At 38.1% G+C, this 72089-nt stretch overlaps 1 protein-coding gene across 4 annotated transcripts; it reads right to left on the minus strand.

Annotated features, from left to right (window-relative positions):
• Window positions 1-374: 374 nt before the first annotated feature.
• On the minus strand, window positions 375-31683 carry eif4ba (eukaryotic translation initiation factor 4Ba). Of its 4 annotated transcripts, none has more exons than XM_067370861.1 (15): window positions 31576-31683; window positions 27519-27659; window positions 24779-24984; window positions 22985-23101; window positions 22662-22716; window positions 22432-22575; window positions 22013-22138; window positions 14810-14986; window positions 14475-14715; window positions 11819-11907; window positions 11403-11646; window positions 9070-9107; window positions 8593-8722; window positions 6407-6479; window positions 375-1395 (listed from the first exon to the last, which is right to left on the minus strand). In XM_067370861.1, exons 1-15 carry the CDS (start codon window positions 31586-31588, stop codon window positions 1318-1320), a joined length of 1872 nt encoding a protein of 623 aa, XP_067226962.1. In that variant the 5' UTR covers window positions 31589-31683; the 3' UTR covers window positions 375-1317. The 4 variants fall into 4 exon arrangements, with proteins under 4 accessions (XP_067226962.1, XP_067226964.1, XP_067226963.1 ...); XM_067370863.1 differs by lacking the exon at window positions 31576-31683 and adding an exon at window positions 26528-26559 and having other exon boundaries at window positions 376-1395; window positions 27519-27656; XM_067370862.1 differs by lacking the exon at window positions 6407-6479 and having other exon boundaries at window positions 376-1395.
• Between the last annotated feature and the right edge of the window lie 40406 nt (window positions 31684-72089).

The following is a 72089-nucleotide window of genomic DNA, read 5'->3' on the forward strand; positions in this document are numbered from 1 at the left end:
TTCTGAAGGATCATGTGACACTGAAGACTGGAGTAATGATGTTGAAAATTCAGCTTTACATCACAGAAATATATTCAATTTTAAAACATATTAAAATTAAAAAAAAAGTTATTTTAAGTTGTAATAATATTTCACAATGTTAATCTCAAGTATAATATGTATACTTATAGAACATTTTTAAAAGCACAAATTTATTAACTATTAAATGTAATATTTATTAAAACTATCCTTTATTGTTATCTATTATCAGCCATAATAAAATTATAAGCTGTTTTTGTATTATACATATTATATATTAGCAGGTTTGGCAAAAAGTTAATTTTGGACCTTAGTGACATTCACTGTACCTATAAAAATGACGTCAGCTCTGAACGCACATGGCACATGTGATTTCTGTGGCATTTCTTCATATGGTGAAATTGCAATCTTCTGGGATGCAACATAATTCACAATGTCCTCCAAGCTGACACAATGTAGTCTTTTATTGTTTTTAAGATGGTACACCGTTTAAATCAATAAGCAATTCATGTCACTACCTTTAGATATATGCTCAACCCAAAGCTGCAGCAGTCTCTGTTGTTGAAACATTGAGATTAGGAGGAATACTTTAATTCCTATTGCACATCAGTCCAAAGGAGTGGCTTAAAAAAGTCCTCAAAGGATAAGTGAGAAAAATGGGAGACTCCTGCCTAAAGCAGTGCAGAGAAATATCAAACCGAAACTAACAGGTTCTGATCCGTTGCTGGCCATTATTCAGCGGCTATTATCCCTGAATACAAATCACCAGAACTGTCGGCCAACACGAGTTTAAAACATAAAACCAAGGCTGTGGGATTTATAACCAATGGGTGAGCAATGCAGGTCACCGACCCCTTTACTTGAGCAGAGATCTCGGTAAAGCAGCTGCTGTAAACTTTCTTTCGGAAAGCTCAGGAAGCCCTAAAAGTCAGGGAAAACATTCATCTTGTGGCACTTTTCCCTGATTCTACACTTTCCCGCCACTTAACGTGCAATCAAGCTAACGAGAAATGCACTCGACTTATGATGTATGCAAGAGCAGGATCCATTTTATTTTGTATTTTAACCCCCCCCCAAAATGTATTAGTTATAAGCATTCATCCTTCCTCTTTTACTTTAAAATAAGTCCTGTAATTTCCCACTAAGTTTCCGGTTCAGTCCTGAAGATGAGGGGTTGCTCTAAAATGGGTTTTGCTCTCAAAGGGCTCATATGGGTCCTTCAGTGCTGCATGAAACAAAAAGCTGTAGGTTTAATTTGTAATTCAATTTGGACTGTCGTCCGTGTAGTCCTTCCACCTCTTAATCTCCGCCGCCCTCCTCGTCTCCCTGCTCCCCGTCCATCAGCAAGGCTGCGTATTTACTGGCTGAGCTGAATTTCTGTTAAAACAAAAAGGGTATAGTAAGACGTAACCAAAACATGGCTGTTATTTGAGGTTCATATGTTCTTCATGGTCTCTAAATCAGGTGATTTTCAGAGAAATTGTTGTTTTGACTTCTCTGACACAGGTTAGTGGTGTAAGATACTGAGCTTTTGGAAATAAAAACATACCAAAATATGCCAATATATCAATTTTTTTACAAAGTGAATTTTCTTAAAGTGCATTACAGTGTCTTTTAAGGTGTGTACACACTTGGCAGGTATGGATTCGATTAAAATGAACTCTGGTGCGATTGCTCTGTTAATGTGGTTCATTTGAATAAGTGTGAACGCTGCTATCTGAACCATGGTGCGCACCAAACAAGTGACCCCTGAAAAGATGGGTCTCGGCGCGCTTTTAAATGAACTCTGGAGCAGTTCCACTTAAACACGAACTCAACATGGACCAAAGACAGCTAAATGAACCAAAAAAAGGATGTGATGCGACCCTAAAAAGTATGTTATGGTGTGTAATAGAGGAATTCCTGGCACTGTTTTGACTCCTTTACACATTTTATAAGCGCTTCTTGAGTCCTCAACTGGTAAAAATATGTCATAAAGCCATATTTTTTTTTTTTTGTTGGATCTTTAGGTTCAGTCTTATGACAGTGTGAACACTAAGCGAACCAGAGCGAATCATTTTCTTTTTTGTTCCGGACCAAAAGAATCAAGAGAACTGAACTACAAGTGTGAACACACCGGAGTCTATTTTTAAAATCCATTTTTAAATCAAAATTCTTTTTTGTTTTGTTTTGTTCTATGAGAATCCTTTTTTTTTTCCTTTACTTGATATTTGTGTTTTGTTTTCTTCATTAAAAAAAAAAAAAATCTGAGGCAACATATGGGGGGAAAAACAACTGGTTTCTAGCTAACAATTAGCAACCTCCCCACCAGATGCCACTATCCACCATATTTTGTGACGCAGAAGTAAGCTATTTTCTGTGAATGTGCAAGACTTCTGATTTATTAGCCACTAAAATGTGAATAACTAGAAGAATAACAAAGTGCAGTAAACAGTAAAACTATTTTGCAGTACAAACCAGTATGTTTATGATTACGATAAAAAATAAAATAAAAATATGATAAATACCAGTTTGCATAATCAAGCAACATATGTTTTCATACGTTAAAATAAGAGGTGGATAAGCAAGCATGAAATCTAATGTTCACAATGTTGATTTATTGTCATTTTCACAATTACAATGAGGTTATTTTGTCACGTGTTGCCTCAAAAAAATTTTATGGATAAAAAGAGGTGGGAAAAAAACAAACAAAAAAAACACACACACAAGGATTAATTCACTTTCAAATGAAAATTAGCCCAAGCTTTAGTCACCCTCAAGCCATCCTAGGTGTAAATGACTTTATTCTTTCTGATGAACATAATTGGAGAAATATTAATAAATATCCTGATGCATCCAAGCTTTATAATGGCAGTGAACAGGATCAAGGAGTATGAGCTGAAGAAAGTGTCTCCTTGCACATTCGTCCATCATAAATATGTGCTCCACACAGCTCTGGGGGGTTAATAAAGGCCTTCTGAAGAAAAGCAATGCATTTGTGTAAAAAAATATCCATATTTAACAAGTTATGAAGTAAAATATCTAGCTTCCACATGAGCTGCCTTCTGTATTCAACGTACGCAGAAAGTGTAAAACTCTTGCAGTTCACAAAGATTACGCTACGTCCTACACCTTCCCTATTTAACTTACGGAAAAAGTGTAACGCCACGTCACGCCAGTTTATACTTTCTTCGTAACTTCAATATGGAAGGCGGAAGCTACATATTTTACTTCATATCTTGTTTAAATATGGATTTTTTTACACAAATGCATCGCTTCGCTTCAGAAGGCCTTTATTAACCCCCCGGAGCCGTGTGGAGCACATATTTAGGATGGATGGAGACACTTTCTTCAGCTCATACTATCCCTATCACTGGCATTTTAAAGCTCGGATGTGTCCGGATATTTATTAATATTTCTGCGATTGTGTTCATCAGAAAGAAGAAAGTCATATACACCTAGAATGGCTTGAGGGTGAGTCAATCATGAGGTAATTTCCATTTTAAAGTGAACTAATCCTTAAAGTAGAAACTGAGATTTATTAAAATTTAACAAAAATATTAGGTCTGCTCTGTGGAAAGCTGAACATCTCTAAGCTATATGGGCCAGTCAAATCTCTTCCAGGTTATACAGGATAAACCCAGGACTACTGAAATAATGGCTCTTTAACACCTGGTTTATTTTTAAGGTCTGCTCCATCTGGTCCATTAAGTTGGCTCATTTCGCTTGCCGTGAAAGCCCCTTCTAAATGGAGTTCAAACTCCATGTGTTTATTTGAAAAGGTCTGTCATGGTGAAAATCCAGATGGACCCCAGTGTGAAAACAGACCTGTGTGGATCTCAATTACACAAGTATTTTTCTTTATTCAGAAGCTGCTGCAAGTGATGCAACAGACCACAGGAAATTACAAACAATAACTGAGACCATTGTAGACTTCATTCAGTTATAATACGCCACACGCATACAAAAGATTCATATTAAGCATCAGGGCTGCACGATATTGGAAAAAACTGACATTGTGTTATTAACCTTTTCTGCTATATATATTGCAATATACAGAATAGAAATACAGGAATGTTCACCAGATGACTTGAACAGCTATATTTGTGAAAAATTTGTCGTTCCAGAATGAATGGGATGATTTTGTTGGGGAGCAAATTATTATAATTATTTGTTTGGGAGTAATTAAAAAGCTAAAATATTAGTTTTAATCCTGAAGACATTTTGGTAACACTTTACAATAAGGATTCATTAGTTAACATGAACTAAGAATGAAAAATACTTCTACAGCATTTATAAATCTTAGTTACTGCACAGCTCTGTGGAATACTTGATTCTGATTGGTCAATTGCACCACCCAGCATTATGTTATTCCCCGATAACAACCGCTGAAAACAGATAACACAGGCTCATCCGGGTTACTGAAGTCAGCAGCACTGTACACTTGCTAGGAACAGTTTTGCATTTGGTAAGCTAATAAAATATTAAAACTCAGTTAAATCAATATTTTGTGTACAGTTATTTAATTATGTCATCCGGTATCGTGGACTCACTCTCTCGTTTCATATGAATGCAGCTGCTGCCATTTTGCGACTATTTTGTTCACTCTAATGGATTATAAGATAACAAACAGGTATGGTTTTAAATCAGTTTCATCTCAGATCAGTATCTCTTATCCCCATAATTATTTATGTGGCGAAATGCTTTGCAATCTGTGATATGACTGTACCGTATCTCTTAAATGTCCATCTAGTTTAAATTTAAACTTGCTAACTAACAGCTGCTCTCTCCGCAGAAGCTTTGCATTTAAAGAGCTAATAAAATATTTAGACTCAGATCAATATTTCGTGTCTAATTATTTACTTATGTGGCAAGTAGTTGTGTAATAAGTGGGATAATGTACATCCAGCCAATAAACCCCTTCAGGCTGATGCAAGATGTACATTATCCCTTACTTAATTTGACGTCACTACAGGGAAAATGTATTAATGAAGTCATGTAAACGTGGTTTACTTGCGTTGTCAGTTTACTGGTTTGCATGTAAACAGGGAAACCTGGTCATTTTAATAAGCTGATATTTGTTAGTTATCAGCTTACTGGTGTGCATGTAAACTTGCTCATTTACAGGTCACCTGGCCTATGTAAATGTCAATCATTCTTTAAAGAAGGCGGTATGTTTGCACACAAATACGAGAATGAATTCTTTATTATTAAACTCATAAAAGACAAAAGTATTACAGGAATGCTGGATTGTAAACAACAAAGAAATGCCACAATTTATCAAGACCTTGAAGCAGATGGGAGGAAGAAACTCCCGGAAACACCTCATACGTGGCCACTCACAAGTGTAAGGGGCTTTCCTTGGCATTAATGCTTGGATGACACGCTTACGTCTCCTTCGATTAAAAATAATGGCTAGTGTGGTGGCTGTGATATACTTAAACCTACTAACATACGTTGCCATGATTTTTTTAAATGACTTATCGTGAGAGGAAAAAATTATGTTTTAGTCGCATAACATCGCATAACAGAAATTTAATTTTTGGGTGAACTAACCCTTTAACAGAAACACCGTCATTTTGCAATAGTTTTTTATCGACATTTAGAAAATATTGCAAAAGTTTTGTGCAAATATATAATGGAAATACGGCCAGTGTGAACAAAGTTTACTACTTGAGCAGGAATTTTTGACCAATATAGTATACAGTAATAATAATAATGTGATTTATATTGTGATTATTATTAACTAAAATAAGAAATATGTTGTAATATTGTAACTGTTGTACTGTAAAATCAAGAAATCAGGTATTTAATACAAATACTAGTATTTACGTCTTAATTTCTTCATTTTTAAATGTTAAACCATCAAGCTTTTATTTAGACGGGTTGCCGACAAATGGATGTATGTGCTGCCAGATTCATTAAATCCCAGTCTGCGCGATTTCACAATGTATTTCTATATATCGTGCAGCCTTATTAAGCATGGAAAAACATTTGCATCTATACATCTGTATGAGACGGAGGAGGCTGGAGGTCAGGCTGGTTCATGTGCCAGAGCACAAATAGCTTGGAATAGGGTGTCAAAAGTAATGTTTTCACATACAAGCGTGTTTTGAAGAGGTTTGCGTCAGTATTCTCATTTCTAAGACTGTAATTCAATGCGTGCATCAGAATTATGTGTCTAGACTCAAATAAATATTTACATTTGTCACATATCTTCCAAAAGAAGCTCACAATTACAGTCTGACACCAACATTGTAATTTCCATTACAGAGAATGGAGCTTCTAAAAAAGGCACTAAAGAAGATATTCATTAAAGGGTTGTTGAACAATGAAAGCCAGAAGTAAAAGCACAGGGAGCGGGGATCATGGGATCACACCCAGAGAGAGTGTTAGCTCTGTCACTCACAGGGCTGGGAGGCTCCTCAAATTTCTTTGGCTCTGGTGCTGGTCTGAGATCTCGCTCTCTTCTTGCATCCTTTCTACAAGCAACGTACAACACACTGAGACAGAGTCTCACAAGAACTTCTACACTCATTCAGAAAAATACTCCAGAGCAGGGACGTTCATCCCAGAGGAAAAAAATATCCAATATTACGATCAATATTGTAAAATCCAAGTTGTAAAAATTCAGTTTGTTGTTGAATTGAGATTGAGGCCCCTGCTCTGGAGCCATACACTATTTCTCTTGTTCCTGAGGCCAAATGCATCTTGCCCAGAGATAAATACTTGCACACACTGTAAACCCTAACGCTCAAAATAATTAATTGTTTTAAATCTTAAATTAAACAAATTAGTTCAGTCAAATGAACTCTTATGAGTATTTAATTTTCTTTCAAGTTCACAGAACTGATATATTATAAGTAAACTGAACTGTTTCATTGTTTTGAGTTTTATGAACTTGTTTTATGAACATTTAGACAAACTGGGCTGGGATTTCCCAGCATGCTTTGCCTATGGCACTCGAAAGGGAGTGTAAATGCTAAAATTAAAGGGTTAGTTCACCCAAAAATGAAATTTCTGTCATTAATTACTCATGTTGTTCCACACCCGTAAGACCTTCATTCATCTTCAGAACACAAATTAAGATATTTTTGATAAATCCGATGGTTCAGTGAGGCCTGCATTGACAGCAATGACATTTCCTCTCTCAAGATCCATTAATGTACTAAAAACATATTTAAAACAGATCATGTGACTACAGTGGTTCAACCTTAATGTTATGAAGTGACGAGAATACTTTTTGTGCACCAAAAAAATAAAATAATATCTAGTGATGGGCGATTTCAAAACACTGCTTCATGAAGCTTTACAGATCTTTTGTTTCGAATCAGTGATTCAGAGCGTGTATCAAACTGCCAAAGTCACGTGAACTATTGAAGTTTCAAAACACTTCTGACGTAACGAAGCCTCGTTTACTGAAATCATGGGATTTTGGCAGTTTGATACACGCTCTGAACCACTGATTCGAAACAAAAGATTCGTAAAGCTTCATGAAGCAGTGTTTTGAAATCGTCCATCACTAGATATTGTGGAACAAAGTCGTTTGAACTGCTTTAAATATGTTTTTAGTAGCTTTATATATAAGGGAGTGTTATTGCTGTCAATACAGGCCTTACCGAGCCATCAGATTTTATCAAAAATATCTTGATTTGTGTTCTGAAGATGAACAAAGGTCTTACAGGTGTGGAACAACATGAGTAATTAATGACAGAAATTTCATTTTTAGGTGAACTAACCCTTTAAGTGTTATATATATAAATATATATATATATATTTGTGCAAGATTAATGTGTTATATTTAGTAGTGATTAATGTTTTGTTATGCTAATTTTGAAGAGTTTCTGTTAATGTGACAAATGGTGCATGTGGCTTGGTTTGAGAGCAGGTATGTTAAATGCTTTATATTGCTGTACTCATTCAGCAAGTGCTACACCATGCTATTGTTAACTTGTTAGCAAGCCAGCATTTTCTGAATTAGCTTGTTATAGCTAACTCATTTTACACTAATAAAAATATTTACATTGGGGTTACATGATCATTTTAGGTTCAATTTTAGGTGTACTCAAACATTTCAAGTTAAGAACAATTAAAATGTATGAGTACAAAATAAAAATCTGCCAGTTCTGCTTACTTAAACCTTGAATTTCTTGACTTAAAATTTTTAGATTTTTGCCAAATTATTCAGGTTTACAGTGCAAGTAAAAAATTCAAACATGTTTAAACTGTTGTTTGGTCAAACAGCCCACTGACTTCACTGTTTGCATCACTGTGCTTATCTTGACTGTCAGTCTTTGTTTTAGCGGTGGGCATTTTTCAGTGACTTTCTTCAGGTTTCGATAAAAAAAAAAAAAAATTTGCAAAAAACTGCACTTTTTTTGTTAGTGACACTGGAAAGATGCGAATGGACACAGTGCTCTAAGGGCCAAACTAGCACAGAGACAGATTTGTCCAACCACCACACTTATACAATCAAAACTATAATATAATAGAAAAGAGAAAAATCTCACCATAGCAAATTACTAAATATATCCTTCTAAAATGAATAAAAAGCTCTACACTTTTGGGCAGAAGGGGTGCCAGAGAGCAGCTAACCTGTCTGTCTCCTTCCTTCGGTCTCGGCTGGCTGCGTCTCCACGCCCCCTGCCTGCTCCAGAGCCCGAGGCCCCACCGCGACCCCGAGAGGGGCCCCGATCCCGGCGCACCCCATCTGTTTTGTTTTCATCTGTAAGGAGAGCCCAGTGTTCAGCAGAGGACAACTCTACTAAAAAAGGGAGTAGCCTCCATTAGGCTGAAGGCTTCTGTAAAAGCTTTGAGCACTTTACTGCTGTCAAACCGAACATTTCTAATAGGCCGTTTTTAGGAAGGGAGCCTACTGGACATTTTCTTTTGCTCTGTTCAAGCTCTCCCAAAAACTGCAAAGCACCAAAGCTCCCTGATGTCAATCCATTGTGATGTTAAGAGGGGTTTCCAGAAGTGATTTGAGTGTGAAAATTCAAATATGGATTGAGCTGATCTTCCACCAGCATTATATTTCATGTCTCAATGGATCTGCACACCTATAAATCTTACCTTTAGTTCTCTGAGGAGCATCAGCTGAGCTGGTCACACTGAAAAATAAAGTGCATCAAAAAACTGAAGTCAGAACAATTCTAAAAAGCTCTACATATATATATATATATATATATATATATATATATATATATATATATATATATATATATATATATATATTAGGGATGATCATAATTAACTGGCTAACTGACAATAAGAATTTTGACCAGGTAAATGTTTAAATAAGTAATTTAAGTAATTTTAAAGGTGTTTTTTGAGAGGAAAAAAGTCAACGTATAAGTGGCATTTTATTATTACATTCAGAAATTATGTAAAATATCGGTAAATCAAGTGAAATGTTTACAAACATTATGAACACATGTTTGCTATTTTAGTTTTCCTCACTCCACAACAAATCCTTTAAATTTAACAATATTCAAAACAAAATATGAATGAAAAGTATTAAATTATAAAATAAAACTAATTACAGAGGCATTCATTATAAACGTCGAGCTAAATTAATTTATTTAAAGCGAAACTGAAACCACCGTTGGGCTCATGTACCTCTCTCATTTGACACAAATCTAAATGTTTCATGTTTCCTTTCTGTGAACTTGTTTGTGGAGCAGGTCACAAAAATGAACCGAAACTGAGCATATACTAGCCTACTTGTTGCAGTTTTTTTCTTTCGTTTTGTTAATCTGTTAATTAAGTCAAATATATTTCGTGTAGGCCTATTTAATTTTATTCCATTTATATGTATGCTATTCTGTTTTTCTCCATTCACAGAAGCACTGCAGGTGCGTGATGTGACAATGTGTGAATCCTCATGTCACAGACACATCCATTTTAATTCATTCTAAAAAAATGTATTTAATTCTAATTTTAATTCTAATCTTGTTGTTTAAATATTAATGATTGGTTAACAAGCGTCGGTTGTTGGTAAGGGAAACCCCCACTGAAATGAACATCCCTAACACATATTCATACACCATCATTTAAAAGTTTGGGGTCAGTAATACTTTTATTTAGCAAGGAAGCATTTTATGGATCAAAAGCGACAGTAAAAACATTCATAATGTTACTAAATATTTCTATTTCAAATAAATGCTGTTCTATTGAACTTTGAATTAATCAAATAATCCTGAAAAAATGTAAGTTTCCACAGAAATTTAAGCAACACCACTGTTTTGGTGTTTATTGGTAATATTACGAAATTTGCTAATCTTTTAAAAAATTACATTGTAAAATATATTCAAATAGAATTGTTATTTTAAATTGTAATAATAGTTCACAATATTACTGTTTTTACTTATTTTTGAACAAATAAATGCAGCTTTGGTAAACTAATGCTTCTTTCAAAAAAAACTTACTGACCCCAAACATTTAAATGACTAATATACACTACCAGTCAAAAGTTTGGAAACATTAATATTTTTAAAGTCACTTATGCTCATTAAGGCTGCATTTATTACATAATAAATACAGAAAAAACAATAATATTGTTAAATATTATTACAATTTAAAAATATGGTTTTCTATTTTAATATACTTTAAAATATAATTTATTCCTGTGATCAAAGCTGAATTTTCAGCATCATTACTCCAAACTTCAGTGTCACATGATCCTTCAGAAATCATTCTAATATGATGATTTGATACTAATGTTGGAAACAGTTGTGCTGCTTAATATTTTTTTTGGAAACTGTGATACTTTTTTCAGGATTCATTGATGAATAAAAGGTTAATATATAAATATATAAATCTTTACTATCTACTACACTTTTTATCAATTTAACACATCCGTGCTGAATAAAAGTATTAATTTCTTCAAAAAAAAAAAAAGGAAAAAAAATTATATTTTAAATAAATGCTGATATTTTTTTAACTTTTTATTCATCAGAGAATCCTGAAAAAGGATCACAGGTTATAAAATAATATTAAGCAGCACAACTGTTTCCAACATTGATAATAAATCCTCATATTAGAATGATTTCTGAAGGATCATGTGACACTGAAGACTGGAGAAATGATGCTGAAAATTCAGCTTTGATCACAGAAATAAATTATATTTTAACGTATATTAAAATAGAAAACTATAATTTTAAATTGTAATAATATTTCACAATATTTTTGTTTTTTCTGTATTTATTATGTAATAAATGCAGCCTTAATGAGCCTAAGAGACTTCATTTAAAAACATTAAAAATAGTAATGTTTCCAAACTTTTGACTGGTAGTGTATATTTAATTATATGCTATACAAAATAATATATTATATATGATACTAACATAATTCTAAGTTTTTGAGTAATATATATCTAGATATAACATAGCAATCCAGACAGAAACCTTTTGGGTGGAGCGCTGCTGCTGGGAGAGACGACAGGTTTACTGTCACTCTCACTGGATCCTGCACTCATGGTGCTCCTCTTCGCCCAGGCGTTCTCTTTAGGTGGCGGCGCTGGAACAACTTTCAGTGGCAGCCCCTCCTGCTTGGGAGTAGTAGTCTGGCTTCCATGCGCGGATGACTCCTCGTCACGGCCGCTGAAAACCTCGTTTTCTACAGAGCGCTCACTCTCTCGACGCCTCGGTGCTGTCGGAGGGGGAGAAGGATTGGATTCTGAGGGTTTCTTTTTAATAAATCATTGCGCATAGTGACAGTTAGAATGATGGTAGATTATATTTACATGTGTCTTATGTTCAGTACCCATAAAGCTAGTTAATGTTTTGCTTTCATCAGACCTATGCATAAGGTGATCACTTACCCCAGCTCGATGTGTTTCCTGTTTGTGATGACTCACTTCCTGTTCGTGAGCGCTCGGTTGTTTGGTCCTCACTACGCCAGCTGGGATGCCTGAGAGCATTAGAAAATGAGAGTGAAAATACTGTAGAGGAAAAGGAAAGACATGTGAAAAATGAAATTTCAAAAGTGCTTTGCCAGCAAGGGTGTTCAAACTCTGGTGCATTTTGATTGAAATATGAATTCAACATGGACCACAGACATCTAAACGAACTAAAAACAGGATGTGAGGTCACAAGATGCGAGCCTAGAAAGGACAAAATTCATAAGCACACCTGGTTCTTCCCATCATAAGAGCTATGTTGCCCATTACAGATCGGTACAGGTGTCTGAACCACCGTCTCCTTGCAGCCGTTCTTAGTTTGTGTGTAACGGAGGAATTCCTGTCATTTTTTAACCATTTTATAAGCTCTTCTTCACTTCTCAGCTGGTAAAAATAGCATCATATGTAAATATATAATGAGCACATTTAGCCATACACACTGTTTTGGATGTCATAAAATGTCATTAAAGCTGTTTTTTGTTGTCGTTGTTTTGTATCTTTAGGTTCTGTGTTAAACATGACAGTGCTAAGTACTATTACTATTTACTATTGGATGCCATAGAGCCGGTCCCTCCAACCAACATGAGAAAAGAAATTAATTAATTAATTAATTAATTAATAAAATTATAATATTTATTTTTATATTCATATACAGTACAGTCCAAAAGTTTGGAACCACTGAGATTTTTAATGTTTTTAAAAGAAGTTTCGTCTGCTCACCAAGGCTACATTTATTTAATTAAAAATACAGTAAAAACAGTAATATTGTGAAATATTATTACAATTTAAAATAACTGTGTACTATTTAAATATATTTGACAAAGTAATTAATTCCTGTGATACAAAGCTGAATTTTCAGCATCGTTACTCCAGTCTTCAGTGTCACATGATCCTTCAGAAATCATTCTAATATGCTGATCTGCTGCTCAAGAAACATTTACTGTGCACAGATGTACAAAATATTTGTGTACAATATTTTTTTTCAGGATTATTTGATGAATAGAAAGTTCAAAAGAACAGTGTTTATCTGAAATCTAATCTTTTGTAACATTATAAATGTCTTTACTGCCACTTTTGATTGATTTAATGCATCCTTGCTGAATAAAAGTATTAATTTCTTTAATTTCTTTTCAAAAAAATAAATAAAAATTCTTACTGACCCCAAACTTTTGAACGGTAGTGTATAATGCTACAGAAGCTTTGTATTTCAGATAAATGCTGTTCTTTTGAACTTTCTATTCATCAAGGAATCCTGAAAAAAAAAAAGTACACAACTGTTTTCAACATTGATAATAATCATAAATGTTTCTTGAGCAGCAGATCAGCATATTAGAATGATTTCTGAAGGATCATGTGACACTGAAGACTGGAGTAACGATGCTGAAAATTCAGCTTTGATCACAGGAATAAATTACTTTGTCAAATATATTCAAATAGTACACAGTTATTTTAAATTGTAATAATATTTCACAATATTACTGTTTTTACTGTATTTTTAATTAAATAAATGTAGCCTTGGTGAGCAGACGAAACTTCTTTTAAAAACTTTTAAATCTTAGTGGTTCCAAACTTTTGGACTGTACTGTATATGTATATGAAAATGTGTTAAAACCACAGTGGAGCTATATACTATTTTTGGCAGCTGTTACAGAAACATTTTTGCAAAAAAATCTTCTGATTTAACTTTGAGATTTGAAGTATTAGATAGCTTAGATATTTGCACCACTATCTACAATGACACTAATAATTCTTAATTTCTGATAGAAATGCAAAATCAATCGGTAGCTATTAATAGAATAACAAGACACAAACCTTTACATTCAATCGAGTTTGGTTCCATTTATTTTTGATCACAGTGCATACACATACAAACTTTAAGTCCAAAAGTGCGCACATTTGGAGAAATGCACATTTACCTCATACTCATTACACAGAATAAGCGGGGCCGTACGCAGCGTTTCATAATGACCTAGGTCAGAAAATGTTGTTTGCTAAGGGGGTATGGGGGCATACTCCCCCGAGAAAATTTAGATTTCCCTGGTGTACATATGATCAGTTTTAAGGTCAACAAATTGGATAACAATAGCTTAAACCATGTCAACAAATAAATGCATGCACAGTTTTGAGGCAGCTTTAATCGCATGCTTGGTAATTTCATGACTTCACTTACAACAGAACTATGACCATCATTGCTCGTAGTTTCTTTTGCGCTGTATTTAAGCTATAATAAAGTAATTATGCAGCGCGCGCCGGCGCATTTGCGCATGCAATTCTTAAGTGCATTAAGTGTATTTTATATGCACTGTTGGTGGTTTGTGGAGTAGCATCACCCGGGAGGGATATTTTTTTATCCTCACCGGGGATAAAAATAATTCAGCAGAGGCAGGGATACATAGACCAGAAGGGGGAAATCCCTCCTGTCCCCCCTACAAATCGCACCCTGTATATATATATATATATATATATAAAAGTTTATATAAATATTTGGGTTCAGAGGTGCAATATAATTCAACATTAAGAAAATGAACAAATATGTGCAGTTTTTTTAATAACGCAGTGGTGGAGTGTGGGAACGTACCTCTCTCTGGGCTTGCGTTCAGGTCCTCTGTTCTTGTCCTCCTCCAGCTGTCTCTGCAGTCTCTCTTGCTCTTTCTTAAGCCTCTCCTCCACCTCCCTCTCTTTAGCGGCCGTGTCCACTGGTTTGGCTCCTCCGAAGATGGACGCAGCTCGTCCAGAAGAGGATGAAGAGCTGCTGCTCTGGTCTTCCTCTTTGGGAACACTGCGGGGCTTCAGGTTTAGCTTGGGTCTCTGAGGGGGACCTGAACACAGATGCAGTACAGTCTGTTTGGATGATCTAATTAAAGACTTTCTTAGGTTCAGTTCCTGGAGTCAAATGCGAATGCATCAGCCCACCTCTGTCGTCGCGCTTCTCATCCCGTCTCTCGTATCTCTCTTCACGGTCACCATAGCGGTCTCCATAGCGCTCCCCACTGCCCCGAAAGTCGTCCCTCCGGTCGTCCCTCCGGTCGTCATAGTCACGCCGAAAACCGCTTCCAAATGGTCGACGTCCACCACTGCGTGAATCAAAACCTGAAATAATGTCAAACACAGAATTAGGAAGGTAAACACACTAGTGGCATTTGTTGTTTTCAATGATTAATGCAAAACCATTTTCTAGGGAGAAAGACTTTGTTGATTGTTCTGTTCTTTTAAGCTCATTTAAAAGTTTTTATTGTAACAAATCTGTAACCTCAAACCAGTGGCCTGTTGCACAAAGCCGGTTTCAGTTTCTACCCAGGTAAATTCAAGATTAGTTTGAACAAACTCCGTTTTTTCGGGCTCATGAAGGTGGATTGGTTTTTGGCGGGGTTCATTGCTATGGTAACTTACGCTACACATCTAACCTGCTCTGGAGCAGGGTTTATTCTTGGTTAGAGATCACAAACCCAAACTCGAACAATCAGCTGTGAGTAAAGTGTATCTGATGCAATAAAGCCACTCCCCTGTGTCTTTCGCTCCAAATTAAATCAGTTTATAGTGAAAACATTTTAGAGTCAAAATTGCTCAACATTTGCTGTTAATTATTCATTATACTTATATTAAATAAATTAAAATTATGAATAATTCATGACATATTTATATAATTAGGTCTATTATATTATTTGACAATATTAAACTTTGCTTTTAAATTAAATATAAAACATGCATAATATATAAAGCTTTTAAACAGATTAAGCTGTTCTTTTGATCTCTTTGTGAAACTATATTAATTATTTGCTCTATTTGTTTGATTGACATGCATTGATATAGTCAGATATTTTCTTTCAGCTGCCTTCTCAAACTTTCACTGCAGCAGTGTTTATTCCTGCTTTGTAAATGCATTTAATTTCATATTTCTTCATAATGATCTCTTTTCCTTCGGAAGAGACATGAATTGCGCAGCTCTCTCGTGAGAAGTGAATCAAACTGATGTTCTCCTTGTTCCGTGTGATTGGCTGTCTGCCGCACGTGTCACACTTTCAGGTGCACACGCTTTGCAAACTCTGGATTAAACCTGAGTCGACGGAGAAAGTTTATACCGAGCATTGTGCAACAGTTGATCCTGATCTAAACCAGGTTGGATTTATGTGGATTTGTCAACTCCTACTGGTGTGAGTAGGGGTGCAAAATTCCAGGAATTTTCAAAGCTGGAAACTATGGAATATATGGGAATTAACGGGAATTAATGGGAATAAACAGGGAAATCGCAAAATTGCAGGTTAGCCTATAACAGGGTACTTAAATGTAGTTGAAAAAACATCTTGCAGCATAATTTTGAAACAACCAGATTTAATGCAATTTTAGTTGAATTTTTAGCCTGACATTCACACAGCACACTACTTACAGCAGGGCTATTGAGCTGCATGCACTGTGCATTCCCCCAGTCCATAACATGCACGTTTTCTTTATCAAAAATACAGAAAAAAAACGGTAATATTGTGAAATATAACTACAATTCAAAATAATGGTTTTTCTATTTTAATATACATTAAAATATAATTTATTTCTGTGATCAAAGCTGAATTTTCAGCATCATTACTTCAGTCTTCAGTGTCACATGATCCTTCATAAATCATTCTAATATGATGATTTGATACTCAATTATCAATGTTGGAAACAGTTGTGCTGCTTAATATTTTTTTATAACCTGTGATCCTTTTATTCAGGATTCTTTGATGAATAAAAATGTAAAGAACAGCATTCATTTTAAATAGAAATATTTTGAAACAATATACACTACCGTTCAAAAGTTTGGAGTCGGTAATTTTTTCCTTTTTTAATACTTTAATTAAATTAATACTTATTTTTTGTAAATTAATACTTTTATTCAGCAAGGATGTGTTAAACTGATAAAAAGTGATAGTAAAGATTTATACTGTTACAAAATATTTCTATTTAAAATGAATGCTGTTCTTTACATTTTTATTCATCAATGAATCTTGAAAAAAGTATCACAGGTTATAAAAAATATTACTGTTTCCAACATTGATAATTGAGTATCAAATCATCATATTAGAATGATTTCTGAAGGATCATGTGACACTGAAGACTGGAGTAATGTTGCTGAAAATTCAGCTTTGATCACAGGAATAAATTACATTTTAAAATATTTTCAAATAGAAAACTGGTATTTTGAATTTAATACTATTTCACAATATTACTGTTTTCACTGTATTTTTGAGTAAATAAATGCAGTCTTGGTGTGCACAAGAATCATTCAAAATGTCATACAGACCCCAAACTTTTGAACGCTAGTGTATATATTGTATGAAAAAGAAAAAGTTAATTATCCGTTCTCAAGATTGCTGGCTGAAATTGGAATTGACACAAGGAGGAAATTAACATTTAAAAAATGCCCAAAGCTTAACCTCAAGCTCAACTGATTTGTCAGTGCAGAATAGAGATCTGCATTCCTGATCCAATTTCTTGCGTGCAGCATTAAATTTCCCAATGAAAGACAGTAGCGGCCGGTAACTCTGGTGTTCTCTGGACGAGAGTGGGCAGTCTGACAATAGCCTGGCCTCTCCTGACATTCTTGATAACAGCGTATCCACATCCACACTTGAAGTGATTTTTTTTATTTTTCTGGTTGACTAGTCTTTCATTTTAAGTTGTTAGTCAACTAATTGCACGTTTATTAATAAACCATATAGGCTAAATCATAATAAAGAACTTTTAATGCATATTTTTGGATATATCATATACACACAGTTATGCAAAACCAAAAGCTGTTCTTTCATGAGCTCTTGTACATTTCTCTTTTTTTAAGTTATATTTATGGGCTTTTTGTGCCTTTATTTGGAGAAGACAGTAGAGAGCAGACAGGAAAGCATTGGGCAGAGAGAGGGAGGCAGGATCGGCAAAGGACCTTGAGACGGGAATCGAACTCGGGTCGCCGTGAACGCATTTGCGCTATATGTTGGCGTACTAACCACTAGGCTATCGGCGCCGACCTCCTGTGCATTTCTGTACAAGATTGAAATTAACTGGCAGAGAGATGTTGAAAAATTCACAGTAAACAGCAAGATTGAAATGAAACTATTTTTTTTACTGTAAGCATTTATGGTTGTGAATACAGTATTACCCAGTACGAAAGAAAAGAAATACATCTACCATGTGTAGTTGGACAGAAACAATGGTTGTGCCTGAAATCAAGATATTTCCAGTTAGATTTTTGTGTGTTACATAGAGAATTGTGTGTTATGTTTTGCAAAAAGTGTTTTATGAAATTGAAAAATGAATCGAAGGCCAAGAACTAGTATATGGTTTTGCAGATTTAGGTTTTGGAGTAGACTCCGCTAATGTACATCTATAGGCCAATGACACAATTATTTATACAGCAGCATCATCTATAAACCAAGCTCTGTTGAATTTACAAAATGCGTTTAATGTAGTGCTGGGCAACGATTAAATATTTTAATCGCGATTAATCGCATGATTTTTCAAAGTACTGCTGTATGAACAAAAGTTCAATAACATTTGGTTTGTCAAAACTTTAAATAAATTAAGTGCTTTTTTACAGCAGTAGTAGCAGTAGTAGCAGTTAACATTTCTTGCAAAAGGCAGATGTCTCGCAGCAGCGATCATATATCTGTGCTAAGTATGCTGACTTTATTTGAAACGTCCCACTGCTGTGCAACATGAATAAAATGTTCAGCGCACGTTTCAGCAAAATGTCTTCTCTTGTGTCTTCATTACAGTCAGAGCATGTGAATGCAGTTCCCATTGTTCATCAATGTAATGCACTGTAACTCCGAGGTAATTATGGTTACCCAGCGATGTCCAGTAGTCTCCGGTGAGAGCAACAGTTGGTGCGCGTTGTATTGCCGTCGCCTTTATAGTACGCTTCTTTTCATACAATTCATGTATTTTTCTTGCGATGCTGTGTCTAGGCGGAGGCTCATACGTGCAGTCATTCGTTGCGATTCAAATAACATTCTTCAGACCGACATCTTCCACAATATTAATCGGCCTGTAGTTTGTAGCTACCCACTTCGCAATGGCATTTGTTAGTTTGTCTTTCTTTTGTTTATCTATAGTTCTCCAACATGCTGCATCCAATGTAGTCTACCGAAGCCTTCCTCTGTTTGGGTGGGTGATTTGCTGACATCAACGGTGTGCATTGCATTTAAGTGAAAACTTCAGATTCGAAGTACTCCGGATGATAAGACAATTCAGCTTTGCAGTGGTTACAAATAGCTTTAGTTCTATCAACTCACAAACTCATGCCGTGTGGAAGAGGTTTAAAATAAAAATGTCCATTTAAGATTTCGGTACCTTTTTCCATTTTTATGTCCGCACCAGATATTTTCTGTTTCGCACTGTAGCTCTCTTAGGCACACAACAAATGCTTTCATTGGTTGAGACGCGTGATGACGCTCATCCCAAGCAGCCAGTAGCCTACTGATAAACATCCCACCCCTCCTGTGACCCATGGTTTGTGTTGTATTCGGTTGTATTATTACAGTCTATCTATGTGTATTCAAACGCAGTGAGCAACGGACTTTCAAAATAAAAAGTACGTTAACGCACGATAAACTAATTGTCGGCGTTAATTAATTAATGCGTTAACGCGATAAAAACGCGTTAACTTGCCCAGCCCTAGTTTAATGTTATACAATATTCGTTGTCACAATTAAAATTAGTTTTAAATTCAAAGAAGACAACATATATGATTTTTAGTCGCACTCATCTTAAGGACACAGATGTGACAATTTCAACTCTAAATGGTACAAAAATTGAAAGAGGAGGTTCTTATAAATATTTAGGTATATGGTTAGATGAAAAATTAGCATTTAATGTCCATATTGATAATTTGCTGAAGAAGCTTAAACCAAAATAGAGTGCCCCAGGGATGACGCGTTTTTGTAGGCCAACCCGGAAGTTAGCAGCGCACGGGTTCCCTCGACTGAAAGCCTATTCATTTTTCCCATAGACTTTTGGAAAATCGCAGAAAATAAGCTCCGTGTTTAACAAAGGGTTATGACACTTACACGTTTTGTCTATCAAGATAATCTTTACAAGTGAACACAACATTTATAGATTTTGAAGCCCAAATAAAGTTGTCAGATATAAAAGGCTAACAGTAGGCTATAAACGGACTACAGCACACCATGGTCGCGGATCAACGTCGTCACCAGCAAGCGTCCTCAAACTTTATTTAGAAAACAATTCTATTTAAAAACATGCTCACTGATTATGATCTGCTCTGTGTATGAATACTTATCCACTTTTTCATGAGAAATGCTGTCCAAATGTCCTGTTTGTCATGATGACGTCTAAAGTCCCCGCCAAAGGAAGTAGTCCCTTTTAGCAATTTGTTAGCAACCGCCGAATTTAAGACACATTAAAAGTTTAAAAAATCACAAGCGGGTTATAACTGGTGTGTTTTATGTCATAGATCAAAACGTGAAAATATTTAGAGGCTTTATTAACCACAGACCTTATTTCAGGCGATTTAGCAAAAACCCATTCAAAAAACCCATAGACTTTACAGCGTTGGAACCGGAAGCCCTAAAATGCTAACTCGCTTCCGGGTTTTGCCTACAAAAACGCGTCATCCCTGGGGCACTCTATTGGGGTTCCTCTATCATTTAAAATATTGCTTTCCCTGTGAGGCCCGAAAGAAGCTGGTTGAGAGTACTTTTTTATCAATAATTCAGTATGGTGATCTTGTTTACATGCATGCAGCTTCATATTTATTAACGAAATTGGCAATATATTTATTGACGAGGCGCTTCTTGGCAAATTACCATATTATATTACAAACTTTTTAGCTTTTTATACTAATGGTTATGGTACTAGATCGCAGCTGCATCTTCGATTAAAAGTCCCAAAGGTATCCTCCAAATTTTGAAAGCATGCTTCTTTTTATGCCCCTAGGGCTCTTGCATGAATGTTAAAAAAAAAATAATTTGTTTTGCAGTGTAGCTAGTAAGCCAACTCTTTTTGTTTATTCATATTTTTGACTTCTCATTTTGAGTGACAGATGTCGTATTTAATTTAGCCTATTTTTTTCAGTGACTTTTTTTTTTATTGTGTTGACTAGGCATGTGACGGTATAAAATTTTCATGTTGCAATTAATCGCTGAAGCTTTGATCACGTTCTACGGTATTATCGCGATACTGAAATAAGTTGCAAAAAAAGTGCTTTAAGAACTCTTTTTGTAATAACAAAAATAACTCTGAATGTTATCTATTATATGTTATCTATTATAATGTTATCTATTAACTCTGAATGTTAGCCTAATTCTTTTGCACTTTAATCTGTTTGAAAAATTTGACTTTATATATTTTTGATTTATTGTATTATTGTATTTAAACTGATTAAAGTGCAAAAGAATTAGGCTATAAAGAACAACAGAAAATACTTTACAAAAAGGTCTCATTATTTAATGCATTAACTAAGATTGAGCAACAGCTACATTTGTTACAGAAAGTTTTATTTTTTGTTAATGTTAGTTAAGAAACACAACTGATCATTGTTAGTTTTATCTCAGGGTCCATTAAATAAGTTCTTTTGATTTTAGTAATGTTATTAAACAGTAACTAAGAAATTAACATTAACTAAGAATAATTAATGCTTTGTAAGTATTTTTCATTGTCAGTTTGGTAATAATGAATAAACATCTTAACGAATGAAGCCGTATGTCTCAAAGTTTTACTGAACAATAACAAATAATCAGAACATTTATAATCATTATGGCATGTTGTAGTCCAGATTAAAATATAAAAATGTTTAAGTCTGAAAATAAAGTATTCAGTATTTGGTGCTGTGATGAACAACACTGAGATTACAAAAAAATGAATGGCTGTTTGAAGCATTTTAAAAACTTCACTAGCGCAGCTGCTTTGTTAATGGGGTTTCCGGGGTAACCACTGCATTTCTGAATGTGAGATTCTGGAAACAAGAACTTAAGTGTAGTGGAGTCGGGAAGAAAATCATTCTAAGCAGATAGCAGGTGAACACAAGACTAGATTGAATTTCAAGCAGGAGAGGGCAGGTGTGGAATAAAACCTAGCATGAGCAAGATAGACCTCTAGTGCAGAACTAAAATCTATGAAGGTGTTAAATACCTCTGTCGTAGTCTCTGCGATCTTTGTCATCATAACGTTCACGGTATCTGTCTCTCCCGCCATCACGATCGTAACGATCATTGTCCCACCGCTGGCCACGGTCTGAATCATATCGATCTCGGGATCCTAAGAAGAAGATGGTAAAAATCCATCTATTTGAAACAAATGTTAAAAACTTTAAACCGCATAATGTCTGGATATATTTTATTTTACTCCCTCTTCAATGCTTCAAATAACCAATTACTTAACAGCATGTCAAATACATGTGAAGACTGTTGCATATAAACTTACAAAACATTTTGCTAGTAGCTTGTCATGTGGCTAACGATGAGAAGTTGTTTGTCAAACTAGAGATTCGAAGTAGTGTCCTCTCATACTATTGCTCTAACAAACACTTGTCAGATTAAGCAATTGCTTACGCTCTCCAAAAGCGTCGTCCCTTCGAGGTCCGTCATCGGAGTCAGATTTAGGCCTTGCCCGCCAGTCAGAATCGGTCTTGTCTGGGCCCATGTCTCGCTCACTGCGGTTACGGTCCCGCCCGGACATGGAGCGATCGTCTCTCTCTGAGCAGGAGAAAACAAAAATGATTGTAAATATGGAAATACATTATTTTTTTTACCCCCAATAATACAAGTTCACAGCTTCAGACCTTTCTCATTGGACTGGTCAGCGATGTCTACACGGATCCTACGATTCCCAAGGTTCTAGAGAGAGAGTAGGAAGATGAGGTTCATATGAGAATACTACACTGCTGCTCATTACACAAACTGTGAGCTTTATTCTGTACAAGTGTAACAGATAACATGCGCCACCATGTGGCCACCACTGAAATAACCCTAACACCAACAGTGAGTGCTTTATATAATACAGAACCATTAAGTACTTGCACAGGTTTTCAGATAAAGAATAAGCTATATTGTTAGTCATTAGACATACAATAACAAAGTAACATGACTGACAATCGGATCTCACCTCTTCATTGAGACTGAGTGCGCGCAACAGAGAATCCACATCATCAAACTCTGCATAACCAAAGCCTTTCAGCCGTTCTGGGTTACTGGGCTCCCTCGGGAGGCGAACTGCACTGATCTGCATGGATAAAAAAAATATATAATAACAGTTGGTAATATTTCTCATGCTTTACTCTATGGGCTAGAAAACTGCAACAATTCTTCACGTTCTGTCCGCTGCTTCATTTAATGTGGCATGGTGTTTGTTTTTCTAGCATCTTAAAGCATGTTTTGCATTTTTAGAATGGAGTGTGAAGTTAAAACTAAATTAAAAATGATAATTGAATCAAATTTAAGTTGCATCTCAAGATCCCGGTGTCCTAATCCGTTTTATTAAATCAGTTCTGTACCATCTAGCAGCTTTTGGAAACAAAAGGAAACGTTAAAGAAATGCAGGTTTCAGGGTTTATTCTGATTTAGACAATCTGCATATTGAACTAAATTAATTAATCAAAGGATTATATGAACAAATATATTACTGTTGAAAAGAACATTTTTATGTGTTTGAAAATAGTCTCTTATGTTCACTTATTCATTTATTTGATCAACAATAGAGTAGTAATATTGTCAGTAATATTGTGAAATATTATTACAATTTAAAATCACTGTTTTCTATTTGGATATGTTTTAAAATGTAATTTATTCCTGTGATGTAATGATGCTGAAAATTCATCTTTGACTTCAGTCTTCAGTCACATGATCGTTCAGAAATCATTCTGATATGATGATTTGCTGCTCAAGAAAGATTTATTATTTTCAATGTTGAAACAGTTGTGCTGCGTCATATTTTTTTGGAAACCGTGATGCATTTTTGTCAGGATTCTTTGATGAAAAGAACATAATTTATGTGAAATAGAAATCTTATAAAAATGTTAAATGACCTTACAGTCACTTTTGATCAATTTAATACATCCTTTCTAAATAAAAGATCTTTAATAAAAGACCTAAACACTTGAACGGTATTGTAAGTAAAAAAAAAAAAAAAAGATACATAGTAACACTGTATTTTACAGGGTCCTTGTTACATATGTTACATGTACTAACCATAGTAATTATTCATAATTACATGCAAATAACCCTCAACCAAACCCTAATCCTACCCTAACCCTATAGTAAGTACATGTTGTTAATTAATATTACTCAGTACTTAAATATATAATTATACTGTAAGAATGACACCTTAAAATAAAGTGTAACCAGACACATAATGCAATGCAATATTTTGCAAAAAATGCTATACTAGAGCTGACACAGTGATAATGTAATAAAAGAACATTCGACAGATCAAAGTTTAGAGTGTTTTCATATTGAATAGATATACAAAATAAACTATTTAGTATCTTGCATTGAGGCTGTAATGGCATCTGAAAGTCATCACCACCAAATTTAGACTTCCAGTTATTTCAAAAAAAACAAAACAAAAAAAATCCCTAACAACTACTCTGATGAAACTCAGCTGTGTTCTAAAAACAGCTTTGAAAATCATCTTCTTCATGCACTATTTACAACAAGGTGTTCTGAGACATGCAAAATAGCACAAGTCTAAAAACTGTAGCAGATGCTAAAGGCAGAACCCATGTTTTTATATGACAAACTTGACGTGTCACCATGGAAATAATAAGGTGATCCATTCTAAAATAACGCTTCCCTCAAAACCCCCGCCAGGAGCTCAGCTAGAATTTTAAAACGTACGTGTGAAAGGGTTAAAGTATAACGTATGTGAGAATTCACATGAATGCTCCTTCTGCAGACTCACACTGAGTCCACGGAAGAAGTTTTTGATGGAGTCTTCAGTGACGTCATAGGGGAGGTTGCCCAGGAAGGCGGTGTAGGGGGGGCTGCGAGGCAGACGGGAGCGGTCGATGTTGGGCTCACGGGCGGCACGTGGAGCCGTCGGCAGAATAGACCGATCGATGGGTGGCGCTCGGTACACGTCATCTTCTGTGTGCCAGGCAGTAGTAACTGTAAAAGAAGTGAAGTCGATCAGGGATAGTTCTGTCTTCATTTACTCAACCTCATGTTGATTCAAACCCAAATGACTTTCCTTATTCTCTGTAACAAGCTGCTCTTTCCCATACAGGGGTTGAAGTCCAAAAAGGCACCATAATAATAATAATCCACATAACATTATATAATGTAACCATTATATTCTGAACAAACTGAAATTCATTAAAAAAAAAATTGTATTAAGAGGCATTGTGCCAGATATCAAATGTGGTCATCATTCTTACAGCTTTTTCCAATCTCAAGGGCATGTTTTTCAATACTTAAAGGGTTAGTTCACCCAAAAATGACAATTCTGTCATTAATTACCCTCACTTCGTCACCCTCACGTCTGAACTTTTGCAAGAGGTTTGTTCTTGCACGTCAATCTTGTTTGGTTGAGCTTGTTTATTTCCGATGAACATATGTTTATATGTGAATAAAAGCCTAAATTCAATCTGTTCATCATATAAATCAATTGTGTCTCTTCAGAATATCTTGACTAAACCACTTAATTTATATGAATTTTTTTTTTTTTTTTTACTTTTTCATGCGTTTTTTAACTTTTTCATGGTAGTTGCATAGCTGTCAATGGAGGAAAAGCTCTCAGATTTCATCAAAAATATCTTAATTTGTGTTCTGAAGATGAATGAAGGTCTTACGGGTGTGGAACGACATGAGGGTGAGTAATTAATGACTGATTTTTCATTTTTGGGTGGACTAACCCTTTAAGCACAGCAGTAAATATCACATTCAAAATGCACCAAAACTACCAAAACTCTGTCTCAGATCAACTCATTCTTTCAAAAGGTTTTTACTTCAACACACTTTGTCAATCATAAATCAATGATATAAAAAAAACACACTAACATGTAGCATTATACAATATTTTCTTTTGTAAAATGTCTTCACAAATCAATAATGACACTCTCTACTGCTTAGAATTCACTGTATATGAAACATGTTTACTTTTCAGTACGAAGTTATTCATACTGTAGTGTGTATTTGTAATAAGTTGTCCACTTTTGTACATATAGTAATGAAACAAAGACCTGCATCTGTTTTGATAGTATTTGGAATATATTTCAATGGTAGAAATCTAGCAAACTGCTGTCTTATTCAGTTTTGTATTATGTAGGTTTTGAAAAGATCATGTAAACATGAAAATTGGCCTGTAGGTCAGAGTTTTGGTGGTGGTTGTGAATGATAAATGATCCAGTTCAGCCCACGTCGACTGCTGTTGACCTAAGCATTGAGCAATGGTTCTTAGCTACTGTGTAAAAAAGTAACACTTGGAATAAGTCATAAAGTATACTTGTATGCTTTATTTGACTTTTTTGGCTTCACAGCCTGTAGTCACTATACGCATTTATTGAAGGGAAAAGAGCAGCATGAACATTGTGCAAAACATCTCATTTTTTGTTCCACAGAAGAAAAGGTCGTTTGAGTTTGAAACATCATGAGCTTTCAGAGAGGTATGTTGTAAGCTATTGTTTTGATAGAAGGAAATGAGATACATTACTAGTTTCATTTTTTTGTTCTTCAGACATTCCCCTTTAAACACAATAAGTATATCAGCTGTTAAAAAGTTACCCACATTTGGATTTCAACCACTGAAAATGGGTAAAATTCAACAATTTGGACATGAAGTCGCATCGAGATCCCCTTATCTATGGGAATGAACCATATAGGGCCTTAAAAATGAAGATTCCAAAAGAAAAGTTTATTAAGGATGAGAATATAGAAGAAAACTGGGACATATTTAATACTTTTAGAGTTACAGGCATTCAAACTTTGGAAAAAGACTATTTATAGCACTCAGACAGGTACTGTTTGTTCTATGCAATTACGATACATTTCTATTTCCAACATTATTTGTTGTTCAGATATCCCTCTTAAAAGAAAAAAGTATCAGCTGTATGCAAACTGACCCACATTTGGTTGTTGACCATTGAAAATGTACAATTTTCCACACTGAAATTCCCTTATCTCTGGAAATGAACCATATAAATTAAGATACCAAAAGAAAAGTACATTAAGAACTAGAATCTAAAAGCATATTAAGATATCTTTAACACTTCTAGATGCAAACTTCAGGCAAAACACACAATAATCTGGCACATAATCCAACAAAGATTGTTGAAGTCAAAAGATTTTACTAATAAACCTACCAATCTCTGTAAAAATAAAATAATGCTGCTGCCATCTTTCTAAAATCACTTTTACCCCCCTGTAATTGGGCAAATCTCAGGTGAAAATCAACCCTCTACAAAGTAGTGGATCACTCAGTAAATATACATCCACGACATTTAATATTTTGCCTTTCTTCTTCAATTATGCATTTCTTTCACCAGAAATAAAACCTCTGGTTGAGTTGACACAGAATGATCCAGAGTATAGTTTATCAAAGTACAAAAAAAAAAGATTGTAAAAGCATATTTTGAAAGCAAAGTGCCATTAATTCATATTTGTTGGCATATTCCATATTCAAATATTTCATATTTGAATCTCACCATCTCCCTCCAGGTCATCGGTCTCGTCGGCCCAGCTTGTGGGCTTCGCGGGCGCGTAACTCGGTGGAGCATTTCCCCCGCTGTCCTCCGCTAAAAAGTCGGTCAGGGTAAGGGTCTTACCCTTTTTCTTATTCTTTTTAGCTGTCAAGAAATAAACAAATAGTATGTAAAAAGTCATTACATCATTATGCCCGCAAAAGATCCACAAATATGCAGTTGAACAATGCAAATTTAGTGTACTTCCTTTGCATTAAATATAAGTCAATGTCAAGGGGAAATGTGAAGTAACCAGCCCTACATAATTTGCATAGACAAAATGCAGCATTTGGAAAACAACAATATCTATTTTCAGGCCCGACTGACTCTCATCTGTTGTGGACTGCTGCAGTTAACACATGGAGAGAGGCATATTCGTGAGCTACTACATGCTTCTGAGCTCTTTTGTGACAAACTGCACTGTCAGGACATTCCAGCTCTGTGAAACTGAATCAGTGTTTACTGTAGGGCTACGACACCCCGCTGCAAAACCAAAACAAAGTGCTAAACTCCTGACAACATTATCCTGGGTTTTTGAGTGGCAGTGACCTGTGAAAGTAGAAGGAAGAAAGAGTCTCTGACAACTCTATGAATTATGATTACACAGTCTCGTAATACCTAAAAAGTCAAAACACGGTATCGTTTCAATATTGAATCACATTAGACTGTTAAAAGAGATTTTTTGTTCCGTTTTCTCTGCATGAGAATTTGTGGTGCGAGATCTCAATTAAAGGCACATCTTTTCAGGACCAGAAGGACTTCCAAAAATGTGCCTTAGGGTGTTTTCAAACCTACGGATCGTTTGTTTTGTTCCGAAACAGGGACTTAATTTGTAACAATGTTGCATTTTCTTCTTGGTTCGGTTCGCTTTCACATGGCAACATTTCAAAGCGTACCAAAATGCGTTAAGGCAGGTCACATGCTAGTAAAACTGTCCTCTTATTGGTCAGTTTTCTCTGCGTCATCCATAAGCTTATTGTGGCTTTATTTGTAACTGTCGAGACACATGCAAACACTTTATAAATGTAGCAGTCATTCCCGCTGTTAAATTATATACTACATTCATATTAATGCTGAGGCAAATTCAAATTCTCTGTCTCTGGATCTCCCAGCTCTATGCAGTAGGCAAACTGTTGTCAGGAGATGTGTTGAGAGGACATGAATTTTGATGCAAAGCGGGAATCGGGGCTTTTTTTTGGGACAGCATTCTCACACAGAGAAGTGCAATTGCACAACAGAGGCGCTCTTTGGTTATCAAGTATGCTAAATAGTGTGCTCACTCACAGAATCAGACACTACCGTTTTTGCTCAAATTTCCTGTTATGAATTATATAGTTTTGTCCGTTGGGTCGGTTTGCTTTCACATCTCAAGCAAACCGCTCCAGAGTTCGTTTGAAAGCGTACCGAGACCACCTCTTCAAGCAGGTCTCGGTACGTTTGTTTGGTCTGCTTTTGGTGCGCACCCGAGTGCTGCTTTCACACCTGCCCAAACGAACCCCACCAAAGAGGAAAATGAACTCTAGTGTGATTCAACTGAACTAAACGAGGTGGGTGTGTTCACACTTGTCATGTTTGGTTCGATTAAAATGAACCTTGGTGCGATTGCTCTGTTCATTTGAACATATGTGAACGCTGCCATCCGAACCTGGTGCGCACCAAACAAGCAGACCGAGACCACTGAAAAGATGGGTCTTGGTCCGCTTCCGAACAAACTCTGGTTCGAATGATTTATGAACGCAACACGGACCAAAGACATGTAAACAAACCAAATCAGGAAGACGAGACCCTAAAATGGACAGAATCCTCACGCATGTCGATTTTTCTTATCATAGTCGTGAGTTTGCCCATCACAGGCATCAGACTCCATGCAGCAGATCGTTTGTGTGTGACGGATGGATTCCCGCCGCTGTTTTGACTCCTTTACACATTTAATAAGCTCTTCACGAGTTCACAGATCATATGCAGGTTACACACACACAACAAGCGCATTTACCTCAGCACACAGCATTGTTTTGGATGTTTGGTAAGATCAGTCTCAAAATAGGCAATACGTCATAAAATCCGAGCAATCAGGTTATGAACGCATCCTTGCATCTTTTGGTTCTGTGAAATCTGAAAGAATCGGACTAAATGTTTTGGGGGTCCAGACCAAATGAACCGAACTACAAGTGTGAACACACCTTTAGATTCATATAGGAATGCATTTTTTTTTTGTCTGCAGATTCATTATGTGAAATTTGTGCCTTTTACAGTTTCACAAGAAGATTTTTAAAGTACACTTAAGTACGATTTTACAATTCTATTAGAAAAACGATGTTTATGTGTATTGAGTCTGTTGTTTACCATTAAAAATCATTGTAACCGGACTGAAATTTTAGGATATCATATGCACAAACAAAAATAAAAAAAATGTGATTAAGAAGATGATTTATCTAAAAAAAAAAGTAGAAAAAATAAGTAAAACAATAATAAGTAAAAAACAATATGTAGTAAAAATACAGAAGATAAAGTAAGAAAATACATATATTTAAAAAAAAAAATAAGTTGGTGCATGTGTGTTAACACATCAGTTAAAGGATTAGTTCACTTTTACTCACCCCTCATGTCATCCAAGATGTTCATGTCTTTCTTTCTTCAGTTGAAGAGAAATGAAGGTTTTTGATGAAAACATTCCAGGATTTTTCTTCTTATAGTGGACTTCAATGGAGCCCAAACAGTTGAAGGTCCAAATTACAGTTTCAGTGCAGCTTCAAAGAGCTTTAAACGATACCAGACGAGGAATAAGAGTCTTATCTAGAGAAACGATCGGTCATTTTCTCAAAAAATAAATTAAAATTATATACATTTTAACCATAAATGCTCATCTTGAACTAGCTCTCTTCTTCTTCTCTATTTTAATTCCAGCAGTGTAGACACTGCTGAAATTCAAATAGAAAAGAAGTTCAAGATGTTCAAGATGAGCATTTATGGTTAAAAAAAATAAATAAAATTAAAGGTTAAGGATAACATTACATTTTTTATTTTTATTTTTTTTAGAAAATAAGCAATGGTTTCTGTAGACAAGACCCTTATTTCTCATCTGGGATCGCTGTAAACTGTAATTTGGACCTTCAACCGTTTCGGGCTCCATTGAAGTCCACTATAAAGAGAATAATCCTGGAATGATTTCATCAAAAACCTTAATTTCTTTTCAACTGAAGAAAGAAAGACATGAACATCTTGGATGACATGGGGGTGAGTAAATTATCAGGAAATTTTAATTTGAAAGTGAACTAATCCTTTTTAATTTTGCATTTTGTAAAATGTCCCTTCTAATAAATCAACACAGAGTGTTCAACCAAAAACAGCTTGCTTGTCCCGGGACAGCAGAAGATCTCCAAAAGAGTTGCACTGTCCTAGGACAGTGATGAGAGCAGCAAAAACATAACGAAAACTGAGGAAGGTGCTTTTGCACCATAAGCAAGCTGTAATCTGTCAGATAAACGCGGGAAGGTGTTGAGTGAATGTGTGAAGTTACAGCAGCCCCTCCCTCAACTCTGCGCCTGCGCTCACATACATGCGCTCGAGCCAACTGTTTATTTCGCTCGTGTCTCGTAAACAAAGCAAAGAAATACTGCATTCACATTCGGGAAAACAAGATAGTTGCAATGCAGCGAAAACAACACAAAACAGCGAGCATACAAACACGGGCTGGACTGCATGTGCCTCTGTTCTGCCTGAGAAGAATGTGCCATAAGCAATGTAAACAGCGCTTCCGTGTTGTCTGAAGAGAAAGTAAATAAGCTGATCAATATGTTTTCGCATATGCACATACAGCTGCTGGTGCAGTTTCGACGCAGCGTCCCTTCACAACTCAAGATCAAGCTTAACACTCTGCCCTCGTCGCTAATTCGCCTGCATCACGCTGGAGATCATCTCGGACATACTTTATCTGACACTGAGAGACATTTCCCTGACACAAATGACGCGTCGCACCCGAAAATTCCCAACCGGCCCAGGCACAAATCTATAAAATCCTCACCTGAAGCCGCCATGCTGGAGAAGGAGTGCGTGTCATATCCCCGGATGGGGGCGTGGCTTGTTGCGTGACGTCACTGAGCGCTGGGTAATGTAGTCTTTATGGGTTGGGTTAGTCAAGTGGTTGTCAAGCAAACAGTGTCTCCCAAAATTATGTGGACACGTAGGTAGACCCTATTTAAAATGCACAAATAACATTGCATTAGATTAAACAGGGGTTTTCAGTATTTTATATTATATTCAGTAAACTTTATATTAATATATTTTTTAATACATTTCTTTTTATTTATTGTGTTTCGAATTACTCCATTTAGTCTGATAAATATATACATTGCCTAATAATAAAAACAAATCAATTATATATATATATATATATATATATATATATATATATATATATATATATATATATATATATATATATATACACACACACACACACAGAGCTAGGTAGTAACGGATTACATGTAATCTGGATTACGTAATCAGATTCCAAAAATTAAGTACTTTTAATTTGAGTAAACTACTTTTTAAAATACTCATAATCAGACCACAGTTACTTTTTATGGATTACATGATTACATATTTACACAATGGCAGTAAGTTGTTCACAATTCATTGATTCTCCTCATTTTTCATTTTTTTAACGTTTATATTTTTTTCATAATAAACCTGCCGATTATATACGTTTGTGATTCTTCAAGTTTTTTTGGTGGTGAGGGGGCAATATATATATATATATATATGAAATACAGATGAAATAATTGATGTAGCAGTTATATTGCTGTGAATTTCATGTTTTTTAATATTTGTTTTTGTAATGTTGCTTTTTTCTAAATGTACTTAATTTCAAGTAAATATGTTTTAAAATCATAAGATGTGATATTGTTTTATTCAGTCTTACTATCCGCAAACACTAACAGGTACATTAGTGTTAGTATTCTAAAGTATTAACTGTCCATACATTTCACTTTAAAACAATCTGTTGAGGCTAATAATAGAATATGTTTTTGGACTATATTTTTTCTTTGTATATGTCAAAATAGTACAAGATTATCCTACAATATATGTGACATTAAATAAGGGTTAGCACAAATGTAATCTAAATGTAATCCAAAAGTAGTCAGATTACGTTACCAAAAATGTGTAATGATTATATTACTGATTACAAATTTTGTCATGTAATTTGTAATCAGTAACTGATTACAATTCATAATCTACCCAGCTCTGATTATATATATATATATATATATATATATATATATATATATATATATATAGTTATGGTATGCTGGTAGAAGGATGAGGCAGATACGGATTTCCACAATCAATGAAAATACTTTACTGAACACAGGCAAAGAGAACCAAACATACACGTAGAATAACATTCAAGACGGACGAAGAGTGAAGGGAGTGAGTGCAACATAAAGGGAGTGCTAACAATAGAGTCCAGGTGCAGGTGATGAGTGACGATGGGGAGCTGACGAGGAAGTGGATGCAGGTGTGGAGAACAGGAGGATCATGGGATATGGAGTCCAAGGGAACAAGGGATATGTAACATATATATATATATATATATATATATATATATATATATATATATTAGTCAAATTATTATTTGAAAATTGGACCAGAACGAACAACTGCAAGAGCATCGGCTTCAAAGTAAGGCACATAATGACACACATAAATTCCCTAAAGCGTCTTGTACATATTTTAAAGGGTGGTATAGTGCCACTTTTACAAGATGTAAAATAAGTCTCTGATGTCCACAGAGTGTGTAAGTGAAGTTTCAGCTCAAAATACCCCACAGAACATTTTTTATAGCTTGTTAAATCATTTTTTGAGGATGAACAAAAATGCTCAGTTATTGCGTGTGTCCCTTTAAATGCAAATGAGCGGCTGCTCTCAAGAAGAAGGCGGAGTTTCAAGAGCTCGTGTTAGCAGCACCGATTACCTCACACAGACTCACTGAAAATGTCAGAAACTGTTCAGCCTTTTATGTTCAAACCGGAGTCAGACAATGATGGAGAGACTCAAGAAGAAGTGACAACATGTAGAAAGCAACAGGACATTTCTGAACAGTTAGTTGATGAATTTATGTAGCTGATGTGGAGCTGACTATCTTAAAGTTATTGACTAGCATATTCTGTCATGGTAATCTATAAATCACTCCTGTGGGAACTGTTGTAAGATCGTACAGAGCCAGAGAATATGCAGCATGAAGACAGAACAGGTAGTTTAGTTTAATTACGGTTATAACTTGTCATGTTGTCATCTTGCTTTTATGACATGCTATTGCATTTGTGTTACATGCTGTATCGCACTAACATAGCCTCACTCCTTTGTTGTGTGTTCTCGGGGGCGGGGTTTATTTAAATTTTAGGGTTAGTGATGTCACCACTCCAGGAAGAAGCTTGTTGTAGTCTCTACCAGCCGTTTGTTGTAGTCTTTACACAGAGAATTCTTTAAAATAAAATATCTCCCTTTGCATTGAACTTTGAGCGCTTGAACTAAAGTTAAAAATGTAAAATAGCAATGAATCACCCCTATAACTGTGACTGGCTATACTTTTAATTGCTTTTCATCCAAGTGAACAGAAAAGTGTGCACAGGGAAGTCACACAGGAGGCCTTTTTGCATTTCCTTTGGCTAATATGCAGTGCAATAGGCTGCTACTTTGAATGTTATCACGCTCCAAAAGTGTGCTAAGATTTCCATGAGCCATCCTGACACTGATGATAAAATGTGCGATCCATTTGAATTCTATTGAAGGTTAAACACTTTAAAACGCTATAGAGAAAGTCAAACGTGATCTAGACTGATGAACAAAATTAACAAAAGACTGAAAAGAGGACAAACATCATCTTGCGCCAACTACAACTATTCATGACCCACCCTTTATAGTTTTATTGTAGTAATTATGTTAAATTTGGCTAACTTGTTAAGGGAATATTTTTCACTAGATTTATATTACACCTGTGACATCTTCTGTTGTTTCTATAGGCTATGTATAGGTTGCTATTTTTCATAACAAATGCTATGATAATGGAAAATGATATAGTTTGACTTCTTATAACACAATGAAGTAGAAAATTCAGTTAAACTGATAAGCTTACATGTGCATAAATAATATAAAACTGAGTTTACAGAGGTTACCGGGGAAACAGCTCTATTTCCGCTGTTCCATAAGCGCCACCTACTGACAGAGAGTGGCTTAAATTTTCATTCAGCCTGAATACTGTTTTTGTTTGTTTGTGACCACATTTTTATAATGTTAATAAATTAGATTTTGAATAATTGGCTTGTTTAACAACCTTTTGAATAAAATGAAACTTTAATTCCACTTTTCACAGTGAATATAATTCTAAAGCAGCATGTTTAAATTATAGTCAAACTGTAAAGCATTAAAAAATGGCAACCAATTTTAGAATGCACTGTATTTATTTGTTTTAATGAAACATATTACTAGCGAACAACAACAAAAAACAAATTTACTGTCGTGTTAACAGGGGGTGGGGTGGGGGGGTGGGGGGGATTTGACACTCCTCTGTGTTTGTTTGGGGATGGGGGGTTCTGGGTAATATAGAGGAGTGTCAAATTATATATATTTAAAAATGTGTTATGTGTTCTTTTCCATTGAGCTTCAGCTAACTGCTTTTGAGCCACGACCTATTTTTACATAGCCTAGTTTTTAAGTCATGGAGCTAACCTTACTGGTATCTTAATAACTGTTCATTTATTCATAAATATTAAATTGGCCATGAAATCAAAATGGATAATTCTCATTTTTTCAATGGAGTTTGGCAGTATTCATTTTAAATTATTTATTCGTGCACATCCTTATTAATCATTAATTCATGTGCCCTCGTAAGGTTTGATCAAAATAACTTCCCCTCCTTGCAGCGACATCTCTTCTCTGATGACATTTACTGGCGATCCACCAATAGCAAACCACAACCATCCAATCAATTCCTCATGGCAACCTTTCTTGTCAAACAACAACAACAACAAAAAACAAAGCAGAACTCACGCACGCACGCCATGTTTAGGTTTGACTGTGAGGTTGATATAATTGCAAAAAAGATCAAGTAAAAAAAAACAAAAAAAACTAAAACGTTACGTTGTTGTTAAAATAATGATTTATAATGTCTAAACCAGTGGTCACCAACCTTTTTAAGCCCAAGATCCCTGACCTCGACCTTTTTGAAAGAAAAGATCTAGCCTACTTGATAGAAAAAGACAGCACAGATTGTATTTAGTATTTTTTCATGGCCAATTTAGATTCTTATTTATTTATTTTTTACAAGCAAATTGGCCGATTCTGATACTGGTTGCAGATATGTATTATTAATATTATTATAATAAACAAAAATACATAGCCATTTCAAATTAGAGGGAAACACTGCTTTTTAATCACAATCCAAACAAAGATGCTATGCACATTGCATGAGCAGTTATTTTTTTATTTGAATTAGATTTAATTTCAAGATTTAAAGCAAAAACAGAATGGTCTGACTTTATCTTTGTGAAATTATAAATGCTACACACAAAAAAAAGCATGAAACAAAAACAGCAGGCTGAATGAGACACAGATTCACTCTCTGACAGCAGGTGGCGCTTATGGAGCAACAGTGATACAGCGTTTCCTTGGTTACCGCTGTAAACAAAGCTGAAATGCGCTAATAATTAGCTATTTTATTCTGAGGTAAGAGGAAAATAAAATGCTGTTGCGATCGAAATCAGAAGACTGATCTCCTTTTAGAGATGAATTCATAATCCCTCACCCCCAATTCAATATTTATATTTTCTTCCTATATTTCGAGCATCGTGAACAGTGAGCTGCTCTGCCTGCTACAGAATTTTCTCCTTTTTGCCTCCGTCTTCAGCGTCTCTGGCCTCTTGTTAACGTCCGTTTAAAGACTCAGACATAATATGGGTTATTTACCTTTATCTGTCTGTCCCAGTAGCTCCCGAAAATAACATAAAAATAAATACAAAAATACAGTACAAAGACTTGAGAAATGTAATGTATTTTTGTACTCATATTTATATTATTTTCGCGAGCTACTGGAACAGTGATAAAGATCGACTAGTCGATCGCGATCGACGGGTTGGTGACCACTGGTCTAAACAAATCTAAATGAAAAACTTTGGAATGGTACAGGAGCCATTGAGTAATCCCCTGATGCTATCTAGTGGCTGTAGTAGAAATAGATTCATGTTATTTTAATTTTTTAAAAGTGTTTGTTTTCCAATAGATGGCAGCAAACTTCCACTAAACCAGTGGTCGCCAACCCGTCGATCGCGATCGACTGGTCGATCTTTATCACTTTATCACTGTTCCAGTAGCTCGCGAAAATAATATAAATATGAGTACAAAAATACATTACATTTCTCAAGTCTTTGTACTGTATTTTTGTATTTATTTTTATATTATTTTCGGGAGCTACTGGGACAGACAGATAAAGGTAAATAACCCATATTATGTCTGAGTCTTTAAACGGACGTTAACAAGAGGCCAGAGACGCTGAAGACGGAGGCAAAAAGGAGAAAATTCTGCAGCAGGCAGAGCAGCTCACTGTTCACGATGCTCGAAATATAGGAAGAAAATATAAATATTGAATTGGGGGTGAGGGATTATGAATTCATCTCTAAAAGGAGATCAGTCTTCTGATTTCGATCGCAATGGCATTTTATTTTCAGAATAAAATATACCTCAGAATAAAATAGCTAATTATTAGCGCATTTCAGCTTTGTTTACAGCGGTAACCAAGGAAACGCTGTATCACTGTTGCTCCATAAGCGCCACCTGCTGTCAGAGAGTGAATCTGCGTCTCATTCAGCCTGCTGTTTTTTTTTCATGCTTTTTTTGTGTGTGTAGCATTTATAATTTCACAAAGATAAAGTCAGACCATTCTGTTTTTGCTTTAAATCTTGAAATTAAATCTAATTCAAATAAAAAATAACTGCTCATGCAATGTGCATAGCATCTTTGTTTGGATTGTGATTAAAAAGCAGTGTTTCCCTCTAATTTGAAATGGCTATGTATTTTTGTTTATTATAATAATATTAAAAATGCATATCTGCAACCAGTATCAGAATCGGCCAATTTGCTTGTAAAAAATAAATAAATAAATCAGAATCTAAATTAGCCACGAAAAAATACTAAATACAATCTGTGCTGTCTTTTTCTATCAAGTAGATCTTGTCTTTCAAAAAGGTCGAGGTCAGGGATCTTGGGCTTAAAAAGGTTGGTGACCACTGCACTAAACCATGGCACATTTTTCATATTATCACAATGAATGAAACTGAGAAATTTTGATGATCTTTAAAGTGATTTTTAAAAAAAAATTTAGCTATTTTATGTAAATGTATAAATTATTATTTACATAAAATGAAAAAAAATAAAAATAAAGTGAGTGATATTACATTTGTGCAAAAAACATGATTATGTTACAACACATTTTTCTGTCTGGTTACATAAGTTAGTTATGACATTAGACATAAGTACATTAGACATTTTATTATATGCATATTATACTCATAACAAGATGAGTGATAGCTGTATTTTTTGTACATTTCCCCTCTTCATTTTCCTAATTTAGGCTCCTGATGATGGCTTAGACCTTTTTTCTAATCCATAATTTCAATTTCTGTTGATTTAGAACTACTCCCGCTCCCTCTACTGACTTAAAGGGTTAGTTCACCCAAAAATGAAAATTCAGTCATTAATTACTCACCCTCATGTCGTTCTACACCTGTAAGACCTTCATATTTTATACTTCATATTTTTGATGAAATCAGAGAATTTTTTTTTTTTTTCTCCCATAGAAAGCAACATAATTACTGTCATTCAAGGTCCAGAAAATTAGTAAAGACATCATTAAATAGTCAACGTGGTTCAACCTTAAAATAACCCAAAACAACCCAAAAATAACAAATTCGTCTCTCCCGTGTCATTCTCCTACACTATTTTCATTGCAGCGCTTCCAGGGTCTACGTCAGAACTGTAGTCAGTCACACTGACTATTTTAACAATGTCTTTAATACCTTTCTGAACCTTGAAGGTCGGTTATTACATTGCTGTCTATGGAGGATAAAAAATGTATTTCATCAAAAAATATCTTAATTTGTGTTCTGAAGATGAACAAAGGTCTTACGGGTGTGAAACAACATGAGGGTGAGTAATTAATGACAGAAATTTCATTTTTGGGTCAACTAACCCTTTACACCAACCTGATTCGTTAAACAGGGTTTCCCAAACTGAGGTTTGTGAGTTGATTAAAAAAAAATCGTATAAATAAATGTAAAATTAAAAATGTAAAATTAAAATATTTTTAAAATTTAAAAAAATGCCAAATACTAACAAAAAAAAATACTTTTTTTGTTTATCTGCATGTCATGTGATCATTAACTAACATCAGAGAACCGTGAATGTGAATGTTTTATTAAATTATTGAAATATTAACTTAACTATACATCTCAGGGGGTACTACAAGTAAATATTTTTAGTATAAAAGTTTGGGAATCACTATATTAAACTATACTTTTACTATACAAGTTATTTTACAGTGTTGTGAATATATGGTTTTAGATGAAGTGAACCAACAGCATTTTATGTCAGTGTAAAACACAGGGTGGCAGTGTAGTCCTTGCCAGAAAAGAAAAGGTAAACCCACGTTGAAGCTCAATTGTTTTTTCCGGAAAGTTGATACTATAAAGCACATATGACGCACAAAGTTTCATGGCTGATGTTTAAACCAGATGCTCAAGTGAGTGAAAAAGTCACTAAGTGCTCGTGAAGGGTTTTCAATGCATGCCATGGGACTTTATAAAAGTTATTCTTTTATCCTTTCACCTACTCAAAAGATGTTCAGATGATAGAAAAAGGAATTAGTAATTGCAGCAGGAAGCTGATGCCACATGACACCATGCCTCATTTGAGTGTAGGAATAAGCCATGAGGCCATGAGGCATGACTGCAAGGCTTTTCCCCTTTATTATCAGTTTGTTTTTACCCAAACTTTAGAGCGGTAACCATAGCAACGCTTCTGCGTGTCCGACGAGTCTCTGAAGGGCAAGGCCGGAGCACGTGGGAGGATTGGGAGGACGCCAAGCTTCAGAACACATCCCACAGTTCAACAGTGATGAGGCGGTGGGAGGCAAAGGTGACGCCCACGTCTTATGCATTCATCTTTTTTCACTGCATAACCTCAGAGGTTGTGTCTTAGATAGTGACCAAACAACTCAGTGTTTGTTTTGGCAACAGGGATTCTCCCCTCACGCTCCTCACCAGTATAGCTGTCACATGAAATCATTGATTTCGGAAGTGATAGTGTGCTATGATTGGCTGCTCATGGGTTTCAGTTCCATTTTACAAATTTGTTTTAGTTATGGCGATAAGAGATCTTGGTTTTTGTTTTGGTTTGGTTTACTGGTGTTTGTTGGTTTTGACATTACCAAGTTGCCAGGAACAGGGTTTTTTCCCCCCCAGATGGATATCATATCAGTGTTGTCATTGTTGACTAAAACTAAAACTGGATATTTCTGGATATTGAAATAAAGCTAAAATGAAATAAGATAAAAAAATAAAAAAAAATCTACTAAACTAAATTAATCTCTAAAATTAATCTCTAACTAAATTTGACTAAAATCAAACTAAAATATAAATTAATGTTAAAAAGAAAAAAGAAAAACATGACAAAAACTATTAACTGAATATCAATATATATACTGAAATCAAAATGTAATTTAACAAAATATATTTATTATTAAATATATTTAAAATAAAATCTAATATATATATATATATATATATATATATATATATATATGAATAATACTAAAATAATACTACTATATCTGTGCCCTCTGCTGGATTATGTGCATTATTTAGAGCTGTGGCTATGCAAATACTGCTCTAATATTCACACAAAGAGCCATAACTATATCAATAACTATATTAGTGTCCACATTAACACAGGATTTAGTTCTGTTTATTATAAATACATGCTGCAGTTTGGTCATCTGCCACTTTAAATGCTCAAGCTCCTTAAAGCAGGATGGATTCTGATTGGCTGTCAAAGTTTAGTTTTTATCGTTCATCAGCTGGACAAAATGAAAGTGATTCCAGTGATATCGTTTCTCTGTGCTGTTATCATTATAGTTATTGTGGGGACTCTGCTATTCTTTAACGTTTAGAATGAAAATGAACTAAAATGAATTTTTTTACAAAAATACCAAAACTGACATTAAAGGGTTAGTTCACCCAAAAATGAAAATGATGTCATTTATGACTCACCCTCATGTCGTTTCAAACCCGTAAGACCTTCGTTCATCTTCAGAACACAGTTTAAGATATTTTAGATTTAGTCCGAGAGCTTTCTGTTTAAATGTTTGCCCAACCTGCTGGGTAGTTTTATTTAACCCAACTATTGTTTAAAAATTACAGTATTGCTTACTTAAAATGAACCCAAAATATCTTGAAAATTAACATTTATTAATATGTTTAATAAATGAACATTTTAATTTAATTTTAGATTCATTTTAAGTAAGCCATATAGTCATTTTCAAACAATAGTTGGGTTAAATAAAACTACCCAGCAGGTTGGGCAAACATTTAACCCAACTGCTGGGTTAAAACAACCCAATCGCTGAGTTTGTCCATTTTCAACCTAACTTGGGTTGTTTTTAACCCAGCAATTTTTAGAGTGTAGAATAGTTTGAATACAGCGTGCGTCTCAGACTGTAAACGAAGCTCTGGCGCACCGGATAACATGTCATCAGCGTCACTGCGGAGTCGTGAACCACACTCCGGAGCAGAAGGGGGCGGTAATGCACCAATAAGCTGGATGCCAACCGCCGTAAAACAGGAAAGAAGAGGAAGCAGCGGAGTCGTGAACGTGGATTGACAACAGACCCGAAAGAGAATACAATGCTGAATAAAGTCGTAGTTTTTGTTATTTTTGGACCAAAATGTATTTTCGATGCTTCAAAATGTCACAGATGTCCGAATCACCAAAAACAACCACGGCGATGTAAAAGTGCATTACCAACGCCGACAGATGAAATGATTCAGTGGAATCAATTCAATGGAATCAATTCAATGGAATCAATTCAGTGGAATCAATTCAGTGGAATAAATTCAATGGAATCAATTCAATGGAATCAGTTCAATGGAATCAATTCAATGGAAAGGATTCCGGAAGAGAATACAATGCAGAATAAAGTCGGAGTTTTTGTTATTTTTGGACCAAAATGTATTTTCGATGCTTCAAAATGTCACGGATGTCCGAATCGCCAAAAACAACTACGGCGATGTAAAAGTGCATTACCAACGCCAACAGATGAAAGGAAAATATAAATTAATGTTAAAAAGAAAAAAGAAAAACATGACAAAAACTATTAACTGAATATCAATATATATACTGAAATCAAAATGTAATTTAACAAAATATATTTATTATTAAATATATTTAAAATAAAATCTAATATATATATATATATATATATATATATATATATATGAATAATACTAAAATAATACTACTATATCTGTGCCCTCTGCTGGATTATGTGCATTATTTAGAGCTGTGGCTATGCAAATACTACTCTAATATTCACACAAAGAGCCATAACTATATCAATAACTATATTAGTGTCCACATTAACACAGGATTTAGTTCTGTTTATTATAAATACATGCTGCAGTTAAAAGTGCATTACCAACGCCAACAGATGAAAGGATTCAATGGAATCGATTCAATGGAATCAATTCAATGGAATCAATTCAATGGAATCAATTCAGTGGAATCAATTCAATGGAAAGGATTCCGGAAGAGAAGACAATGCTGAATAAAGTCGTAGTTTTTGTTATTTTTGGACCAAAATGTATTTTCAATGCTTCAAAAACTTCTAACTAACCCACTGATGTCACATGGACTACTTTGATGATGTTTTTATTACCTTTCTGGACATGGACAGTCTACCGTACATACATTTTCAATGGAGGGACAGAAAGCTCTCGGACTAAATCTAAAATATCTTAAACTGTGTTCTGAAGATGAACGAAGGTCTTACGGGTTTGGTAACGACATGAGGGTGAGTCATTAATGACATAATTTTCATTTTTGGGTGAACTAACCCTTCAACATTTTCAGGCAAAACCCGAAAATAAGTTTTGGTAATTGAATTTGAACCATTTAAGCTGTTTTGTGGGTTGTGTTTTTAGGTGATGCATTAAACCAGTCGTATTAAAGTCCTTTGGTAACAAGCCGCGTCTCGATATTTCAGCCGAACACATTTTACATATTGCTACATCATTTTTGATCATGGTGAAGTACATCCTGACATGTTTACTTGTTGTAGCTTTTCCACATTGTGTGCACTAAATAGATTACTGACACTATACAATAGTCAAACAGCATCATTGCAGAAGCACTAATTAAGCGCCAATAATCTATTTCAGCAAAAAAATGCATTAGTGTTGTGTATAAGGCATAATACAGGCCTAATTAGAAAGAGCAAGCCTAGTGAGTCTAGAGTTGCTGAGCCATGGAAAGTTTGAAAAGAAATTGCAAACTTGTTCTTATTAAAACACAACCTGCTGTGTTGGATGTTTGGTTGCCTGGTTGTGTTCTGGTGAGTCAGTCCGACTGTTTACTCTCTAGGGTTTGTTTGCCCACCTGAGTGCTTCATCAGCACTGATGATGGGATCTATAGGCCGGATCCTTTCGAACAGTTGACAAGCTTTCTTCAGACCAGAGAATAAAAGTCCTGTCTATCACAGCCTCGTCATAAACACACGTTTTGCTGTGGAGGGTGAATGAACGGAAGCTTTTCAGAGGACTGACAAGAGAGAGGTGTGTCTCACCTGGTCTGTGACCTCGTTGTGTGTAAACAGCTGTGAGTCTGACTGTTTGGCTTCGGCGAGGAAAAGCAAGCTATATCGCCGCCTCTTTAGGATCCTTTTTACTTATCTTTTTTCTTCTTCTTTTTTTACAGTAGCAGAATGACATAAACAATAATGACTCCAACACAACCCCAAACTGTGGTTTTGGAGAAATGTCATGTTTGTGAGTGAAAGTGATAGTTGGTTCGTGATTTGTGGTCGTTGAAACTGCAAGTCAGTGTTATTTTAGTATCACTGAGTTATATTGTTTTTATTTTTATATTCTGTTTTTTACTTTTACTAACTTTGTGTTTTTGTTATTAATATTATTTTTAAAAACAATTTTGTTTAATTTTTTGTCTATAGTTTTTTTATTTTAGTTTTAGTTTTAGTCATTTTAGTAAATCAAGTCAAACTATAGGAGAAATGTGGCTGAAATGCAGTAAGTTTAAGTTTTTACTTTATTTCATATTTAAAGGGTTAGTTCACCAAAAAATGAAAATAATGTCATTTATTACTCACCCTCATGTCGTTCCACACCCATAAGACCTCCGTTCATCTTCAGAACACAAATTAAGATATTTTTTATGAAATCCGATGGCTCAGTGAGGCCTGAACAATGACATTTCCTCTCTCAAGATCCATAAAGGTACTAAAATCATATTTAAATCAGTTCATGTGAGTACAGTGGTTCAATATTAATATTATAAAGCGACAAGAATATTTTTGGTGCACCAAAAAAGCTAAATAACGACTTATATAGTGATGGCCGATTTCAAATGTGAATAATAAATGACATTATTTTCATTTTTGGGTGAACTAAGCCTTTAACGTTTATTTTATTTCAAGTATCAGAAATGTTACTTGTTACTTGAAATTGTTCTAGTTTTCATTTTAATTAGCTATAGCAACCCTGGTATGAGTGTGTGTTGTGTTTACTGATCATTCCCATGCAGAAATTACCTCATCATTTATCTTATAAAGTCTAAATCAGTTGCATAACAGTTTTACATCTCAACTACACATATAGACATGTGCTTTCTTCCCAGATTTCCCATTTATGAAGCAATGAATAAAGCAGTATATTCAATCTTTGAGGATTTAGATTGAAAGACAAAGATAAGACAAGGCAATAATTCAGGCCCCCTCTTCGACTCCCCCTGAAAATATGTGATGAACTCATCTTTCAACATGACAGTTTGGCTTTTGTGATCACCTAAGCCCTCTTATAAATCTCTCATTATTATCTCTCTTTGTGATTATTGAAAACTGCAGAAGTGGTAAACTGTCTGAGGTTATTTCACTCTGAATATGGCCTTACCAATTGTTAAATTTAATTACATTAAAGGTGCAATATGTAAGAATTTTGCAGTAAAATATCCAAAAAAACACTAGGCCAGTGTTATATATTTTGTTCACTTGAGTACTTACAATATCCCAAATGTTTGCAACTATTTGTAAATTGTGAGAAAATGGCAATTTTATCCAAGGCTCCGGGACGCGTGAGGAGTCGCCTGTAAATGACGTCATACCCGCGTTACCCTCGGTTTCCGCTTTTATTTTGTAAAAATCATGAAAAAACCCAAAGATGCTTTAATATTTACATGTTTTAATAGTCAAGGGAACAACTGTTTTGATATATTTATAGACATAAAAGAATTATTGTTATATAGCTCAACACATTTAACGTTAGTCTTATTGTTTAAATCTAATTTTCTTGATGTTTTGCGAGTCTCATGCTTTACCATGCCTCAGAGAAAAACACTATTTTGTGAAGTAGCTAACATAGCATAATCAGATGCAGCTTTATTTTTAGTAACAGTAATACAGCATTTTCCCCATCATATAATACGTTTTAAAATGAATTGCATGTCATTTATCAACACAATCATCCAGCATTTAATCTGATATTGTAAAATGGATCTATCTTACTGCAGTGTGTAACAGTGTCTCACAGCAGCCGCCGAGCGAACGCACAGAGTAACGTTATAACATCATTTTCAACACTCTCAAATGTTTCTAAAATGATAAACAGAGCTGCGTTTCCTCATACTCATGACCGGAAAAGCGGAAGCGGCGTCGGCAACTGTGTCATAATAAAAGTCCCGCTGCTCGTGAGGCGTGTGTTGATCAATCGCTCCAGCTCCTCGTTCAGCTCCACAACACTCGCTCCTGCTCTGCTTCATACTACAGTAACGTTAATAATCACATCCATGAACATGATTTCTTCCCGACTCCTATTTTTTTGAGTGCTGTTGAGCGCATTCTTAAACACCTCTGATTGGCCATTGTGTTCACATGCTCAACAAATATGTCTGTGATTGGCTACAGTGATCAACGCTTCAAAAACATGTTGTAGTCATCTTTGACGCTCTTCACTGAGTGCTTACAGAGATACACACAGGAGCGTTCTTTCAAAAACATTACAAAAAAAGTATCAACCCCAATGGTGGTGCACATCAGTCATTTGAAATTGTGAATAACTGTTTTATATTTGATTTAGTCTGAGTTTCTGATGTAGATGGGGCTAGTAAAATAATCTAAACTTTTTAAGTTTAGTTTTTAAAAACATCTTCATTTTTCACCTCCAGATAATTTTTTATGTTCTGTCAAGGCCTTTTCCCATGCTTTGCTATTTGCCTTTGCTTGTAATGTTGTGTCAACATTGTAAGAGATAAAAGTCAACTCAATTAGACAGACATTTCTCTTTCTCACACACACACACACACACACACACACACACACACATGACCAAACAGCTCCCATCTAACTGTGCAAACATAAGGCACGGTGGACGGCCTCACTGTGAGTACAGTATGATTACTGACTGTTAGTACTAAAGTTTAAAGACGGTCATCCCTGTTCTGCTTTCACTCTCAGGAGGACTGTATTTCCGATCTTTGAGTCATACTCTGATTCTTCCTGGAACAAAGATAAACATCACTCGATTGAAGTAGAGATAAATGATATGAACTGCTTTCAAGGCTACATGTGCTGTTTAGTTTTCTTTCTTTTTTTTCAGAAATGCTTTGTGAAAATATATTAAGGTTGATGTGACAGTTTTGGAAAATTGACATTTCATTTCCTATATTTCCAATATATATTTATTATGCAAGTTAGATTAAGTTAGAGGGAGTGTGGGATATTTGTACTTTAACAAAAACATCATACTTCAGCACCATTTAAAATTGACTACTGACGGCAAAGAGGTGCTTAAAATGGTGAAAAACTCAAAAGACATGTTGACCAGAACCTACAATATAGACTTTGGTTTACATTACAATAAAGTTTAACTTGACAATGATTTTCTTTCTTCTCCCCCTTTCTGGATGTAGTGGGTGGAGCTTAAAAGTCCAACCAAACCCTAACCCTGCCCATAACCCTGTCCCTGAACATAATTAGGTCAAGCTATTTCCAGAGAGGGGGAGCTGGATGTCATTTGGCTCTGCAGTGAGGTTCAGAGCACGCTTACATGAGAACGAAGTACTAAAAACGGAAAAGTCCTTTGCATTTTTGCGTACAGACGGCAACATTGTTAATAAGATCACCATTCACACAGAACAACAAAAAACTTGTGTAATGACTTTTTGAACAAAATTCGACCAAAACGAAGTTCGTTTTGTGTTCGTTTCAGGAGTTCAAAACAGCTTGCCAAAGTGAACTTCCCGGAAAAGATTGCTCCTTCTGTTCTGTGGCGAAACCTCACGTAATCAGTAGGTGTGGCTCTGAGGCTCAGCCTTCTTTGACATGGAAATCTCTGGTTCATTTCTTCTTCATATAAACATTGATCAGCGGACATAAATAGAAGCTCAACCCGTACCTGCTTGACATGCAAGAACAAACCTCATTGGTCCTTGCAGAAGCTCAAATGTGCTGTGTAACACACAAGACTGAACCTCATTGGTTCTTGCATGTCAAACGAACATGCACTGATGAATGTTTATATATGTGAATAAAAGCCTAAATTAAAGGATTAGTTCACTTTCAAGTAAAATTTTCCTGATAATTTACTCGCCCCCATATCATCCAAGATGTTCATGTCTTTCTTTCTTCAGTAGAAAAGAAATTAAAGTTTTTGATGAAAACATTCCAGGATTTTTCCTTATAGTGGACTTCAATGGACTCCAAACGGTTGAAGGTCAAAATGACAGTTTCAGTGCAGCTTCAAAGAGCTTTAAACGATACCAGACGAGGAATAAGAGTCCTATCTAGAGAAACGATCGGTCATTTTCCAAACATTTTTAAATGTATATGCTTTATAAACACAAATAATTGCCTTGCACGTGCTTCCGCTTTCCATATTCTTCAAAAAGTTTATGCCGTATGTCCTACGCCTTCCCTATTCTACTTACGGAACGAACGCGGCGCCAGTTCAGTTTTTTCCGTAAGTAGAATAGGGAAGGCGTAGGACATACAGCATAAACTTTATAAACGTGCAAGGCAATTATTTGTGTTTATAAAGCATATACATTTAAAATTTTTTGGAAAATGACCGATCGTTTCTCTAGATAAGACTCTTATTCCTCGTCTGGTATCGTTTAAAGCCCTTTGAAGCTGCACTGAAACTGTAATTTTGACCTTCAACCGTTTGGAGTCCATTGAAGTCCACTATAAGGAAAAATCCTGGAATGTTTTCATCAAAAACTTTAATTTCTTTTCCACTGACTGAAGAAAGAAAGACATGAACATCTTGAATGACATGGGGGTGAGTAAATTATCAGGAAAATTTTATTTGAAAGTGAACTAATCCTTTAAATCTGTTCATCATTTAAAGCAATTGTAACTCTTCAGAAAATTTGGACTAAACCACTCAACAGAAATCTCTTCATTTGTTTTCTGAAGATGAACGAAAATCTGTTTGTAATGACATGAGGGTGAGTAATTAATGATAGAATTTTAATTTTTGGGTGAACTAACCCTTTAACACTATCATTTTCAAAAGCTTGCACTCTGAAACCCATTTTCAAAAGTTTTTACGCTTCCAGGCCCCGAATATGTTGAAAACGGTGTTGTGGAAAAAGCCCCTTAGTTTGATCCTTTGTATAGCCTATAGTTTCTTTGCTTCAGTTTGAAGTTGTTCAGTTGTTCACTTGTGTTTTGTATGTTCTTGTTGCATCAGTGTGTGGTTTCCAGTTCTCCAGCGGTTTCCTGCGATCCTGAATATTTGGTGTCTTTTATTACAGTTCTGCTGCTGCAATTAGATCCTCATCTCCTCATCACATCAGCATTCACTCCTCATAATTCTTGCAATAAAAAGTGAGCATCTTTCCCAGCACTGCAGTAGATAATGGCAGGACAAATTTCGACTTGCTGCCGACACCATGTCATGACACAGGCATGGATGGATTCAGTGAGATCACGCTTCACACCCTTATTCACGACAGTAGGACAACTGTAGCTCTCTAAATAACGTTAAACCAAGGATCTTCCTATAGCAACACATTACATAATTGTGTCTCAATAGAAAATGAATCATGCCTACCGCCCAGTAGATTTGAGCAAACCAATGAAGTCATGATATCGGATGTTGACATAGCATACTTCAAAATACTAGTTGCATGATCTCATTGAAAAACTTGAAAAATCTTTTGTTGCAAGAAAGACGTCAAACTCAAGAGTCTTATTGTTTAATCCAGCACAGGATATAAATTTGAATGATTTATGTTTGGTTAATGGGTGTTTACTGAACACAAACGGAAACAGTTATATGTATATATAATTAAGTTGGCATCTCGTCTGACAGCTGAAAACCACACAGTGAATGAGTTTAAATGCAGCAATGAACATGCGCTTAAAGGAATATTCTGGGTTCAGAACAAGTAAAACTCAGTCAATAGCACTTGCAGCATGATAATTACCACAAAAAATTATTTTGACTCCTTTAAAAGCCGAAATTTGGTTACAGTGAGGCGCTCACAATGATAGTCAATGGGGCCAGTCTATAAACCATAAAATACTCACTCATTGATATGATTTTAGTGTGAAAAAATTATGCTAAAATTTTCTAAATAAAATTGTATTGTTTATCTAAATCAACTGTACTAATTATGAAAAAGGCTTTGCAGCTCAAATAAAACATGCGTTTTAACTGAGGAACTAATTTAAAAGCATTTTGTGAATTTTTACGTTCATAATGACAAAATTATATATAATTATACTTACAAAATTGTTTTACAAATTATAACAAAAATTGGAACATAATCCATTACATTACACATTTAGGTAATATAATCGGACTACTTTTTGATTACTTTTAGATTACTTTTGACTTAACTAATTTATTGCATTGATTTGAGTAGGATAATCTTGTACCATATTGATATAAAAATACAAAGAGGAAGAAAATATATCCCATTCTTTGTTATCAACAACATGAAGTGCATTAAACATTACTTCAGGTTTCATGAGTTTAATGAAAAGATAATAATTAAAGGGTTAGTTCACTCTAAAATTAAATTCTGTCATTAATTACTCACCCTCATGTCGTTCCACACCCGTAAGAGCTTCATTCATCTTCAGAACACAAATTAAGATGTTTTTGATGAAATCTGATGGTTCAGTGAGGCCTGCATAGACAGCAAGATAATTAACACTTTCAATGCCCAGAAAGCTACTAAAGACATATTAAAAAAAGATCATGTGACTACAGTGGTTCAACCTTAATGTTATGAAGAGACGAGAATACTTTTTGTGCACCAAAAAAAGACTTTATTCAACAATACGATTTCAAAACACTGCTTCATGAAGCTTTCGAATCTTTTGTTTCAAATCAGTGGTTCAGAGCGTGTATCAAACTGCCAAAGTCACGTGATTTCAGCAAACGAGGCTTCGTTACGTCATAAGTGTTACGAAATGTCAATGGTTCACCACTAGGGGCGTGACTTTGGCAGTTTGATAAACGCTCAGAATCACTGATTCGAAACAAAAGATTCGTAAAGCTTCATGAAGCAGTGTTTTGAAATCGCCCATCACTAGATATTGTTGAATAAAGTCGTTATTTTGTTTTTTTTGGCGCACAGAAAAGATTCTCGTCGCTTCATAACATTAAGGTTGAACCACTGTAGTCACATGATCTGTTTCAAATATGTCTTTATTAGCTTTCTGGGCATTGAAAGTGTTAATTATCTTGCTGTCAATGCAGGCCTCACTGAGCCATTAGATTTCATCAAAAATATCTTAATTTGCGTTCTGAAGATGAACGAAGGTCTTACGTGTGTGGAACGACATGAGGGTGAGTAATTAATGACAGAATTTTCATTTTTGGGTGAACTAACCCTTTAAATCATAAAAATGTCAAATTAAAAAACATAATGTGTTTTGAAAGACAAAAGCCTTCCAAAGACATAGCAATGCATGGTTAAATGACTTACTGAGTGATAATGCAAATAATAATTAATGTCTTTGTCAGGAGTTGATTAGATATGTAATGTTGAGAAAATCAATAAATTATGAATGATTGAGTGCCATTGTGTGAATAACGTAGTCATTTTACGATCTTAAATGTTTTATTGATCTTTACTATCAGCAAATGTTTTATTGTAATTTTTTCAATGGAGCTTGCATGGAGAGCTATTTCTGAAACTGTGGCACCCTGATAAGAAGGCGTAGTTTAGCACTTCAAATGATATATTAACCAGGACTGTGACCTGAGATGGTTTGTTTATCATTAACAGATGTTGAAGATAAGATGTCACGACCTGTTTGCACATTCTTTCATGCGATCCGCTACTTTGCAGTGCAGTGAAATTGGCACACCATTTTTTCGTTCCCAACCTTCACCCTTACACTTGAGATAGAGAAAATGAGAAAAAGCACAAAAAAAGAGAAATGCTTTTAGGTTACAGTAAACTAAACTTTTTAATTACTGAAAGATATCTTTATCAGTGTTCTCTGTCACATTTTTGTGTTCAGATTTATTTTTCACATGAATACTACCTTCCCGATCTTCAGCCCACTTTTTTTCTTCATGGGAAACACTCTCTTACCTTAGTCCTGTTGTGCAACACATCACCAGATGAAAGAGAAATGTCAAGGATTATTTGGCTAATGAGACATGTATTTGCCAACTTGATATAATCAAAACTCCAGAGCTCATATATTTACAAAATTACTGCTGATGGTTCGATGGATTTTTACACAACCGACTGTAAACATTTGCACAGACGCCTCTGTTTCCTGGAAAGTTACATATTATCATTGACCACAAATGAGGCACACAATAACTTCAACAGATACTTTCAGTAGGAATCCAGAGCACTGACCACAAGTTTCTTGCCTCTGCATATGATTTTGAAATCTGAGTTTACATATACGCAATCACACTGAGATTTATATGTCCTTGATGGTAACAGACACATCCAAGCCTCCACCCACCAACAAAGCTGAAAGTATTGCTCAGTGTGAATGAATGTAATGAGTATCTCTTAGGGTTGATAGTATTTCGTCTGAGACATACCAGCACAGCTGTGTCATTTGGCTAGACGTTTTGTAAACAGGCCCACTATACTTACAGAAGAGTGTCATCATGGTTATAATATTCAGTGAGTAGTAAGTAAATATTTAGCAGACACATTGCTCAAAACAATATGCAATACACTTATTAAATGGGCAGTCTTTCTTAAGCAACCTAGGTTGGATGTCTTGCACAATGGTAATCTCAGATAGTTTACTTCTTAAAGGGAAAAACAATATAATTAATATATTAAAGGGTTAGTTCACTCAAAAATGAAAATTCAGTCATTAATTACCAGTGTTGGGGGTAACGCATTACAAGTACCTTGAGTTACGTAATCAGATTACTTTTTGAAGTAACTAGTAAAGTAACGCATTACTTTTTCAAGTTACTTTTTCAAATAAGTAACGCAAGTTCCCATTCAGTCGGTCACGTTCGACGTACGTCGGACAGACCGACGAATAGGAATCTCGCTAGAGAGGCCAATCTACTTCGAGTGTAACTAAACGAGCCAATGCACATTGGCATGCAATCATATGCATCAGCTGCTTACCTCGCAGCGCGGGTATATAATGAGCAGCAGGTGCGTTGCATCTTCAGCTTTTCGCTTCGGAGCCAAACCTTCCATGAAGACAGCTACTGAAAGCGAGTGTGGTGAACGAGTCTCTCTTCAAGACGTCTCTTTGTTGCGAGGTGCAGGCGGACAGCGCAGCAGCGGGGCCAATTCTCCTTTTGTTTTTGTTTTTGCCTTTTGTTTGATTGAGCAAAGCTGTAATCAGCGTGAAGGCCGTTCTCTCGGCTGGTGAAACGGTGCGCCTAGAGCGCTAAAAAGCTGTTGTTACAGCTGGTAAGAGGAGCGCCTTCAAGGAGAGTGCACACGACAGGCTGCACATTCCCTGTCTGTGCTGCAGCGGCTATTCCCCTGCGTGCTTCAGCACCTAAAAGAGTCAGTCCTTGAAAGAGCTAACACGAGTAGTTTGCGTCTTTTTAAAGATGTCGTTCTACTTGTGTGTTTCTGGATGCGGTCGTTACCTGGCGCCTCGGGATGGTCACCAGCGCTGTATCGCGTGCTTGGGCTTAAGGCACGCTGAGGCAGCGTTTGTGGATGAGTCATGTACCCATTGTGGGATGATGACCATCGCGGAGTTGCGGTCGAGACTCCACTTTCTGCAAAGGGGTGGAGTCCCGGTCCTGACGCCTCGCTCCAATCCTCCTCAGAGGGTTGCTGCGAGCGGCGGGGCTGGTGACTTGAGGATAACGGTGAGCGCGCTTCCTTCGGGGAACCAACCCCCTAGGAACCCTCCCCCCTCGTGCGCTCCGCAGCCAGTAGAGCTGCCCGCGGAACGTGGTGGACCACCCCAGAGGTGTGTACCATTCGTTTCCTTCGGAGCTCCCCCAGACGACCGGATGTCGATCGCTGCATCGGAGGGTGAGCCTGATACTTCTGGGGAGGATGAGTCGGCGCAGTTGCCTCCTTCGGGGGTGACAACTGTGCCCGACACGGACCCGGAAATGATGGCTATGCTTTCCCGGGCCGCCAACAGGGTCTGGCTCGTGTGGAAACCTCCACCGTGTCCCGAACCCTCGAGGTTGGATGACTGGTATCTCGGGGTGGCCAGGGCTGGTTCTCAGCCCCCCACCCCAGTGCCCTTCTTCCCGGAGGTGCATGAGGAGCTCACAGGCACGTGGACGGCACCTTTTACTGCCCGAAACCGTGTCGGTGGGTCCTCCTCCCTCACCATCCTTGATGGCGGGGCAGCGAAGGGTTACACGCGCATACCCCCTGTGGAACGGGCCGTTGCTATGCAACTGTGCCCTAACTCCACATGGCGGGGGGAGCCGTCTCTCCCTTCCCGGGCCTGTAAGTACTCGTCGGATCTTACCGGCAAGGCTTATCAGGCCTGTGGGGAAGCTGCCTCTGCCTTACACGCTATGGCGTTGTTGCAGGTCCATCAGGCCAAGGCACTGAGGGACCTGCACGAGGGTGGTCATGATCCACAAGTTCTCCAGGAACTTCGTGCCGCGACGGACCTCGCGCTTCGAGCGACGAAGGTTACGGCGCGGTCAGTGGGTCGTGCGATGTCCACTATGGTGGTCCAGGAACGCCATCTCTGGCTGTGTCTTGCGGACATGAGGGATACCGACAAGGTCAGGTTTCTTAATTCCCCCGTGTCCCAGACCGGCCTTTTCGGCGACGCGGTCGAGAACTTTGCCCAACAGTTCTCGGCTGTACAAAGGCAGTCTGAGGCCATCAGTCACATCCTGCCGAGGCGGTCAGCTGCTGCACCTCCACCGCCGGCGGCACCTCAGACTACCCGTCGCCGAGGGCGCCCCCCTGCAGCCGCCCCCGCTCCCGCGCCCCAGCAGCAGCAGCCTCCATCCAAGCGGCGCCGTGGAGCCGGTCGCGGGCGGGGTGCCCAGCCCGTCCAGCCACCCCCCAAGAAGAAGGGTGGCAAGGCCAAGTCCAAGCGGCCCTAGGACGGGCGACCCGGAGATGGAGGGGACTGCTCTTCAGGAGGTGGTGACTGCACCGCTCTTTCCCCCGGAGGAGGGCCGGGTGGAGAATCTTTTGTTGTTTCCTTTTGTTCCGCCGCTGGCTCAACAACCAGCGGTACCCAAATTTTCAATAAAAGAGCAGTTTCCTTTATCTCCGGGTCCGAAGAGGGCTCGGAGAGCAGTGGGAGGGCTAGAACCTCACCACTCTCATCCACCTCTTCTGTCGCCAGCGGACAGCAGTGAGCAGCAGGTAAGCAAATCCTCGACTGCTCCCTCTGTCCACCCGTGGAAGCAGGTAAGTGTTGCACAGCACACTGTGACCCCGCTTCGGGCCGCCTCACACAGAGAGCCTCCCGGGCCGCGTCCCTGCGTTCCACCTCGCTGCCCCGCGGCGGGTACGCCGGTGGTCCCCTTGGTGCCGCTGGTGCGGTCTCTGGGAGCCTGGCTAGCGCTCCCCAGTCCGTCTCGCTGGCTCCTCCGGACCATCAGGCTCGGCTATGCGATTCAGTTCGCCCGGCGTCCCCCCAAGTTCAGGGGCGTCCTCTTCACTTCAGTGAAAGATGTCGATGCCCCTGTTCTGCGTGCGGAGATCGCAGTCCTACTGGCGAAGGACGCGATAGAGCCGGTCCCTCCAGCCGATTTGAGGTCAGGGTTCTACAGCCCCTACTTCATTGTACCCAAGAAAAGCGGCAGGTTACGACCGATCTTGGACCTGCGAGTTTTGAATCGGAGCCTTCACAAGCTACCGTTCAAAATGCTTACGCAGAAACGCATTTTCGAGTGCATCCGTCCCCAAGATTGGTTTGCAGCGATCGACCTGAAGGACGCGTACTTTCATGTTTCGATTCTTCCGCGACACAGGCCATTCCTGAGATTCGCGTTCGAAGGTCGAGCATATCAGTACAGAGTCTTACCCTTTGGGCTGGCCCTGTCTCCCCGCGTCTTCACGAAAGTCGTGGAGGGAGCCCTTGTTCCCATGAGAGAACAGGGTGTTCGCATTCTCAACTACCTGGACGACTGGCTCATTCTAGCACAGTCTCGGGATCAGTTGTGCGAACACAGGGACTTAGTGCTCAGGCACCTCAGCCAGTTGGGGCTTCAGGTCAAATGGGAGAAGAGCAAACTCGCCCCAGTGCAGAGGATCTCTTTTCTCGGTATGGAGATGGATTCGGTCGAACGGGTAGCACGCCTCACAGAGGAACGTGCTCGGTCGGTGTTGAACTGCCTGAATACGTTCAATGGCAGGACAGCAGTCCCACTGAAGTTCTTTCAGAGGCTCCTGGGGCATATGGCGGCTGCAGTGGCTGTAACACCGCTCGGTCTGCTTCATATGAGACCACTTCAGCACTGGCTTCACGGCCGAGTCCCGAGATGGGCGTGGCAACGCGGCACGTTCCGGGTGCCAATCACTCAGGAGTGCCGCCGTACCTTCAGCCCGTGGTCGGACCCCTTGTTTCTTCGGGCAGGAGTGCCCCTAGAACAGGTGTCCCGGCATGCTGTGGTGTTCACAGATGCTTCTGCCACCGGCTGGGGTGCCACGTACAACGGGCATGCAGTGTCAGGGGTTTGGACAGGACCCCATCTGCATTGGCACATCAATTGCCTCGAGTTGCTGGCAGTACGCTTTGCGCTGAGCCGCCTCAAAGGCCTTCTTCGCGACAAGCATGTACTGGTCCGTACGGACACTGCGACCGTTGCGTACATCAACCGCCAAGGTGGTCTACGCTCCCGTCGCATGTCGCAACTCGCCCGCCATCTCCTCCTGTGGAGTCGGAAGCATCTGAGGTCGCTTCGCGCCATTCATGTCCCCGGTGTGCTCAACCGTGTGGCCGACGAGCTATCACGAGCTGCGCTGCCCGGAGAGTGGCGACTCCACCCCCAGGTGGTTCAGCTGATCTGGAGAGAGTTCGGAGAGGCTCAGGTAGACCTGTTTGCCTCACCAGAAACCTCCCACTGCCAGTTGTTTTACTCTCTGACCGAGGGAACACTCGGGACAGATGCACTGGCTCACAGCTGGCCCCGGGGCCTGCGCAAATATGCGTTTCCCCCAGTGAGCCTACTTGCACAGACCCTGTGCAAAGTCAGGGAGGACGAGGAGCAGGTCTTGTTAGTTGCGCCTTACTGGCCCAACCGGACCTGGTTCCCAGAACTCTCACTCCTCGCGACAGCCCCTCCCTGGCCCATCCCTCTGAGGAAGGACCTCCTCTCTCAGAGACGGGGCACTCTTTGGCACCCGCGTCCAGACCTCTGGAAACTCCATGTCTGGTCCCTGGACGGGATGCGGAGGTTCTAGGTGACTTACCCCCTGAGGTACTTAACACCATCACTTCGGCACGTGCACTGTCTACGAGACGTGCTTACGCCTCGAAGTGGAACCTGTTCATCGAGTGGTGTTCTTCTCGCCGAGAAGACCCCCGAAGATGCTCGATCGGAGTCGTGCTTTCCTTCTTGCAGCAAGGGTTGGAGCGTAGGCTGTCCCCCTCCACCCTCAAAGTCCATACTGCTGCCATATCCGCTTACCACGACCACATAGATGGCAAATCTGTTGGTCAGCACGACCTGGTCACCAGGTTCCTTAGGGGGGCGAGACGGTTAAATCCTCCTCGTCCCCCCTCCATACCCTCTTGGGACCTTACTCTGGTGCTCAGAGCACTCCAGATTGCTCCCTTTGAGCCTTTGCTGTCAGCAGACTTAAAGATTCTCTCTATGAAGACTTTGCTGCTGGTGGCATTGGCCTCCATCAAGAGGGTAGGGGACCTGCAGTCATTTTCGGTCAACGAATCGTGCCTAGAGTTCGGGCCGGGTGACAGCCACGTGGTACTGAGACCCCGGCCTGGCTACGTGCCCAAGGTTCCTACCACTCCCTTCAGGGACCAGGTAGTGAGCCTGCAAGCGCTGCCCTCGGAGAAGGCAGACCCAGCCCTGGCTTTGCTCTGTCCAGTTCGCGACTTGCGACTGTACTTAGACAGAACTCGAAGCTTCAGGACCTCAGACCAGCTCTTTGTCTGTTACGGAGGCCAGCAGAAGGGAAAGGCTGTCTCCAAGCAGAGGATGGCCCACTGGATAGTGGATGCCATCGCCCTGGCTTACCAAGCTCAGGGCGTGCCCTGCCCGCTCAGGTTGCATGCCCACTCCACGAGATCCCATATGGCTTTTTCCACGGCTGCTCCTAAACGAAACCTGTGTCTTTCCCTCTGGGAGAACCCATCTCTCATCGAGTGGAGTCACCCCAGTTCTTCCATATGTTGTACAACCTACAAGGTTAGTCCATATGTACTTATCCATATAACTCCTTCGGGGAAGGATATGGCTTCCGCAGCGTTCCTTATCGCATGTAAGGCTACGCTTTCCCAGCGTTATCCAATTGTCGCACTGAGTGGGTTTTGGGAACAACAGTGATCGACCCTCTCTGCGTGAGCCTGGTCCCACCGTCCTTAGGCAAGGGGGTTCAGGTGGCTCACGACAGAGCGCTGGAAGAGGGCAGCTCCTGTGGCGCTCTGGTAGGGATTCCTATTCGTCGGTCTGTCCGACGTACGTCGAACGTGACCGACTGAATGGGAACGTCTCGGTTACATAGGTAATCCTCGTTCCCTGAAGGAGGGAACGGAGACGTACGTCCCGTCGCCACAGGCGTTGTCCTGCTGATGCTGCCGCCTGCTCGGTTCGGCTCCTCAGCGAAAACCTGAAGATGCAACGCACCTGCTGCTCATTATATACCCGCGCTGCGAGGTAAGCAGCTGATGCATATGATTGCATGCCAATGTGCATTGGCTCGTTTAGTTACACTCGAAGTAGATTGGCCTCTCTAGCGAGATTCCTATTCGTCGGTCTGCCCGACGTACGTCTCCGTTCCCTCCTTCAGGGAACGAGGGTTACCTATGTAACCGAGACGTTACTTTTTCACATTTATTGACTGACAGCTCTCCTGTCCCCATGTTGAGAGAAATAAAGTGCAGAGGGTGTTGTGTGCATTTTAGATTAAATGTGAACATGCATGTACTTATCTCACTTGCATGAAAACATTCAGTATTCCTCAAAATGAATAAAAACAGTGAAATGCAATCTCAGAATTTTTGCAAACCTGTAATAATTAACTATATTAAATTACACAAATATACTTTATGTATTTAATCTCAATTATTAACCAATGTCTTTGCTGCTGATCTTCAATATACCTAATTCAACCATACTAATAAGCAAAAAATACTTTAAACATTTGATATGTCATCTGTGTTGTATTCTGAATAAAATATTAACATTTTAAACTTCCACATCATTCTGTTTTTATTCACAATTTGTACAATGTCCCAACTTTTTTGGAATCGGGTTTGTATATTATTATTCAAATATATTCATAAGAAAATTAAAGATAAATTATATAAGTAAATTACTAAATATATTTTGATCTAAACTTTCACATAACTTTTTGTATTTTTTCCCCCTATATTCTCACATAATGACCACATACTCACATATAATGGTCAACTGGGCTGCAATCGCTCAGTATTTCATCCACTGTCTAAATGTTGGTAATGAAACCTGGGAGCCTTGCTGATATATCTGCTTTAATAATGACCCTCTCATTCAAAGGCATTCTGGGATATGCAGATAAGACTGAGGGAGTCTGTCTGTGTTCATGCCAGGCTGAACAGGGAGCAACTCTCCTCTCTCTTCTTCAGGACTTAGATGGTCTTTCTCCAAGAATTTGTGCTCTCTTCAGTATTTGTAATAATACCAATCTGATTTGCAGCATTCTTCCCCTGTGCCCCATAAGGAGTAAGTCATTTTGCCTCAGAGTACTGTGGGAGGTGCAGAGGGATTTGCAGTAGCTCCGAAATCCCTTTTTTGGTCATATCTGTGCTAGTCGAGATGAGAGGCCAGTGAAGAATATGAAGCTGTCCACATCGAATCATTATAACAGTTTGACCTCTGACCTTGTGCTGTGTTATTTGGCTAGTGCTGCCATATGGCTGGAATTTCAGATCTGTGCCAAGCAGACTACTACTGAAACAAGCCTCCAACAGAGCTTCTGCTTGTTACATCCGTTTATTTTTTGTGTCATGAGGCTGCTGTGAGGGTTTCCAGAGGTTGTTTTCAGATTAAAGTGTAGTTTTATTACAGAATGTTTTTATATAACCCTTCTGAAAGAGCTGATTTTAATTAAACCTTTACTAAATCTACAACACAGCACAAAAAAAGCAGAATTGGCATTTTTGCTTCCATGAGGTAACTCTAGCTTCTCTTGATCAGTTCTGTAAAGATAACACAATATCTTTTTTACTGAAGATATACGTGGAAATTTTCCAAAGGGTGTCACAGGCAGCCAATGAGAAAGAGAAAAAAACCCAGATATATAGATATATATTTACAATACGAACTGGTAATGGCTTGAAATACATGGAAGTGAAGATGTGCTGACAGCTTATCAGGGCTGTTTCAACACCACTGTTGTGGGTCAAGTATTTATAATGGAGGTCACTGTGGGGTAATGGACACTTGTGAGACATAAACACACTTGGAGAAATTTGAGAAACTTCAAACGACAGCTACTTATTAACAAGACTGAAAGGGGACCAAACGTAGTTGGAATGTTATTGGAATAGTTCACCCGGTAATGATATTTCTGTCATTATTTACTCATGCTCATGTCGTCTTAGGCTATTATTTCAGTTTGTGGAATACAAATGGAGGAATACAAATTGTTCTTTGATCTTTTGACATATAAAAGGTCTTTGCACCATTAAAACATCCTCCAAATATCATAGCTTTAGCATTATGAACAAAGCATTTTTTAACCAAGCTCCAAAAACAGTTTGCTTGGATATGTGTGATGTCACACGGGCAAATTCATTGACTGCCTCAAGAGCAAGCCATCAACAAACCAGCTAGTTTGTCAGCGATTATTTTTTATAGTTGGCTACATAAGGAGCTTAAAATGTCATCTTGTGTTGTTGGGTGCCAGAATCAATGGACTATAGGCTCCAATTTGAAATTTTATCACATTTTGCCATAAAAAAAAAAAAAAAAAAAGATGACAGCTGTGGTTATATGCAATAAAATGCCGAATTGTGTGTGTGTGTGTGTGTGTGTGTGTGTGTGTGTGTGTGTGTGTGTGTGTGTGTCCGCAAAAAAACAAAAAAGTGTTAAAATTAGAAGTGGTGAACCTTGAAGAATATATTAAACTAAAAAATAAAAATCATTGAAAAATGATCAGCCATTAATCTGAATGCTGTTATGTCATAGGGTTTCTATAGGTGACTATAAGCTGGTAATTTCCATAGCCATTCAAAGCAAGAGGCTGTTTAAAGATGAGTGATGAGTGACTGATGTAAGGTAAATAGAGTCAGCAGTTCACGCTGAACAATCGTCGACATGCCAAAAATATGGGCAGCTAAATTAGTATTGTCATTTTTATTCAGCACCATATTTAGTGTAAATAGCATAATGCGATTGTACAATCTTAAGTTTTTTTAACATTTTAAATTGAAAGACATGAGTCATATTGCATGATGGTGTATTAGAAGACACATCACAAGATTAGGAAGAAGGCACGACCGGAAATATGACTCAATATTACGGAAATATGACTATGTGTTAATTTTATTAAAACCTTCCCTCATTGTTGACTCTGTGGCCAAACTGCAAAAATATCCTCCTCCTTTCTTACTCTTAGATGTTCATAATAAGAATTTGAGGGTCGTATTAAAGGGTTAGTTCACCCAAAAATGATTACTACTCACCCTCATGTCGTTTCACACCTTCGTTCATCTTCAGAAAAGAAAATAAGATATTTTTTATCAAATCCGATGGTTCAGTGAGGCCTCCATTGACAGCAAGATAATTAACACTTTAAATGCCCAGAAAGATACTAAAGACATATTTAAAACAGATCATGTGACTACAGTGGTTCAACCTTAATGTTATGAAGTGTTGAGAATACTTTTTGTGCACCAAAAAAAAACAAAATAATGACTTTATTCAACAATATCTAGTGATGGACGATTTCAAAACACTGCTTCATGAAGCTTCGAAGCTTTACGAATCTTTCGAATCAGTTGTTCGGAGCGTGTTTCAAACCAAAGTCACGCCCCCCAGTGGTGAACCATTGAAATTTCAAAACACTAATGATGTAACAAAGCCTCGTTTATTGAAATCATGTGATTTTGGTGCTCTGAACCACTGATTCGAAACAAAAGATTTGTAAAGCTTCGAAGCAGTGTTTTGAAATAGTATAAAATAATAAAGTCGTTATTTTTTTTATTTTTTTTTGCGCACAAAATATATTTTAGTCACTTCATAACATTAAGGTTGAACCACTGCAGTCACATGAACTGTTTTAAATATGTCTTTAGTAGCTTTCTGGGCATTGAAAGTGTTAATTATCTTGCTGTCAATGCAGGCCTCACTGATTGATTTCATCAAAAATATCTTAATTTGCATTCTGAAGATGAACAAAGGTCTTACAGGTGTGGAATAACATGAGGGTGAGTAATTAATGACAGAATTAATCATTTTGGGGTGAACTAACCCTTTAACATGAACCTGGAAAGTGGAATATTCTTTTCCCCCCCACAATTTTTGACAAATTAGCAGTATTCACATTTGATATTTATACTTTCTGAAGTAAATGTGAATGGTTTAGTGCTAAAAAAGAGTCCATCTCCATCTCTCAAAGTTTCTATGATATTCTGGCCCCTAAATATGATTTGAGCATACATGTCTAATATATCAAATAATGATACAGAGAGTGCAAGACAAGTTATGTTTGTTCAAATCCCTTAGCAATCACCGTTTTATTTCAAGGGCTGTACAAAACATCAAGAAAGATCTTAATTTTTGTTTAGGGTGTGTACATGTGAATGGTCTATTCAGTTCTGCTCAGCTAAGCATTATTTGTTCAGCACTCTTCTAAGTGAGTTTAAAGTTATGCAGCTGTATATGATGACAGGAAGCTGCTATTTACACTGCAAACTGGTCACTTGAGACCGTGATTTCACAGTGACCTCTCATTAACCCTGTTTTTCTGAAGCCCTTTCATTGATGCACCTGGATCACCCCCACACCCATTCAAAGCAAGTCTTCTGTGGTCTTTTAAAGTAAAAAGACTCATCACAGCCCTTTCCCTCATTGTTAGAAGCAACAGTGAAGCAAACTATACAGTCACAACACTGATTTATCAGAGGTAACAGTGCATTCAACCACAGATGCTCTGAATATAAGAGAATACTCAGTCTTTTAAAATTTCACATTTAATTCAGTTTGCTGTGTCTTATTTGTAAAATTTACTGGTCTGTTAAAGTAAATCTTGCACCAATTTTTGTCTTTCTCTTTCCATTTATTTTCTCTGTAAGCCAAATGAGAAAAAGGTTTTGTGTTTTGGTGATACTTCAGCTTAAAATACAAATCACGAGCCAACTTCTGATTTTGTTTAGCAACTGGCAACAAGAAAATTTGACTTTATCGTTAGAAGTTGTAAACTCCCTCAAGAGTGTGGTTACTATAATGCTGTATAATAATCTCAAGTAAATGAAGTGTAATTTGAATGATGTGTAATTTTGGCTGAAGGGCTCCTCCCACTACTCTTTTATATATAGCTCAGTGAATGAGCTCAATCTTTCTAAACCCGCATGCTTTATGCTGACTCTCATTCCTCTATAGACGCTGGCCAGAGTTTAGTTTCCATGGTGTCACCACAGCCTGGTTTTGATTTGTTATTGGTTGCCATAGTTATACTGGTTAAAATTCCATTGGGTTTCCCCCCTAAATTAAAGATGGAGGTTGTCAAAATGGTTGTCTGTATGCTGTGTGCCACATTACACTCTACACACGCACGGGAAAATCTAACGGCCATCTTGCGGTCTTTCAACAGCTATTTTTTCTTAACGTACTACGTTTTTTTCTTAAATACTTTTTGGAGATTTTGAGTCGCGAAGTACTGTTGCTCACCGTACGACTCTGGCCAAAAGAAGTTTCTGGAAGATTGTAGGTTTTGCTCAGTTGTCATTGACACCAAAAATACTACTGTGAATACTATGTGTTTGGGATGCGGGTTGATCGCTGGTGCTTTCAGACCAATGACCCCAAAAATGCATGGATTGTCAAGAAAAAACTGCACTTTATACTTTTAATTCAACACTATGAGACATTAACACAAATGTTTTAGACAATTTAGACAAACAGAAAGTATAAGCATATATACAGTTGTGTATCATTGTATATCTGTTAAACTAAGAATAGCTTAAACATTGCTATATCATCAAAGTACAGAAGAGGATTAGGGCCAAGCAATAATAAAAAAATAAAACCATCTTGAGATTAAAGTTGTTAAATTTCGAGAAAAAACTCGTTAAATTTCGGAAAAAAAGTCGAAATAAAATGTTGAGAATAAACTCGTTAAATTACGAGAAAAAAGTTGTTAAATTGCGAGAATAAACTCGTTAAATTATGAGAAAAAATCGTTAAATTTTGAGAAAAATGTCTAGATAAAATGTTGAGGATAAAGTAATTAAATTACGAGAAAAAACTCGTTAAATTACGAGAACAAATTCGTTAAATTGGGAAAATTGTGTTAAATTTCGAGAAAAAAGTCGAGATAAAATGTTGAGAATAAACTCATTAAGTTATGAGAATAAAGTCATTAAATTATGAGAATAAACTCATTCAATTCTGAGAATAAAGTCATTAAATTACGAGAAAAAAGTTGTTAAATTATGAGAACAGATTCTTAATTTAATGAATTTTTTCTCATAATTTAATGACTTTATTCTCAACATTTTACTTCGACTTTTTTCTCGAAATTGAACAAGTTTTTTCTCGAAATTTAACAACTTTAATCTCAAGATGGTTTTATTTTTTTTATTATTGCTTGGCCCTAATCCTCTTCCATATCAAAGTCTGGTTTAATAGTTAAACGGGGTAATGCCCACCCTGATTACACAAAAACAAGCGTATGTGCAGAGCAACAGAAGGAAGGGGGAGTTTGGCTCAGGTTTTATGAAAGCTGCACCTGTGAGGGATATCTGGAGGTAATCTCCTGTCCAGGAAGAACAGACATGAGGAATGGGAGTTATGTGGGATTCAAAGGATCACATCTCTCTCTCTCTCTCTCTCTTTATTGTGTCTGCTATAAACTCTTTCCCTATCCTGCAACTAAATGTAACACACTAAAATCACCTTGAACACAATTACCACGAAGGACGTACCACAGCCACTTGGCACTGTGGCAGTAAGCTTTGCATGACCAAGCACTGTTCAAATACTTCATAAAATGTAAAATATCCAGGTAAAGTTAATGTGTAGCACAAGTCTACAAATCTAATTTATGCACTGACCACATTGAGAATTTAAGGGGGCGTAAAGGAAATAGAAAATACCCATACAAGGGTACTTACATGCATTCCGAGCGCCTTGGGAAGCATAAAAAAAAACAAATATTGATGTTCAGTAGTGAGTCACTGTTCAGTAGGAATGCAGGACCTTCCCAATATTATGGGAAAACAGAGGATGCAATTAAAATGACTAATGCAAAAGGAAAAATGTACCAGTCTATGAAAGTCATGTAAACCTGAATAAGTTGTCAAAACTCAAAAAAAAGTAGTTAAAATGTTATAAAAAGTTAAAATGTTAGTTCACCCAAAAATTAAAATTCTGTCATTTATTACTCACCCTCATGTCGTTCCACACCCGTAAGACCTTCGTTCATCTTCAGAACACATATTAAGATATTTTGATTAAATCTGATGGCTCAGTGAGGACTCCTTTGACAGCAATAACACTCCCTTTTTCAATGCCCAGAAAGCCACTAAAGACATATTTGAAACAGTTCATGTGACTACAGTGGTTCAACCTTAATGAAGATTAATGAAGGTCTTATGGGTGTGGAACGACATGATGGTGAGTAATGAATGACATTATTTTCATTTTTGGGTGAACTAATCCTTTAAGAAATTCAGTGTTTAAGTAAGCAGAACTGGCAGATTTCAGTTTTGTACTCATACATTTTAATTGCGCAACTTGAATTTTTTTGAGTAAGTTAATTCATACATCAAACATAAAATGATAATTTTATATATATATACAGTACAGCCCAAAAGTTTGGAACCACTGAGATTTTTAATGTTTTTAAAAGAAGTTTCGTCTGCTCACCAAGGCTACATTTATTTAATTAAAAATACAGTAAAAAACAGTAAAATTGTGAAATAGTATTACAATTTAAAATAACTGTGTACTATTTAAATATATTTGACAAAGTAATTTATTCCTGTGATCAAAGCTGAATTTTCAGCATCATTACTCCAGTCTTCAGTGTCACATGATCCTTCAGAAATCATTCTAATATGATGATCTGCTGCTCAAGAAACATTTATGATTATTTTCAATGTTGAAAACAGTTGTGTACTTTTTTTTTTCAGGATTCCTTGATGAATAGAAAGTTCAAAAGAACAGCATTTATCTGAAATACAAAGCTTCTGTAGCATTATACACTACCGTTCAAAAGTTTGGGGTCAAAAAAGAAAAGAAATTAAAGAAATGAATACTTTTATTCAGCAAGGATGCATTAAATCAATCAAAAGTGACAGTAAAGACATTTATAATGTTACAAAACATTAGATTTCAGATAAACACTGTTCTTTTGAACTTTCTATTCATCAAATAATCCTGAAAAAAATATTGTACACAAATTACATATAATATATATAAATATAATACAATTGTACACATTAAATGTTTCTTGAGCAGCAGATCAGCATATTAGAATGATTTCTGAAGGATCATGTGACACTGAAGACTGGAGTAATGATGCTTAAAATTCAGCTTTGCATCACAGGAATAAATTACTTTGTCAAATATATTCAAATAGAAAACAGTTATTTTAAATTGTAATAATATATCACAATATTACTGTTTTTACTGTATTTTTAATTAAATAAATGTAGCCTTGGTGAGCAGAAGAGACTTCTTTCAAAAACATTAAAAATCTTAGTGGTTCCAAACTTTTGGACTGTACTGTATATGCTGCCCACGAGGCTATCAGAGCCAACATCTTAAATTATATTTTTACTAGTGGAAATTTAGCTAGTTGTAACTAGCTAATTCAGCAAATGCTAATTGGTAACACTCTAGGTGCGTCCCAATTTGTGTACTTATGCACTATTCTGTGACATTTTTAAGTATACATAGTGTGAGTAGTGTGTTCACACTGTAAATTCCGATCTTGACCGTCTCAGCATATTGTAAGTAGCGGCTAATGCACAATAAATGCAACATAACATCACAAACAAATGTAATAACCTATTAAAAGACTTCTATCATATTATTATAGACATTTTCATGAAAATGAGTAGCCTTTGTGTTACCTTTGCTTTGTCAATGTTAAGATTTTTTTTATATGTCAATAAAAATGCTGCAGGCTTTCTTCAGGTTATCACTTTATTAAAATTAAACAAAACGAACGGTTTACATTAACAAGCCATCACGTATTTGCGAGCTTGTAGGGAATCTCATAAGTGAGAACGATAACTTTAAAGCTTACAGGCTTCCGTATGTCGACCGCCCGTGACGTCTTCTGGGATTTTTAACGGTTCAATTCTCTCAAGTTTGCATTCGATGCATGCTCTATATCAAGAACACATCCGGGTACTTTCATGCGTCCTCTAGCGTTCTCGATTGGAACTGAACTTCGATGGTTGATGATGATGTAGAGCAAGAACACAAGGACGCAAGATCGCTGAAGAGCGCATATTAAGAAACAGCCAAAGCTTTGATAACATAAGCATACATAGCAATTGCTAAAAGAGTACAGCAATATAAACATTTATGAAATACCTGTTCTATTGCTAAGCCCGTGCTCCACTTGTCACCATGATGCTAACAGAAACTCTTCTAAATTAGGATAGCAAAGCATTAAACGCTACTAAATCACCCACTTGCACAAACCTTGTCTAATCCTGCACAAAAGAAACATTATATAACTCTTAATGTTATCATTTATTCTCCCTTTCGAGTGTTATGGCATGCTGGGAAATAGAAATCCCAGCCCAGGTCAATTTTAGTTAGTAGTCTGAATTAAAAGAAATAAGTTAATAAAACGTCTCGGTTACGTATGTAACCCTCGTTCCCTGAAGGAGGGAACGGAGATGTACGTCAGTAGTGACCGACGAATTGGGATATCGCTAGAGAGCCCCTATCAGCTTCGAGAAGACTAAAACAAGCCAATGAACATTGGCGTGCGATATTTGCATAACGCACCCCTCCCCATCCGGGGCATATAAAAGGGGGAGGAGATGCAATCGCACTCTGTTTTTCGCTGAGGAGACAACTGGTGTCCGCACTGCAGCGAGGGTACAGAAACTGTGGCGACGGGACGTACGTCTCCGTTCCCTCCTTCAGGGAACGAAGGTTACATACGTAACCGAGACGTTCCCTTTCAGTCGGTCACGTTCGACGTACGTCAGTAGTGACCGATGAATTGGGATCCCAAATAAAACGCCACAGTTACGAACCCCTTCCAGTGCCCAGCGCAAGCTCTAGCCACCCGTCGCACCAGGGGGACGGAGAAGGGGGCGAGCTTACGCCGGGAAGTCTACTGCTGTTCCGAAATACCCACTAAGTAAACTAGACTACACTGGGAAAGCGAACCCGAAGGGGACGCTGCGGAGCCACTACCCACCCAGAGGGGAAGGAATTTACGTGGAACATATGGCCTGGCCCGAAGGGCAGAACGCATACATGTCCCTGGGATGGCTCCACCTAAGTAGGGGGAGACTCATCTGACAGGTGACAGCAGAACTCTGCTAAGGGAAGACACGGACTCACCGTAGGGAGTAACCGTGGACCATGCACATATGGAATCACTCGCTTAGAGGGATTACAACATATGGAACCCAACCAACAGACAACACCGAAGGTGGATGTTGGTCTGGCATCAGACACTCCGCAATGTCCGAGCCGAAAGGGGAGGCGGAGGAACTCGACAGGGTTCACCGATCGGGGAACACGACTGGAGTCAAAAATGCACGTATCCAGCCCAGAGAGCGGCAATGGCATTGCAAGCCGACACAGAGAACAGGTTCAACGCGTCTACCGGCTAGTGGAAGCGAGTACACGGGAAGAAACCGGTTCCACACGTAAGCTATAAAACCTAGCAAACGTGTTTGGTGTCGCCCAGCCCGCAGCTCTACAGATATCTGTCAGCGAGGCGCCCTGAGCCAACGCCCAGGAAGAGGCCACTCCTCTGGTGGAGTGGGCTCTCAACCCGAACGGGCAAGGCACGCCCTGGGAATCATAAGCCAGGGCGATGGCATCCACAATCCAGTGGGCCATCCTCTGCTTGGAGACAGCCTTCCCTTTCTGCTGGCCTCCATAACAGACAAAGAGCTGATCTGAGGTCCTAAAGCTTCGAGTTCTATCCACGTAAACGCGCAGAGCGCGGACTGGACAGAGCAAAGCCAGGGCTGGGTCTGCCTCCTCCGAAGGCAGCGCTTGCAGGTTCACTACCTGATCTCTGAAGGGAGTGGTAGGAACCTTGGGCACATATCCAGGCCGGGGTCTCAGGATAACGTGAGAGTCACCAGGCCCGAATTCCAGGCACGATTCGTCGACCGAAAATGCGTGCAGGTCCCCTACCCTCTTGAGCGAGGCCAATGCAACCAGGAGGACGGTCTTAAGGGACAGTACTTTTAACTCAACTGATTGCAAGGGCTCGAAGGGATGATGCCAAAGGGATGAAAGAACTACGGAAAGATCCCAAGAGGGTATAGAGGGGGGACGAGGCGGATTCAGTCTCCTCACCTCAGGAACCTGACGACCAGATCGTGCTTCCCCAAGGACTTCCCATCAACTGCATTGTGATGTGCGGCAATGGCGGCAACATACACTTTGAGGGTGGAGGGAGACAGCCTTCGCTCCAGACCCTCCTGCAGGAAGGAAAGCACGGATCTGACCGAGCATGATCGGGGGTCTTCTCGGTGAGAAGAGCACCACTCAACGAACAGGTTCCACTTCAACGCATAGAGACTCCTAGTGGAAGGAGCTCTAGCGGAAGTGATAGTGTCTACAACCGCTTGCGGGAGATCATTTAGAACCTCCGCATCCCGTCCAGGGACCACACTGCGAACCAATCTTGGGGACGGATGCATTGAAAAATGCTTTTCTGCGTCAACATCTTGAATGGCAGCCTGTGAAGGGACCGATTCAGGACTCGCAGATCCAAGATTGGCCGTAACCCACCTCCTTTCTTCGGTACAATGAAGTAGGGACTGTAAAACCCTGACTTCATATCGGCTGGAGGGACCGGCTCGATTGCACCCTTCGCCAGGAGGACAGCAATCTCCGCCCGAAGAACAGGAGCACTGTCCAGTGACAGCCGAGCCTGATAGTGCGGATGAGCCAGTGGGACGGGCTGGGAAGCGTTAACCAGGCTTCCAGACACCGAACGAGCGGGACCAAGGGCACCACAGGCGCACTGGGAGTGGGGCAGCGAGGCAGAATACTGGGACTCGACTCGGACAGCACAGCGGCCCGAAGTGGAGTCAGATTCTGCGGGGTGACAGCAACGATGGGAGACGGTACATGTGGTACGGCCTGCACCATCGGGGCGCCCCCTACTGGCGAAATGAGAGGGGGCTGCGGACACCAAGGCAGAGCCCCGGGTCCTGACAACCGCGCCCTCTTGTGACCTGGAGGATGAAAGGGAAACAGCTCTTTCTGTGAAAAGGTGGGTACCGCTGGACTCCAGAGAGCCAGCGGCAGAACAGATACAACAAGTTTCTCCCGGCCCTCCCCCGGGAGTGGAGGGGCAGATGGAATCCCCCCCTGAAGAGCTGCTACTTCCTCCTCCAGATCGCCCGCTTCAGGATCGCGACTTCCTCGACCTCTTACCACCTGGCTTGGCTTGAGCGGGCTGGGCGCCCCGGCCGGCACCGGCTCCCTGCTGTTTGGCTGGTGGAGGCTGCTGCTTGGCCAACTTAGCGGGAGCGGAGGACGACGCGGCCGGGCGCCCTCGGCGACGAGCAGGCTGAGGTTGCGCCGTCGGCAGGGTGGAGGCAGCAGCGGGCCGGCGGGGCAAGACGTGTTTAATCGCCTCAGCCTGCTTCTGGGCAGCAGAGAACTGTTGGGCGAAGCTCTCTACTGCGTCGCAGAATAGGCCAGCCTGGGACACGGGGGAGTCCAGGAACCGATATTTATCGGTCTCCCTCATTTCAGCCAGGTTTAGCCATAGATGGCGCTGCTGGACTACCATAGTAGCCATCGCTTGACCAACGGAGCGTGCTGTCACTTTAGTCGCCCGGAGGGCGAGATCGGTGGCAGCTTGCAACTCCCCCAACAGAAGCTGGTCAAGACCACCCTGTGGCATTTCCGATAACGCTTTTGCCTGATACACTTGCAAAAGGGCCATGGCATGCAGGGTGGAGGCGGCCTGCCCACAAGCTCTATAAGCCTTCTCCGTCAGAGAGGAAGAAAACTTACAGGCTCGGGACGGAAGGCGCGGGTCACCACGCCAGCCAGCGGCCGTAGGGCACAACTGCATCGCTACAGACCGTTCGACTGGAGGGATTCCCGTATAGCCTTTGGCCTCTCCGCCATCCAGGGTGGTGAAGGCGGACGAGGGGCCTGGCCTCGAACGAACACTATAAAGTCTAATAGCGGGGGAAACTCACAGCTCTTTTGTGAATGAGACACACAGGGAGTGTCACGAAGTGTGGTAAACACACACACACGGGACCCGGCCAAATCGCAGACCAAACAATTGGAATTACAGCGAAACGCTGTTTCACAGCCGATGTTGCCGCCCGGACCCGGAAGCTTGTGGACTCGCTGCAGTGTCGTTGCGCCAAACACGGTAAGAACGCTGTTTCTTCTTGTTTTAAAGATCTTCTTAGCTGTAGGACACCAAAGCTTGGCTCCGAAGCGAAAGACAGAGTGCGATTGCATCTCCTCCCCTTTTTATATGCCCCGGATGGGGAGGGGTGCGTTATGCAAATATCGCACGCCAATGTTCATTGGCTTGTTTTAGTCTTCTCGAAGCTGATAGGGGCTCTCTAGCGATATCCCAATTCGTCGGTCACTACTGACGTACGTCGAACGTGACCGACTGAAAGGGAACTCAAAACAATGAAACAATTCAGATTACTTAAAATGTGTCAGTTTTGTGAACTCAAAAGAAAAGAAAGGGCTAAATACCCATAAAAGTTAATTTGATCGAACTAGTTTGCTTAATTTGAGTTTGCCCTACTCAAACCAACTCATTATATTGGGTTTCTTTCTTCGGCTGAACAAAAAAGATATTTTAAAGATATTTCAACTGTTTGGTTACCAATACTCTTCAAAATATCCTTTGTGTTCATCAGAAGAAAGAAATTTATACAGGTGATGACAGAAAATGATGACAGAATTTTCTTTTCTTTTTTTTTGGTGAACTATCCCTCTATACCATGTCTATACTGCCTTGGATCATATACTGTTGCTGTTTTACAGTGGCAACAAAAGCATTTTGTGTAACTGTCTGGACAGAATAAAATGAGTTGAGTGGGCCGTACAGAAGTGGGATTCTTGTTGTAGCATGTGACCTCTTTATTCCTCACCCATTTATTCAATAAAAAGAAGAGCATAAGTACAAAAAACAGCTTTCCACAAATTCGCACTGTGCTTAACCCCAGGTTGTCACTGTTCTAAACCATG

This window comes from Chanodichthys erythropterus, chromosome 20 (genome assembly GCF_024489055.1).
Source record: "Chanodichthys erythropterus isolate Z2021 chromosome 20, ASM2448905v1, whole genome shotgun sequence".
Lineage (NCBI taxonomy): Eukaryota > Metazoa > Chordata > Actinopteri > Cypriniformes > Xenocyprididae > Chanodichthys > Chanodichthys erythropterus.

Bases quoted from the DNA above. Each gene is read 5' to 3' on its own strand.
- eif4ba (XM_067370861.1), bottom strand. The intron at 22,139-22,431 runs GTAAGCAATTGC...TCTTCTTCTTAG, and splicing joins GGACGACGCTTTTGGAGAGC to GATCCCGAGATCGATATGAT. The intron at 11,908-14,474 runs GTACGTTCCCAC...TAATGCTCTCAG, and splicing joins GAACGCAAGCCCAGAGAGAG to GCATCCCAGCTGGCGTAGTG.